At 45.4% G+C, this 72,089-nt stretch overlaps 1 long non-coding RNA gene across 1 annotated transcript; it reads left to right on the top strand.

Moving 5' to 3' along the window:
* The first annotated feature begins 16,878 nt into the window (after positions 1 to 16,878).
* On the top strand, positions 16,879 to 49,403 carry LOC142070545 (uncharacterized). The gene is made up of 3 exons (XR_012666402.1): positions 16,879 to 16,936; positions 46,285 to 46,449; positions 47,894 to 49,403. It is a non-coding gene; the product is annotated as an uncharacterized LOC142070545 (long non-coding RNA).
* Positions 49,404 to 72,089: the final 22,686 nt, after the last annotated feature.

Below are 72,089 nucleotides of genomic sequence, written 5' to 3'. Positions count from 1 at the left end.
CCCAGGAACCTATCCTTGCAACACAGCCCATTGCCAACTCTGTCCACATATCTATTCAAGGGACACCATCATAGGACCTAATCACATCAGCCACACCATAAAAGGATCGTCCACCTGCACATCTACCAATGTGATATATGCCATCATGTGCCAACGATGCCCCTCTGCCATGTACATTGGCCAAATTGGACAATCTCTATGCAAAAGAATAAATGGACACAAATCGGACATCAAGAATTATAACATTCAAAAACCAGTCGGAGAACACTTCAACCTCCCTGGTCACTCAATTTCAGACCTAAAAGTTGCAATTCTCCAACAAAAAAACTTCAAAAACAGACTCCAACTAGAAACTGCAGAATTGGAATTAATTTGCAAACTGGACACCATTAAATTAGGGCTTGAATAAAGACTGGGAGTGGATGGGTCATTACACAAAGTAAAAACTATTTCCCTATGCTAATTTCCCCCCCCCCCCCCACTGTTACTCACACCTTCTTGTCAACTGTTTGAAACGGGCCATCCTGATTATCACTACAAAAGTTTTTTTTTCTCCTGCTGATAATAGCCCACCTTAATTAATTGATTGCGTTACAGTTGGTATGGCAACACCCATTTTTTCAAGTTCTCTGTGTATATATATCTTCCTACCGTATTTTCCGCTTCATGCATCCAGTGAAGTGGGTTTTAGCCCATGAAAGCTTATGCCCAAATACATTTGTTCGTCTCTAAGGTGCCACAAGTACTCCTCGTTTTTTTTGCTGATACAGACTAACACGGCTACCACTCTGAAACCTGAGGCATGGGAGTATGTGCAGCCATAGCTTCCCTCTTGGCTCCCCCAGCATACATAAACTTACTTACTCTGCCAAGCCATGACCTTTATAAGATTCCTCAGCCATATGGAGAGGGAAGAAGGACAAGGTACTGAAATTGATGGGTGCTGGTCATTTACTACAAATGGCAGACACTCTCTGGAGGACGCCGGAGGACATATTGGACCCTTCATACCATGGGACACTTACTGTATTTTTCAGACATTGGGGCTTAGAGATTGGCATAGACGATTATTGCCCTCAAACATGTTTCCTAAGATATTCGTGTATACTACTGAGATGCTTGGGCACAATAAGCTATGAGCTGTCTTGCCAAGAGACTATAGATATTGCCTTTTAAAAAGAGCTATTGAAGCTATAGTACTATTTGGTGACCTTCCTTCTCGGAGTTGAGTGTGATTATTGTATTTAAGGCTAAGCTACTAAGGTGGATGGTATTAGGTTAAGAAACAATAAAACCTGAAGCCAACATTTGAGAAGAGGTGTTTATACATAAGAACATAAGAACGGCCATACTGGGTCAGACCAAAGGTCCATCTAGCCCAGTATCCTGTCTTCCGACAGTGGCCAATGCCAGGTGCCCCAGAGGGAATGAACAGAACAGGCAATCATCAAGTGATCCATTCCCTGTCGCCCCCTTCCCAGCTTCTGGCAAAAGCACCAAATATAAATCCAATTTACAATGTTTACAGAGCTGAACGTTGTTTTTGTGGCACTCCAAGCAAGAACAGGACCCCAAGGTGATCCAAGGGGATGAATTCAAGCTAAGGGTTTCCCATTGCCATGGCATGATGTGATGTGTGTGAATGTCTCCTCTCCAAGGCTTTCATTCAAGTAGTAAATAAAACAACAACAACTGGGCAGGCACACAGCCTAACATCCTCTGATCAGATGCTGCTTTCCAGAGTTCTCTATTGTGTGATTCTGTAGCAGTTCGGAGGAGCAGGACAGACTAGTCTGCAGCTTCAGAGAACGCTCCTACAAAGCTAAAAGGATGTTTTGAAAATGCACCATGCTGTTCACCATTTTGCATGATGGGTTATTAAACTGCATGATGCATTTTCAGCACATCTATTTAGATTTGTAAAAGTCCTCCCCATGGTTGCATCCTGCTCCTTAGAAAGTGCCTCGGCATGAGCATAGCAGGGCTTCGTTTTAAGCATTCTTCTGCCTTTCAGTTGTTAAAAAGAATGTTTTAAGGCTTTTTCAGTGTTTCTTGCTTTGATTTGGTGATTCAGCTGCCACTTCCTGATGCCTGTATTGGTTTGGTTAGAGGAAGCGTTTCATCTCTGACTGACAGGACAGAGGCACTCTTTCTGGTGGGATCCCTACTTGGGGCTTGTCTCCGTGTCTCTCTCCTCTTCTTCCATGTGTATGCCTCTGCTTTGTCTTCTTTTCTCCAGGATTCTTTCTCTCCCTTTATTTTCATTCTCTTCCCCATGTCTTTCCCCCACCACTCACAACGCAGTTTCCACAATGTTACTCTTCTCTAATCCCCTCCCTACATCTTCTCTCTTTCTGTTGTCCTGCTTTTGTCCACTTGTCAGTCATGTTATTGTCCCTTTGTCTCCCCTGTGTTCCCCAGCTTTGTTCCACTGCTTCCCCATTGTCTCCAGCTTCCTCTTCTGCCCTTTGTCCTTCTTCCTCCATCATGGCCTCTCCTAATCCCCTAGTTGTCCCTCTCCTTCCCCCATACCCCCATCAAGACTGGGCGGTCTTTATCTTGACTGGCTAACTTGTATGAAAACGTCATACTGCCTTGTCTTAAGAACAACCCTTTTCTTCCTAGTGAGAACAAGGCCAGAAAAGGCATTTCCTGTAAGGTGAGTGCATCTCTGTGTAACAGTAATCACTAGAGTCACTGGCAGGCTGAAGGGAAGAGTAACAGCTTCCCTCTCCACTCAGCTGTAGGAAGAGAACAAGCAGTTTTTGCTGGCCCCATAAGCCCTGCATCTGCAAGTGTACCTCTGCTCTACCTGTGCTGAAGGTCAGACTTCCATGAAAAAAAATTTCTGAACCACAGAAAAACCAATTTTTACTCTAAAAAATAACTCATATTTTAGCCAAAACCAAACATGGTAGTGGGGGGGGGGGAGGGGGGAAGGGGAGAGAGTGCGGGAAAGGAATTCCAAACCCACCAAGGATCCTAGCACTAGAAACCCCAGGTATTCTGTGGGATGCAAAGCCTGGCTGAATAGTTTGGAGAACTTTGATGTCTGAGGATCATTGATGTAAGCGCTTCTTTGCACTTGAAAAGCCATCTTCTGACTGATAGAGAATTCCAGGGAGGAGCTAGATAGCAAGGGGAGGAGGTGGAGTCTAATTCAGGAAATCTGCTTCAGGGTGTGGGAAGATGCAGTTCAAGTGACAGAGGCTAGTCAGGCTGGATTCTTCTTTGGCGATGCAGGCATCACTGAGCTATGATACAAAGAACTTCCACTCTTGATCTTTAGTCATCCCTTTCAGGCTAAGGATAATCTAAGACATTGGGCTTTTATTCCTCTAGATCTGTTCAAAGAGGCAGTTTCCCCAAAAGGAGGCCTTTTACCCTCATCCTGGAAGCTGTGTCTCTGTTCCAGTCTTGCAATCAGAGGTGTTCCTATTAGCAGAAGCTATGGAATGGTCAACTTTTTCTTATCATCATCATGGCAAATCCCAAAGTGGGGTGGCCTCATTGCCAATGAAACGCCTGCCCAGATTGATCTCTGGCAAGGTGCTGAAGGTGGTCTGATTGTATATTCAGTTCTTGTTCAGAAGTGGCAATCTTCTCAAACCACTGAAACTTTTGGCACTCACAGGATTGATGGCCATGTAGCAGCATTCCTTGCTATACACACTTCAGAATTCATTGGTCTTCCATTCTGGTCAGATGTGCATACCAAGAAAGCTGCCAAAACCAAACCGGTGCTGATGGAGGCAGTTACTAGGTTTGTCTTTGAATATCCTTGTTCCTGATCTTGTCCTGCCTCTTGATATGACTGACCCCCATGATAACAGAAAATGTCAATCCAGAGAAGAGATCCATACTGAAGTCCGTAAGATGAAACCTGGGAAGGTACTAGGGGTTTGTAACATCATCCTTGAATTGTTGAAGCAAGGTGAGAGTATTGTTGTACCATAGCTGCCTATCCTCTTCCAGACCATGTGGCGTACTAACATCATCCCTGATGACTGTAAAAAAGGGGTTATTTTGCTTGTGTTCCAAAAGGGTGATAAGGCTGCATATAGCAACTATAAAGGTCCTATGCTATTGTGGGTCCCAGGGAAAGTCTTTGCTTCCATGCTAACGTCTCAAATCAACAATACACTTCGTGACAAAGGCCAGGATACTCAGTGCAGCTTTAGACCTGTTCATTTCACTGTTGATAAGATCTTTACCTCGAGACAGCTTTTTGAGAAGATGGCTGCATTTCATATGCCATGAACAGCACTTTTTGTAGACTTCCATCAGACCTTTGATTCAATGCATCGAGCAAATTTGTGGGCAGTCAGCCCTTTCTAGGCTGTCATAAAATATCATAGATCAATGAAGCCAAGTGACTTACTGCTCCCTGGAGTCCAAAGGGAAGTGTCTCCTTCATATTTTGGTGCAAAGACGTAGATAACTGCTTGACAATGCATCAGACTGGATTGTTGTAGCCTCAAAGTCATCACAGGGCTATATTCTCACGGGCATCAGGAAGGGTTTGAAACTTTTGCAGAAGGATGAATTTGCTCTTCTATCTGTATGATTTGAGGAGAAGACACATAGATAGACACACATTCCATGACCTCCTAGAGGACAAGAATTTAGGCCTTAGTGAACAGCAACAGACCTCCCAGAAATAAAGGCCTGTATGAAACCAGGTTACATTTATCCATTGTATATTGCATCAAGCATCATCAGTGACAAAGAGAAAATCTGTGACTAGCTGGACATGCACTTCATAAATCACAAGTGTGAAGCATTTGATTGGCAGGGCCACAAAAGTCCTTCAGAACATTTCCTATTGAGGATGACAGTGTGACTATAACATTGCTGGGCAACACTCTATGACGGAAGGCCCAATAATTCGTGTCATCACATCACGGCCAACATTAGAAATACAGGAAAGTTCACACGGGAGCAAAGGCACCGAGACAGCCAGGCCTGGGATGAAAATGGCTGTGGCCTTTAGGAGTCCTGTCAGCTGTCAGGGGGAGATCAGCTTTCACACTAAACGTCCTCCCAAGACATGGATTTGCTTTCTGAAGTGGTCAGGTCAATTTCTGGAGGAAGCCTCCTCTTTTCCTTGTAAAGAGCTTCTCGCCCTGTAACAAAGAAAGGCAGAAGTGGCATGTAGCTCCAAGAGGTGCTTTGAACCCTCCAATACAATAGAATTTAATTTTTTATCGCATCGCTCATTACGTTTTACCCCAGAGGAGGCTGCACTTAATTTGCAGGCAACATGATTCCTGTACAGTGGTATGAATAAAAGAAGTTAAGAGTCATTGTTCCGTGAAATGAACTCATTGAAAGGTCACATACCAGGGGAGGAGCTGACCTGGCATGGTGATTGATAGAGGTGGTTGAAAGTTTTTGAATTTGACAAAAAAGTTTGTTAAAATTTCAATGAAAAACAGGGAAAAATATGGACAATTTTTTCATGAATCCTTTTCTCCAACTAAAGGGCAGGTCAGTTTTTTTTTCTTCAGAATTTGAAATTTGACAAAGAAACAGGAGACACATTTCAAAAGAGATTTCATGCGTTCCTCCCCGGTCCCTTGTTCTTTGACCAGCTCTAGTGACTGGGGCACTGGAAATATATAGACAGACAGGTAGAAATGGGAGACACTCCCATCTTATCTGATAAGATACATTAGTCTAATTACTGAATATTCAATCTGTTAGCGAAGTCTATAGAGTGATGTGGGTCCATCTGGACGATAGTCACTGTGTTCATGTATGATCATTGCCAGATCATTAACAAATTGGGCCCCCAAATAGAGTTCAATAACAGCATTAAACAGTTCTACCACAGTAGCAACTGAAAGAAATTAACATGGTCAAGCAAGACAAGAGCCAGAGGGGTGCAGAGACACAGGCAGACTGTTCCTGATGGCAAGAGCTATACTGAAGGGTCTTGCAGCAAGTAACAAGATTTGGGTTAAGGAAGATCAATGCTAGATACCCAGAAGGAATGAAGAGGTAAAGATACGTATGGGTCACAGCTGTCTGTATCTATGCTATCTAGAAGAAGGAACAAAATACGTACTGGGAGTTGTTATTACTACTTGTGAGAGCACACGGAGTATGCCTACACTGCAAGGTATGCCCAGGTGTTGAATTTAGGCTTTAGCCTAACCCCCCTTCTGTCTACACACAAATCATGCTAACCCAGGGCTGGGACCCAAGGTCCCAGAATGCCACGGGGTTGGAGGGTCTGAGCCAGGGTCAAGCTGGGACCTCAAGTTCAAGCCTTATTGCTTTGCAGTGTAAATGCAGCTCCACTGGACTTGTGCTCTGGGAGTCGGTACAAAGTATTCCACAATCCCACAGGCCAACTTCCTTTGTCCTCTGGATTTTCAAGTTTGGTGAACAGTCAAGTTTTCCCACACTGCACCAAGAACAAAGGGCTAGAGCAGCCACATGTTGGGATGGTGCTAGGAAGTCTGGGATATAGGTGGTTGGATTTGGGCCTGCATAACGCAGGAGGAACCCTGGAGCCCCAGTTTGGGACCTAGGGTGCAACAGTTCCTAACTTGGGGTTACAAATGAGTGTAGATGCTGAAGCCCTAGGTTAACAAACTCAGGGTCTGCTAATTTTAGTGCTACTAATCCTGGGCTTACATTGCAGTGTAGACATACCCTTAGAGACCTCAATGGGAGTGAGGCCCCCATTGTGTCAGACACAGTACAAAAACAGATTAAATGACTGTCCCTGCCCCCAAAGGCCTTACAATCTAAATTTTGGTGTGACAGCAAATTTTTGCCTTCAGTTCCTGGTAGGTAACATGCAGCTAGACTTCATCCTTAGCTTTAACTTGGATTGGTAGAGGGGGACATATCAAAATTACTTTTATCGGAGTCATTCAGGTTGAATAATGGGCTTTAACGAAAAGAAAAGAAAAAAGCTGTAATGTTTTACAAGCCATTTCACTTGCCTGATGAGCAATCTATGGTCAGCTGCAATATGCAGTTGGTAACTTTATACTAATTCCTTCCCAGGGAACTGCTTGGAAAAGGCAATTCTTTCTGTGGGCCAAATGGAGCCCAGATTAACAATGCTCCACTCTTTGTGTGGTTCTGGGCTCTGTACTGACATGCACGTTCTATGGTAATTTCTCCTGTGCCCATTCAGCTGATTAAAAGTCATTTTTTTTAAAGCTGCCAGCATGTGAGCCACAAGGATCTGTTCATTATTGCTCAGCCATGCTGTGAGATGCTGTATAAAGGTAATTAATTTAGCAACGCGTTGGAGCGGGGGTGGGGGGGAGGCAAAACGTTTGGGGGGAAGGGGGGAAATAGGTGATGCAGAAAGAGAGGAGAAGATGTACATTTTTCTTTGATGTCCATTTTTCTTTTGAAGAGGACATTGTATCATTTGCTGAAAGGGATGGAGGCAGGACCAGAGAATTAAACTCATTTGTTATTTTGCAGTATTTTTCTTCACAGCATGATGGATAAACATGTAACTTTAGCCTGCGTTTTCCTCTTGACTTTTAAAACAACAGTGTAAGCAGGATGTTGTTTGTTGCTGGGGATTTTTATTTTTCATGCCGGGGAAGCCTGTACTTACTTCAAATCCTTCCTGTTAGTCACTTATTTTTCCAGCCAGGGAGGGATTGGAAGGTTTGAGTTGCCATGAATCAAGAGTTTTCAGTGTCATTAGCAGAACATCTGTTATTTTTCAGCTAGCCCTCATATAGTACTGAAGTTTTAACAGGAACTACAAGTTCACGCAGGGGAAAGAGGGTGGAGACCTAGCAGCTGTCAAGCCAGCCCCTCAGCGGCCTATTTATATCCACATTATTTGATTTCAGTGATGGCACAAATTCCCAGCAGGGTTTCTCACCCAGCTGTACATCAGCTGCACTCTGCTATCTAGTCCTGTACTGGTTTCTGCATCACGAACACCAGACTAACAACAATTGTTTTCTACATGGGCAGCCAGGGCAAAACTGCCTTTAAAAAACAAAACAAAACACTTTTTAAAATGCACTTTCCTATCTCCTCCAGTCAGCGTCTGGGACTCATTCATTAGTCTTGCTTAGGCTATCTGGTCATCGAGAGTTCATCTTGGATTTAAGATTGAAGGGACGCAAGCAAGTCCTTCAGGCCAGGAATTTAACAGTTCTACAGCATCTTGTCCTGTGCAGTTCTACAGCATCTTATGAAATGTGGTCCTTCACCCTGAGGAGAAGCTGGGGATGAAACTTGGGGAAACTTGAGGAGTATCGGGGGAGCCAGCCAGAGGGAGAAGACTTGAATGGAAACAAAGAGAGAGGGATATAGATGGTTTCAGAGTAGCAGCCGTGTTAGTCTGTATTCACAAAAAGAAAAGGAGTACTTGTGGCACCTTAGAGACTAACCAATTTATCTGAGCATGAGCTTTCGTGAGAAGTGAGCTGTAGCTCATGAAAGCTGATGCTCAGATAAATTGGTTAGTCTCTAAGGTGCCACAAGTCCTCCTTTTCTTTTTGGATATAGATGGAACTCTCATGTGGAGAGAGAGAAAGTGGGGGATGAGGGGAAGTCTTTGTGGGGAATGAGGGAGTGGGCAGGAAAGTCCCCCTGAATCTATGCAAATTAGACAGCACATATTTGAACATGGCGTTATAGGCATTGCATAATTTGCCTAAAATCTCCAGGTTTCTGGATTGACAAGCATGTGACTAATTGACTTTTATTTTAGAGTAAGGAAGACAACTGACAATGAATGAACCATGATTAAAGCTTCACAGGAGTGAAAGCAGAGTGTGTCCCTCCCTCACTTTGCAAGAGCCTCCATCTCAAGCTACCTCCCAAAACAGAGATGGCATATATTAAAGGTGCGGTACCTACGAATTGCCACAGCATAATGGTTATATAAGTAATAATCATCTTGTATTAGGATGGGGTCCATCACCAGATCCTTCCGAGGAAGATGCAAGCCACAGGCACTGACTTTATTTTTCCCTGTGGACGCTCCACCCCAACTCTGCCCTTGTTCCACTCCATCCCCGGAGGTCGTGCCCTTGCCCGCCTCTTCCCCGAGGTGCCCCAACCGCCGCTGGCTCCTCTCCACCCTCTCCCTCCTCCTAGTGTCTCCAGCCTGCCAAACAGCTGATCAGTGGCCAGTCGCGGGGCCCCACCGGACAGCTGAGGGGCCGCCAACCCAGAGCTGGAACCTGTGTACCTGGTGGGTGCTGAGCACCCCCTATTTTTTTCCAGGGGTGCTTGAGCCCTGGAGCACCCATGGAGTCGGTGCCTATTATGCAAGCGACTCTGCAGTTGCCATCTCTGTCAGGAGACACAAACAAATAGCTTATTACATCAGAACCATCCTTATCAAAAGGACTTTAAAAAGCAGCAACCTCTGGTCACCTTCTTCCCATCTGAATTTGTAGTTAAACACTTGCTGGGAAAAGACACCTTGAAGTTGCTTAGGCCTGGATCCACCAAAGGCCTTAGGTGTTGCAATGTGGAGCGTCAGAATGCCTAACATTACGGCACCTAGACAATCGTAGGAAGAACACTGCGATTTCCAAAGCTGAGTTACGCACTTAGGTTCGTATACAATGAATGGGGAGAGAGAGGTGCCTTAGCATGGGATCCACAAAGCCAGCATGCCAGTAGTCACCTAAGCTAGCCATTGGAAGATGCCAATGAGAGGGGTGTGTGCTAAGCGCCGACCCTCTCAAGGAGAAAGGTGCCTAGGTCAAGAGTGCAAGGAGGAGCCTAGCTCTGCTTTCAATTCATGAACTGGGAGAAGACACACATTTGGCCACCTAAGTCACATGCAAGGCTCGATGCAGTAGACGTGCTCAAGGCCACCTAGCTCCACACTAAACAGCTGGGGGAGGGGAGGAAAGATGGCAGCCCTTCAGCCCACAGGTTAGCGTACTCACCTAGCATATGAGAAACCCCCCATTCAAGTCCCCCCTCTGTCTGAGGAGGAGCAGGGAGCAGGAGCAGGGACCAGGGATGTGCCACCTCTCAGGTGAGAGCCCTAACCACTAGGCTATGGAATATTCTGATGTGGGGCTCCCTCAATCTCTCCTATTTTAAATGGCTCCACTTTAATTAAATAATGGACTAGTTAAATATTAACTGGGCCTCTGAAAGAATTAGAATGAATCTGTCTGGCCTCTTCCTCCACTGCTTTGTGTGGAGTCAGATGGCCTTTGAGCACCTCTACAGGACCGTGCCTTGCCTGTGACTTCGGATGCTGAACACCTTTCGTTTCCCTGGTTTGTGAATTGCTCTGGGGCTTAGGCAGGAGAAAGGTAGCTGGGTGCCTAGAGAGAGCAGTGTGCATGGTCAGAGGCAGAAACACAGGTACCTAGGTAACTTTTACTGCAAAAACGTAGGTGACTTTAGGCACTTACAGGGTTAGGTGGCACCAAGCAGGAGTTCTGTGGCTTACAGTGGTGCCCCAAAACAAGATTTGGGCACCTAAATTCCTTTGTGGCTCCCTACCCTTATGCCTCCAGTTACCCTTGTCTCTTATCCTTACAAACAAATCCCTCATTCAGCTGGTCCATCCTCTGCAATCAAGTAATTCCTTATGCTGGCCACCCTGTGGCAGAGGATTAACTTCAGATGGGCACTGTGTTGCAGATTTCTTAAGAGGCACTGCCTCTGAGCAGCCTTGTTCACTTTTTAACCCCAAACCTACGTTTTAAAATCCCTCTGTGTCTCTTGAGCCAGCAAGATTCTCTCTCCACTGACTCTGCTAGCTGCTTAATAGCCTCTTGTTTCTCTTGACTCATGGTGCCAAGAGTACTCAGCCTTACTGGTGCTGGATGTGTGAAGAATGCTGTTGGGGTGGCAAATGATCACTGAGTCAGAGAAGTGTTCTGGGTCTCTTGTTCTCAGCACTATCGGAATGCACCAGGCCCTCCATCCTCTGTCTCCTAAGTTTATCTCTTGGAAATTAGCCCTCCTTTGCTCACAGACCATTTCTGCCCTCACTCACCAGAAGCCAGAAATGTCTTTCCTAAGAGCTGTTATGAAATATTACGATATTACTCTCCCATAATCACAGTTCACACAGTCTAGTCTCAAAGCAGTAGGCAGCATCTCTCTGACTGGAAAAGTAAGTCTCCCTTTCTGACCTACTTTTATTTCTCAATCTGTTCCTGTGGCAGCAATTCCCTTTGTGGGGACTTTTTTACTTCCTGACAATTCATGCCCTTTGGCTGCTCTCCGAGTAACAGTAGGACTCCAAGGGTGTGTCTGCAACGGGATAAAAGACCCACAGCATGGCTGCGGCTGGGGCTGGAGCCCAAGCCTGAATGTCTACATAGCGATTTTTTAGCCCAGAGCCAGAGCCCCACAAGCCCAAATCAGCTGACCTGGGCCAGCCGCAGGTATTTTATCCCTGAGTAGACGTACCCCTAGCACCACCATGTCCTTCAGTCCCATGTCTTGAAGTCTTTGAACCATGATTTGAGGACTTCAGTAACTCAGCCAGAGGTTAGGAGTCTATTACAGGAGTGGGTGGGTGAGTTCTGTGGCCTGCAATGTGCTGGAGATCAGCCTAGATGATCATGATGGTCATTTCTCACCTTAAAGGGTATGAATCTATGTCTTTTGCTCCCAAATAGAACTGGGCCCAAATGGAGAGAGTTTGGATCTGATGTGCCAGTCCAGACCCATGTCTACTCCCAACCTTAGGAAAGGGACACCCTATAAGGTGACTTTCCCTCCTCTTTCTGTCATCCCCATTTCTCCCTCTCATGCCTCTCTTTGAAGATAACTCATGTGAAATGTTGGGAGTGAGGCTGCCCACTGGAGTGCTCTTGTCTCTAAGAAGACCTTCCCAGGTTCTTCAAACTTTTTCTGGAGAAACATCCGGCTTCATCTTGTAGGAGGAGCACCATGGCCATCACTTTCAAAAGCAACTAGTGATTTTGGGTGTTTCAATATTTGGGTGCTTAGCTTGAGATTCCTTAAAGGAGTCTGGTTTTCAGAGGGTAGGAGCTCAGCACTTTTGGAAAATCAAGCCCCTTCAAGGTGTCTCAAGTTGGGTACTCAAAACTGAGTGACCCAAAATCATAATTTGGTTTTGAAAATCATGGCCGTGTCTGCAAATGGCGGGCAGCTCTTCAAATGCACTTGGCTGTATGAACAGCCAATCCTAGACGGTTGAACCGAGGCAGAGGAGAGGTAGACTGGCTCATATGATAGCTATTGAGCTATGTCCAGGGACACTGTTAGCACCTAGTTTGGGAACGTTTTGGTTGCCTTTTGGATCTAAGAAACGCTGCAGCGTTTATCAGTTGTGCTGAATGGACATTGCACTTACATGATATTTGACTCTCCTGGATAAAAAAGTTGAGAAACGTGACTTATCAATTCTACGTTATTTAAAATATTAGAGAGTGTTACTATTATTGTGTGTATTACAGTGGTGCCTAGAAGGCTCTGCCATGAAATGGGGCTCATTGTGCTAGGTGTGGTAGAGAGTATAGTAAAAGACAAACTGCCCCCTGCAGAGCTTACAATCTAACTAGACAAGCCAGACAAAGGATGGGAGAAAGGGAATATTTTAAAGGCCTTTAGGTGCCTAAAGATGCAGATAGATGCCTAGTGGGATTTTCAAAAGTGCCTGGGTGCCTAACTGCTATTGATTTCAAGAAAGAAAGATAACTGGGAAATGTTAGGAGCTACTTTAGATATGATAGAAATGGCAGAAACCAGTGAGAGGCTAAACAAAGTACTGCCTAGGCATTTTGAATGCTGTTCAAGTGAACAGGGAGTTTGTGTCATATTGAAAAGTGTCAGCAATGGGAAAATGATTTTAACTATGTCATTACATGTTATATTACTGCCTCTGGAACCAAGGCAAACAACAAAACCTCTAAGAAGAGACTACAGTGTGCTGCCAACTGGAACTCAGAAATGCAAAAATGCAGTCCAGTACTGGCAAGCTGAAGACTAGGAGATGTCACCAAAACATACCTCCTGCATTACTTAGGCCTATGCCCCCTAAATGAGGAATTCTTTCATGTACTACCCTGACCCCAGTGCTGCTGGGGCCTGCTAAGGATATGTCTACAGAGCATTTCAGAGCAAGCTTCCCAGTCTGGGATGACAAACTCGGGCTAAGAGGGCTCACCCTTGTGCTTCTGCTGTGTAGACGGCACTCTGAAGTTGGAGGCTGGAGCTCTGAAGTCTAGGGATGTGGGGGTCGGCTTCAGAGTAGTTGTCCCTATGAACTGTTCTGACAGCTGGCATGAACTGGGATATTGGAGCACTCCCACCATGTCTCCTTCCCTGGCATGCCCCCAGCAGCGTGGATTCCTGTGGGGAGTGCCGTAGAGTTAGCCAGGCCAGCTCAGTGTCTGGCAGGGGCAGTCCCTGCTGGCACAAAATGATTTTAGGGCAGGGATGAATTTTTCACTCTGACTTTTGGCCGTATTTGAAGCCATTTTTAAACCTGGCTTGCTTTCACAACTGACATGGCCTCAAACTATGCTCAGAAACTATCTGATAGACCACACAGAGAGGTAGTTTACAGCATGGTTTGGGCTAGTATGTAAGAAAATCCCTTTGCAGAGTGAACAGGGAATTCACGCTACAGCTGTGTTGGAAAGCTGTTGTCAAACATGGTTCGGGCAGAATTGTTTTTCTTTGACAAGCATTTTTGAACACAGCTGTTGCTCGTATGTATCAAACTGTGCTGTGGGCAGAAACTTGGGCCACTGAGTTAACAGTGGAATGGAAGCCTTAGCTTAGAATTTCTTTGCTATTTTACGTTTAGCCAGAAGCTTAAACATTATTTTAGCAAACGTATTTGTTCTTAATGTGCATTGAAACCCAGCTATTCAGAATTTCAGGTGTCATGGTGAGAGACTCATAGAGCTTAAGGCTAGAAGGGACCACCAGATTAACCAGTCTGACCTCCTGTGTAACGCAAGTCACCAACACCCACACGCTGAACCTAACAACTGAAATTATGCCAACGTACCACAGCCCTCAGGAAACCAAACTATTATGTGCCACGGGCAAAGAACAGGCAGGACCAAGGTGTGCCAATGCCTATGGTCCCTTCAATGTTAGTGTAGTGATTAAGTGAGATGTAACCAGATGATCCTGGCAAGCGTCCTACACCCCACCTAAAATTGAGCTCCGGAGCAGTAACATTCAGTAAAGATCACTGGGCCTTTTCTGCAAGCACGAGGGCATTTTCCTCAGCTTCCTGTCCTAATTCCTATTAGGCGAGCTACACTTTGCTACTGGAAATCTCTCCTGTAGTTTCCACTGGATAAACTATTCCAGCACATCGCCTCCTAAAATCCTTGTTATCGGCATAAAGTGACGGCTTGGTTTTTATCACCCCAGAAGTGGACACATTTCAGTGAAGGGTGAAATGTTGCATCCACTGGGACAGATCCTCTGGTCCAGACTAGAAGCACTCAGTGCAGGACCAGGGAGTCTGATGACGTAAAAGTGGCTTTTTAAGCTACTTCCCTGTTACCAGGGGCAACGAGGGCTGGGGTGGGCTGATTCCTGGTATAAGCTCAAGGAGCCTCACAACTGCTCTAACTTACATCTGGTTGCCCATGGCCGTTCTGTCAGCTAGGAATCAACCAGTTACACCAGCATCCTAGCTCTCGCCACGTTACCTGTGAGCGAGGGCTGGGAGAAATTGGTCTACAAGTTGCGAGAGCAGTTCTATATCACATGCAATGGAATTCTTCCGTGTTCAGATCCCCTCGGATTATGGTTGTTTTCTGCTGCTATGCCAATGCAAAATGGCCCCAGCAGGGCCCAGGATCTGGCTCATTCTGTAAACCAATGGTGGGCAACCTGCGGCCCACAGGCCGCATGCGGCCTATCAAGATAATCTAATTGCAGGCCACGAGACATTTTGCTGATAATGACCATCTGTAGGCACGGCCCCCCGTGGCTCCCAATGGCCGCAGTTCACCTTTCCTGGCCAGTGGGAGCTGCGGGAAGTGACGGTCAGCATGTCCCTGCAGCCCGCCACGCTACCCACAGCTCCCATTGGCCGGGAACGGTGAACCGCGGCCACTGGGACCTGCGTGGGGCTATGCCTGTGGATGGTCAATGTCAACAAAATGTTTCGCAGCCCACAATCAAATTACCTTGATGGGCCGCAGGTTGCCCACCACAGCGGTAAACCACGCGGTGACCCTTCTAGAGGTACTTTAGACATGTAAGATATATCTGATTGTGTATCTGTAGCTCTGCATTCTATGTGAACAATAATCACATCATCACACAGATAATCGGAGAGTCACAGAGCACAATCACAAATATTAGAAAGAAAAAAAAATAAAAGTCTCATCTCAAAAACAGAAATAGACAATGTACAAATAATTTTCCCCTTTCCTTCACTCTGCCTTTGCTGAAGCTTTGCGGATGATACTAAACTGGGAGGAGTGGTAGATACGCTGGAGGGGAGGGATAGGATACAGAAAGACCTAGACAAATTGGAGGATTGGGCCAAAAGAAATCTGATGAGGTTCAATAAGGATAAGTGCAGGGTCCTGCACTTAGGACGGAAGAACCCAATGCACAGCTACAGACTAGGGACCGAATGGCTAGGCTGCAGTTCTGGGGAAAAGGACCTAGGGGTGACAGTGGACGAGAAGCTGGATATGAGTCAGCAGTGTGCCCTTGTTGCCAAGAAGGCCAATGGCATTTTGGGATGTATAAGTAGGGGCATAGCGAGCAGATCGAGGGACGTGATCGTTCCCCTCTATTCGACATTGGTGAGGCCTCATCTGGAGTACTGTGTCCAGTTTTGGGCCCCACACTTCAAGAAGGATGTGGATAAATTGGAGAGAGTCCAGCGAAGGGCAACAAAAATGATTAGGGGACTGGAACACATGAGTTATGAGGAGAGGCTGAGGGAGCTGGGATTGTTTAGCCTGCAGAAGAGAAGAATGAGGGGGGATTTGATAGCTGCTTTCAACTACCTGAAAGGGGGTTCCAAAGAGGATGGCTCTAGACTGTTCTCAATTGTAGCAGATGACAGAACGAGGAGTAATGGTCTCAAGTTGCAGTGGGGGAGGTTTAGATTGGATATTAGGAAAAACTTTTTCACTAAGAGGGTGGTGAAACACTGGAATGCGTTACCTAGGGAGGTGGTAGAATCTCCTTCCTTAGAGGTTTTTAAGGTCAGGCTTGACAAAGCCCTGGCTGGGATGATTTAACTGGGAATTGGTCCTGCTTTGAGCAGGGGGTTGGACTAGATGACCTTCTGGGGTCCCTTCCAACCCTGATATTCTATGATTCTATGATTCTAAGCTAATCAACAATTTGAAGTGTCTTGGCTTGCAATACATGGGCAGAATTTATTTCAGATAGACAGAAGAACAAGTATTTCAATATTTAAATTTCCTATTCCAACCGATCCATACCGTAATCATGGTTTGGGTTCAGTTTGTATCACTGTGCTAAAGCTGAGGCTCTAGACTTTTTCTATGCCAATTCTCTCATCCCTAATTCTAGCCTTGGTGTGAAGGGACTTATTCAAGGAAAATCCCAGAGTGTGGAGAGTTCAGGATGAGAATATTCATGTTCATCTAAAATACAGATCTTAAAACTCTGGAGAAAGAGTTACTGAGCAGGAAAACAAGAAATTCCTACAGATTGGAATGAAATGGCCTTTATATACATGTGTATTTCAGTAGCTCTTAACCCCCCCCCCTGGGGGGGGTGGTAAGTTTGTAAATGACAATATTAAAGAAATGGAACAGTACCAGCAGAAATGCAGAAACTTTGCTCCAAAATGTATTTATATCCCAAGTCATAAAAGGCACATAAGAAATGGAATTAATGGTAAAAACACATTACTGCTTTGGGAATCATTTTTTTAAAATACATTTTGTTGTTGTTCTTCATAGGAAACTCACAAACTGAGCTGCAGGGATAATCAAACACAAGAGGATAAACTTCAAAGGTAGCGATACATCTCTTTACAACTGAAAATGTTGAAAAGAGGAAGAAATGAAAGTAAACTATTAATTGTGATCTGTGATTGTTCATGCATGGGTACGACATGGGTTTCCCTTGGCTTCCTGCAGTCAAACATCTATAAACACCGTCTAGACACAGTATTGGCAGGACCTTCCAGTGTAATCTCTGCCTCATGCAGGATACGCTTTCCTCTTTTGTGAGTTCTAATTAGCTTGTGCCAATAGCAGTTTGAACCAGAGGGGGGAAAAAAAGTAATATATAAACTTTAAAGACAGCTAGTCTACCACGTGCAATTTGTATTTTACACCTCATGAATTTTAACAACCAAAGTTATAACTTCACAATTAACCCCACATGTACTGGCACAGTGGTCTTTTAACATGTAGACATGGCAGCACATTTCACTCAGGTTTGACTCAGTGTCAGCACAGTGTTGAAGTGAAAACCTTTACTAACCACAGGGAGAGTTTCTTTGCTTCCTTCAGTAGGCAGAGCTGGATTAAATGATTTCGCTGTTTTCCTCTCGCAGCACTGGTATAATAGTGTCTTTAGGAATTGTTCTTTAAAGGGACAATCAGTTGTTAAAGTCCTACATTTCACATTCATTCCATCTGTGTATAGTAGCAAATGCCCTCCAGATACCATCTAGGTGGTTTTTTTGTAACTGGATGACTGAAGTGCTGAGTTAAAAAAAATCACTGCACTTATGCAATGTCCAACACACAGACAAAGCTGTGCCTGTGTCCCCTCTGTAGGGTCCATAGAAACTGTGATTTTAAAAATTTGTATGATAGTGAGTGACTTCAGAAAGAATCCCCTGAGTGGACTCAGAAAGACACTTGCTATTGTAACATGCTCAGCTTTGCGCATATGTGAAATTTGGGGCCTATGCTACTTGACCGTCTCTTTAAATACATGAATATCATTTAACCTGCCTGCCAGCATTTGGGGGTGGGATGCATACCTCCCAAACTGATGAACAAACCAGAATTTTCCTGATTAATTAAACAAGTTACTAGTAGATAATTTGAAATGCTTCCTTTTCATTGTGCTTTAGATTCTAAAATTAGTTTCTTTAGATAATGGCTGGTTTTACTGGCAATATACAACATTAGCCAAATTCAGAAGTGATTTTTAAGGTGGTCTAAGTTAAGACTCCTTGTGTCAGTCTGGTGCAACTCCATTGACTTTAATGGAGCTAGTGCAACTGGATGACAAATTTGTCCCCTTTGCACTAATTTGCAGTCCTTTGCACACAGGCTCAGTGGGACAAATTCAGATATGATGTGCCGATGGAGGGGGATGTAAATTACAGAGTGGTGGATAGCCATGTGGCTCAGTGAGTCGAACAGGTTTCGCCCAGACTAGTATTTAAAGGTGTGATGTTAGCTCATTAGCTAACACGTTCTAAAAGTCTAGTGTAGACCAGACAGTGTAGACTTTACTACATGCTAAACTGGTTAAGTTAAAGCCCAGGCTCCTCACTACTCTACACTAGACTATTAGAACATATTAGCTAGCACATATTAACTAACACATTCCAACAACACCCTTTAAAAACTTAGGGCATGTCTACACTGCCTCACATTTCTTAGAACCCTTGTGTGAATAGCGGTGCACACCAAAGTACTGTGCTGTAACTCCCATGTGCGCGTGTGCTGTGGACTCGAACAGAAAGGTCCCTGGTTTGCCCTAATGTGGTCCTCTTTGAAGAGCACTATATTAATGAGAACAAGGGGCCCTTAAGGTCGCAGCCGCAGTGTCCCCACAGGGGAGTTACAATGCAGCACTTCAAAACTTTGGGGCAGGGTAGAGACATGCATGGCCTTAGTCAAGACACAGCCTTGAAGGCTAGAGGGCATCTGAGTTGCTTTATTGTCCATGTTGAGGGGATCAGAAGACAGTATAAGTTAGACCAATTGACATCAACTCCCTTTGAGTCTTGACTTAAACACACTTGTGAATTTGGCCCCAAACTGCCTATCCTGCAGGAGCTGACAGATCCCATCCTGGTGTTCCAGACAGCAAAACTGACTGTTCTTATGCAGAGGTTCAATATTTTCACATTTCTATGACAATGGGATTGACTAACCATATTACAAATACAATGGCTCACAAAACTTAGTGATCTAGATCCAAATGTATTTATTTGCTGCTGCAGCTTCACCTGAGCATTTTTAGGTCTTGCTTCTAATTGAATAAAAGGAGAATCTCCATTAGCAGTTGGTAGTAACATTCTGATTCCTTCCTTCTAAGCTTTGAGGTGCTAGAGGGTGAGAGGCCTTTACCAGAGGCCAAGGAACATCGCTCCTAGTACTCTGTTGTGTTATACATTTTAATTGCCGATAAAGAATAACATGTGGAGGCCTTTTCCCCCATAGAAATCGTTGAGTTTGCAATTACAACCCAAGTGGGCTAGAAGTAGCTCTGGTTCTGGTATTATTCCTCCTGCTGGCAGTGGCTTCATTTCTTTGTTGCTTTGGCTGTTACTCATTTCCAAGAGACTGGAAATTTGTAATATATGGCATACTTGGGCACTGATTTACCGTGGTTAGTCTGTTGGTATCACCTACCCTGTGCCCTGGTTAGGTGGTTATACTCCCTGGCCGATGGGCTCTCTCTCACTCAGTGATTGCTAGTGTCCCTCTCTCTGACCAAATGACGCACCCTTCTGAAGCTGTGGTCTGCCCATACCAATGGTATCATCATCTAGCTCCTTTTATTGGCTTCTAGCCTGCTCCCACTAACTATTCACTCAGAAATAGTATTTTTCCAATTATTGAGTGATAGGCTTACATGTACATTCTCTAATTGCTGTTACTCCATAGGAAGTAGTCACAAAAAGAAAAGGAGTCCTTGTGGCACCTTAGAGACTAACCAATTTCTTTGAGCATAAGCTTTCGTGAGCTACAGCTCACTTCATCGGATGTAGTCAGTGATCTTTCCCTACATATTCTCTTCCTGCTTTATTTGATTTCTACCATGTACCCCTTTACTGTCTATTTTGTATGGATCTAGTCATTTATTGCAGGAGATTTATATTTCGAGCCAAAGCCAAGGGACTGCATATTCTGCAAGGTCACTGAAAGTGTGTTTGTCTTTGAAGTGGTGTGACCAATGCTTTGAAGTGGATTAGTGTCAGTAAACTCTTATCTATGACTGTATTATGTATCTATTATGTATGTATTATATAGATACAGTTTGATATCCCTTAATCTAGAACAAAGTTGAAATATATTACATTGTACTGAAAGTGAATGTTGAGTTATTTGACTGTAATTCACATTTCATGCTGTGTCGATTGGTTTAATCTCACCCAGGGATAAACCAGAGTTTAATTCAATAGTCTTATAACCTCATAGGCCCAGACCCAGTAGTCCTTCCAGCCATTATATTAGGGGTCTTCATGCTAGGCTCCTCAGTGAGGCTGTAGGGAAACCCAGGACCTCCCTCTAACCTAGGTTCCACACCAGGGACCCTGTAGCAAATGGTTCAGGACTGTCTTGTCAGACCTCTTGCTTCTTCCCTGGCTGCTTCCGACATCAATGCACCTTCTCCTCAGCAGGCCCCTGGTCCCTGCACCCAATAGGAGAAAAGAAAGAAAACTGAACTAACAGAAATAAAGAGCAGCACCAGGTCTTCTGATCCACGAGGGTCCTTCAGCCACCTGTGCTACCCCTCAAGTTGAGAGAAAACCTAAGGCAGCTTGACTCTGCTATGCTCCTCTCTAGAGCTGAGGCTGACAGCTCTGTCCACCTGCCAGGGCTGGGACCTTCTGAGCTGCGCTTCTCTCTTTTAAAGCTCCTCTTTCAAGTCCCGCATACACCATAGGTGGTGTGGTGGGGCAGGGCTGTAACCCCTTCCTGTCTCATGTGGAGTTTGTGTACCCTGTCACAGAGTTCAGTGAGGTTTCCAGTTGGCATAACTGCCACTGTTTGAGAGAAGGCAAAGTGAGGGTACTCCTTTAACCTCGTTGATAGTGTGACCAGACGTCCCAGTTTTAAAGGCACAGTACCGTTTTTAAGCCCTCCTGCAGGTGTCCCAATTTTTTCTTAAAACAGGCAAACTGTCCTGTATTTTCTGTCTCCCCACATCAGTACTGGAGGGTCCTGCTGCTGGCCGGATCCCTGCTCACCATCCACCTGCCCACCAGCAGTGAGTGAGTATGTGTGCAAGGCTGGTAGCAGGGCGAAGATGCAGCGCATGGGGCCGGCTGCTTCCCCTGCTAGTCCGTCAATGCAGCCCCCGCTGCGTGCTGGCTCTCGGCCAGCAGGACCATGCCCTTTGTCATGTTTCTGGCCGGCACTGGCTGCGTGCTGTGAGCTGCGGTGGTTGGTGAGTGTGGGCAGGCGCCAGGCAGCAGCCAGTTACGTGTCGCCTTGGCTGCCCACCCATCGGCCCTTTATGTGCTCCTCCTCTCGCTGTCCCCTCCCTGCTTTGCCCCTTCACCCCCCCCGCCCTGCTGCTCCTCCATATTCCCCTCCTCCCCCCCAGCGGGGCGCGTCCCATTCCCAGTGCTGTGTGGGGAACCAGCCCCCGGTTAGAGCGCTGAGCTCACCAACAGCCTGGCCAGCAGGCTCTTTCCTTCCCCCACTGCCTCTGGCTAGGCCGGCACCCCAGGAAAACCCAAGACCCTCTGGCCCAGGCCGCTGGCCAGGAGGAGCCGAACCCTGTGTGTGCCAAAGCCCCGCACAGCGCTGGCACGGGGAAGCCTCTCCGCCCCTCAGCTAAGCTCTGGAGTGGTGGGGGAGGCAGGAGGAAGCTATTTCCAGCCTTTTTGCACCCTGACTCTGTAGGCTTCACAGCAGCCCTCTGGCCAGCAGCTTAGCCCCCTCTTCATCCCACCCTGCCCTGGGTCCTGACCCCACGGAGTGTGGGGCTGCTCCAGCCTGTCCCCTAGGCACCCTCCCCTGCTGAGCCACCTCTCTGGCCGGGTTCACTGAAGCCCTTGCAGTCAGGTTCCCTGGGCCCTGGTGCACAATGCATCCTTAGGGCTTAAGCCCTTCCTTCCTGCTCTGTAGCCAGAGTCGGCTGGGTTATGTTGGTGGCCAGCAGCAGCCTGGAGGTGTTAGCTGCCTTTGGACACTGCGTGGGCAGGAAGGGACAAGCTGCTTCCTGCCACTGGGATGGGGGCAGGGAGAAGAGATGAGCTCTGCAAAGACATGGGCCACATGCTGGTGTGAACCCTGGCAGAAATCTGTGGGGGGGGGAAGGGGGGCCTTCCCCACGTGTTGCCTTGCAGGAGTGGTGGGTGAAATTCTGTGGCCTGCATTGTGCAGGAGGTCAGACTAGATAATCATAATGGTCCCTTCTGACCTAAATATCTATGAATCTATAATCTATGATGCAGCACCAGGTACCAGGAGAGGCAGGTCCGGCTTGGGGGCCCAGCCAGGCATGGAGGGGGAGAGCGCTGGGCAGGGAGGGTCGGGCTGGTCAGTCACCCCCTTCCCCCGGTGTGAGAGAGGTGTACGGGAGTGTGTGTGTGTCACCCTTCCCCATGTGAACCCTAAAGTCTTAAAGATAAAAAGGTAAATAAAAATAATCCAGCTACGCAGTATTTCTTTTTAACAGGGGCTCAGTCAACTTGATGTTAATTTGAATGGTTGTACTGCCTAGTTTTTGCCATTGAACTTGCTTGTATATGAGTAATTTTACCAGGTGTCCCGTATTCAGCATAGGGAAATAAGTTCACCCTACTCACTGAAATGCATTAGCCCATTACATTCAATGAGAGTTTTTCTAATGGGGTCTGGGTCAGACCTTAAAAGGAGAAGATTGCTAATGCTCTGGACATAAATGTGACTCTGTTGCGCAGGGTGGGTAAAATGCAGAAAGCCTGCAGAGGGAATTCACTGCACCCCAATGTGTGCAGGTTTGGGGTGAAGAGTTGGGGAGGAGGGCAGACTTTCAGGGAGAGAGGACTGTGGATTTGGTGGATCCACCAACCCAAACCCCCCCATGTAAAGGGAGAAACAGCAGTCGCGGGGGCTACTGTAGCGGTCAGAACGCACTGTGGAGCATCTCTGTTGTTGCATCACAGCTGGATGATTCTGCCCTCTCTCCCTTCCAGAACAATTTGGTACCACCCCAGAGAGTACTCTGGCTCTCTGCTGGATCCAGGATTTGGCCTCATGCCAGTAAAACGATCTGCAGTAACACCAGGGAGAAATGTTGCATGTTTGGGGAATTAAATAGAACCTATTCCTTCTAAATAGGGAGTACTGGCAGGTGGCAGAATGTATTATTAAGCATTTACTTACAGCATTTGTCATCCACATTAGTTCCGAGGTGTATCACTAAGATGGACCAGGGGCTTAGGGTCCAACTGTTTTGGTGATATGGCAGATTACGGTCTGCTATTAATCATATAGAATGCCCGAGCTTGTCAATTTAAGTTGCTCATTGTGCATGGGGTGGGATTTTGCATGGTGCAAAACTTAGTGAGTCACTGCAGCCTGAGGATGGCTGGTTTTGTAACATCCTTCTGTGAACTGATCACTTAAACCCCCCCCCTATCATGACACAGCACAAAGACTGAGCCCTTAGGATGAGAGAATGCAATGAAATCCAAACATATGGTAAAAATTAATATTGTGTTGCCATCAACTCTGCCATTTTGCTTCAGTTTCCCCCATTGCACGTGTCTTCTGGCATTATTGATAGCATTTTGATTCAGAGAGACAGCCTGGTAGCTTCCTGTGAAGCCAACACCACACCCTAAATTGGCCCACAACTTAGTAATGCTTTCTACCCTCTCCATCTGGCTAGGAGGCTCCATCCTATTCTGGACGATAAGTTGGTCTCACTGTCTCTTACTCCAAACCAATTTCTTCAGCACTGCCACCTGGATAGATTCATTCAAAAAGAAGTCATGCAAATGGTCAGCCTGTGTGATCTAGCTTGCAGAATACACACAGCATATGAAATCTAGACGTCTGAATGTAAGATGACTGCTAACTGGGAGTGAAATAACAGTTGGTTATCATAATGGAAGGCAAATATTCCAGTCTTTGGAGGAAAAAAATCCACCAGTCTAAGATTCCAGTAGCCTTACTCTATGAGTAATCCTATGGAAGTCAATGGTGTCAGGGCCTGCTCCATATGAGCAAAGGTGGCAGATTCTGGTACCTAGAAAATAGTTCCAGTAATGAACTTTTAGCCACCACTGGGCTGCTCCTCCAAAACACAGGTGTTTGGCCTCTTCTCAGTCCTTCATGTTATCTAATCAATAAGATTGTGCTGGTCTTCTTCAAAATCAGAACTCCATACAGAAATCAGTGAAGAGTTTGTAAATGCTAATGGCACGGTACGATCCATTCGTTTTGGACTTTCTGAAAAAAGGAGCAGAAGTATTGTCTTGGGAATAGGCAGCAGGAGGAGAGGCCAGGAAAGCTGATTTCTGTACCGGGCCCTGCCACTGCCTGTCTGTGTGATTTTGGGCGAGTCACTTTTAATCTCTCTGCACCTCATTCCCCAGCCCCCCTGCGCCAGTGTATTACATTGGGGGTAATTATATTCACCAACCTTTGCAAAGCAGTTTGAAATCTATGGTAGAAAAAAAAGTCTGCCCTCCTCCCCAACCCTGTAAGTGCTAAGTAATATTAATTATTTGTTGGTTATTATCATCAGTACCTAAGGAGGGTGACCTTTATAGGCTGAAGAATGAAGAAACTTTCTCCACTGTAAGAAGCTGTAATTCCCATTAAGATCTTTCCCCTCTCGCCAGTGGGGAGAGGCATCAATTATTTTTTTTATCCAGGAATTACCTTTGACATTGAGAAATTTCGGTGCCAATATTTTGATTTTTTTTAACGCATGCGGTGCTCTTCAGACAGACAACCTAGTCCTCTCGTGGTTCCTTTATTCTGTGGCTGCACTCTTCTTTCACAGGCATGCTGCTCATACATCTGATATCAGAGATCAGACACAGGAGCAGCTGGGAAAACAATTGGATGCCAAATTAGAGTGGCTCTTCAAGTAATTGACTGATGGATCAGTGATCCGACTTAAAAAAAAAAAAGGGAGGGGGGGGAAGGTGTTGCATGGTGACTCACCAGGTCTGCATTTTCCTGCCTGTGCTCTGAGCTATTTAAAAGTCAGCACACCAAGGAGGTCCTGGGGCAGAGCTATTTTATTCCTTATTGGCCAATCTACCCATTCTTTTGGGAAAAGCCCCATTCAGGATTATTCCAGTCAATCTGGGGCAGTGGTAGGATCCAGCAGCACAATTTCCCTTTCATTAAATACAGTCTCTCTTTCATCTGGGGTGCTAAGAGCTAGACTCTTCATATATTTGCTGGATTTCTAGCTCTCGTACCGGACTCCAGTTGGCACTGAAACTCACGCTGCTTTCAAACAGTACTAGGTACAAGATGTGTGCTTACGTGGTATTATCCAAATCTGGGCTCAAGTCCTCACCCAGTGTAGCCCCGGCATGGAGCCAGCCAGAACGCCATGGCCTGGCCTGAGTCTACAGTGATGTATCCCCGTGTGTAGTCTGAGGAGCAACCCCACTCAGGGATGGCAGTGTAGCGCCCAGGCAGCAGCCAAACCTCACCCATGGCTAGGAACTGGAGTCTGTGACTCTACCAGCCCCACTGCCATGCTCACATACTGGGCCCCTTTGATTGCCAGGGGGCAGGTGTGATCTATGCTGAGCAACTGCCTGATGCAGGGGGGGAACATTCTACCTGGTAACCTGACAGCTGTGGTGAAGGAGCTGTGGGCCCAGAGATGAAGCTCACAGATGAGAGCTCCAAAGTGGATAGATATCATGGGCAGAAGCTGCAATATATATACCCCTCGGCATAGTGTTTCAGTTGCTTTTGGTACCACTGTCCTACTCGCGGAAAGTTACTTTGCCCCAACTATACTTACTAGCAATGGGACCGAACTGTCAGATTTAGGTCTGGATTATGAAAGCGTCAAAGCACAGGAGTGTTGCCATCTGATGGTTTGCTTTGGGTCTGTCTCTGGTAAATTCAGCACATCGTGCCATTGTGCATTTCAAACAAACTCACGTGTGCAGCACTTTAAACTAACAAGCCTGCCTCGAGGAACTGAGTGCCCTGGTCAGCACCCAATCAGATAATCAAATCAGCTGTTTGCTGGGTTAATGTGTGTGGTGACTTGAGAATGTTTAGTTTGTATTCTTTCTCCTCCCCCACCCCCGACCATGGAGGAAGATGCAGATATTTTAGAAATTCAGAATGCAAAAGGCCTGATTCTGGGCTCACTAGCGCTGGTGTGAAAACCAGGAGGAACGCCGCAAGTTTAACTGCAGTGGAAAGTGAGATAAGAATGGGTCCAAGGTTTTCTTACAAAACTCCTGCCTAATGTAGCCAGGGCATATTTCAAACAAGTGGGAAAGGGAAAGTCTCTGTTGTCCTACTTTATAGCAAAAGTGTTGCCACTGATGTCTCTCTCATATATTTTTCATGGAAGAAGATGCTGATTGAGGGTGGCTGTTTCCCTTCGCTTGGGATTATTTTCTTTATTGTTGCATACAAGGTGGTTAATTAGGAGCCTGTGATAGGGACCCAGGAGCAAAGTTAGAAGTCTGATCAGGAGCTCTTAGCTAGCTTGTTAAGAGGAAAGGTCTTATTAATTTCTATTTGAAATCAGAGTGAGGGTTCCTTAATATGGGTGAGAGGGACGGAAAATTGAGATGCCCAAAGGGAGAGGGTAGCATTGCAAAGAAAGAATATTCTGGCCTCTCATTCCCGGGACACAGACCTACTTTGTGGATGCGTCAACCCATAGAAAAGAGGACTGTTAGGGGGCTTATTCCTTCACCCACTTACTTCCCTGGTCCTTCTCGCATGAACAGAGAGCAACAATACCCGAAGTCCAAAGGTGCAAACAATTAGATGTTTATTGGGGTGAACTTCCAGCAAGCATGATTCCAGTTTCCTTCCTTAGTATCCTCCTTCCCAGCTCTGACACCACAGAGCCTTACACCTGTGTCCCTGTTCCCATTCCTGCCCTCAGCCAAACATGATTCCAACTTCCTTACTCCCATTCCCTGTTCCCTTTTCCCCCTTTAGAAAACATGATTCCAATTTTCTTACCCCCATTCCCTGTTCCCATCTCCCCCACCCACCCACACACCCATCCCCTCCCACCCACACCCCCCTTAAGGTTAACTTGTCCCCCTTATTTTCAGGCTTGACTTGTTTTTTTCACCTCCCTTTCCTGGAGGGCCTTAATCTGAGTCTTCTAGTAGCTTGTTTGCTGACCAGATGTATTCGTTATTTGCAGCTCCTTTGTGCCCATCAGCTAGGTAATTTGCATTTACACACAGAGACTTACTAGCTTGCTTTTGGATCCAAAGCTGTTAGCAGTTTAGAGAGTGTCTTAAAAGGGAAACATTCCACTTCCACTAGAGTTCTGATTACTTTCCACTTTCATCTCCTGCTCCAAAACACACAGATCTGAAAAAGAAAGCACAACCTATTGTGGCTCCTTTTGGAGCCCTATTAGGATTTTAATGAAGTACCATGTTTTATTTGCATTTCTTTTACCCCTTCTCCAATATACACCGCACACGTCCTGGGAAAATGCAGATTCCTTCCATATAGTTTAACCTCCATAACATCATATTAGCCAAATTAATTTTACAAGGTGTAACTGCCTCCCCCATGCCCACAGAGTTTTCATGCACACCCACCAAAGCAACAATCTGATACCCCAGACCCACCCCAAGGCTCAGTGCTCCCATCAAGGACCTGCATCACTGAATAGCTGCACTCCCAGAAGATGAAGAGTATGAGATTGTGGCTGCAGTATGAGGTAGCACCTCATTGGGAAGGTGTGAAGGGTGGGGTGTATAGATGTGCATGGGCAATTTCCCAGCCTATCCAGATTTTGGTTCTTGGCACATCTGTATATTCATATTTGGGTCTACACTGTGCTGGGCCTCCTGACAGAGTGCCTTGAGATCATCTCTTCTTCCCGTAGTCCCATGTGGATTGTGGGAGTGGTAGGTCTTTTCCCATACTCCCCTGGGGACTTGGTAGGTTTCCATCTTTTTCCTGATGCTAGAATGAAAAAGTGGCTCAACTAATTCTGTGGAAACTTTACCCAAAAGACGACCTTGGAAGGAGACCATGTGTGAAAAAGATACATGCAAAAAGGATTTAAATATAATCAAATAAAGAGAAAAGTTACCTGGGACAGAGACTTAGAACCGAATGTCTTTTCCAGTAGCTGAGATACTTCTCATTCAAAAATAAAAGAAGTACTTGTGGCACCTTAGAGACTAACCAATTTATTTGAGCATAAGCTTTCGTGAGCTACAGCTCACTTCATCGGATGCGTACTGTGGAAACTGCAGAAGACATTTTTATACACACAAACCATGAAAAAATGGGTGATTATCACTACAAAAGGTTTTCTCTCCCCCCACCCCACTCTTCTGCTGGTAATAGCTTATGTAAAGTGATCACTCTCCTTACAGTAAGAAAAGGAGGACTTGTGGCACTTTAGAGACTAACCAATTTATTTGAGCATAAGCATATTGTTGCATCCGATGAAGTGAGCTGTAGCTCACAAAAGCTCATGCTCAAATAAATTGGTTAGTCTCTAAGGTGCCACAAGTACTCCTTTTCTTTTTGCGAATACAGACTAACACGGCTGCTACTCTGAAACTTGTCATTCAGTTACCAGCCCAGAAAGCAGGAGACCTGCAGCTCTGATTCCTCAGCATCTGACACAGCTTGTTACTATCTCAGTGAAGATACAGCTCTAATTACACGCTTAAACAGTAGTTCTATCCTTTTTGTCCTCTGTGGAGACTGTGCAAGCACAATTTTAATTCTCAGCAAAACCTTTGCTGTTCACCCTTTTACAGTATTAATGCTTCCAGTCAAATGCTTGCCTTCGTATCTATGTTACTGTGTCACCTCATGAGCTCTAGCCAGCAGCACACTCCAGGATATCATTGGTGATATGACCTCCTTATTATGCTGAATCTTGTCTGCATAATCATGGTATTTGGGTTCATTTAGCTTTGCCGGTCACATTGGTCTCTAATTCCTAAGTCTTGCAGTAACAATGCTTAGCCCCAGTATCCCCCCCATACACACACAAGTAAGGCTTAGCCTGCTTCCTAATGTGTGATAATGTTGTAATCCTGTGCATTATGATGAAAGCAGTTGCTAAGGTGGAAATGCAAATGGAAAAGGGAGTTTAACTAGCACATAAGGGGCTGTCCTTTTTCTGCATCCCATGGGTGATTTTTCTGTTTCTTGTGCAGTGTCCCAACATCCAAAATCCTTCATCGAGGAGTGTGTCTGTTTGCACAGTAAGTGTTAGAAGGAGGTATAGAAAATGCTTCCAAGCACAGAGCAATCCAGCTCCGCACTTTGAATGAATAGAGGCATTTGATACATTACCCTGCGTAGTCACCTGATGATCTAGGCCTGGTGTGGGGTCAGCTGTGTATTAATGGCAGCGAGACCAGTGCAATATCTTTGGTAAGGAAGTTGAGTCATAGACTCATAGAATGATAGAATATCAGGGTTGGACGGGACCTCAGGAGGTCATCTAGTCCAACCCCCTGCTCAAAGCAGGACCGATCCCCAACTAAATCATCCGAGCCAGAGCTTTGTCAAGCCTGACCTTAAAAACCTCTAAGGAAGGAGATTCCACCACCTCCCTACGTAACGCATTCCAGTGCTTCACCACCCTCCTAGTGAAAAAGTTTTTCCTAATATCCAACCTAAACCTCCCCCACTGCAACTTGAGACCATTACTCCTTGTCCTGTCATCCGCCACCACTGAGAACAGTGTAGATCCATCCTCTTTGGAACCCCCTTTCAGGTAGTTGAAAGCAGCTATCAAATCCCCCCTCACTCCTCTCTTCTGCAGACTAAACAATCCCAGTTCCCTCAGCGTCTCCTCATAAGTCATGTGTTCCAGTCCCCTAATCATTTTTGTTGCCCTCCACTGGACGCTTTCCAATTTTTCCACATCCTTCTTGTAGTGTGGGGCCCAAACTGGATGTAATACTCCAGATGAGGCCTCACCAATGTCTAATAAGCAAAGGATTCTGTACTCTAGATAAGGCGAATTTCCAAAATGCTCTCATCAACAGAACAAAATGAAACACTGTGAATGCTGTCCGAGTCCCAGCCAACAAGGACAATGGGCCTGATTCCCACTGTACGTCAGGAGTAACTCCACTGAACATCGATGAAGTTACATAGGTGTAAAACTGGTGTAACCACAAGGAGAATCGAGCCCAGTGTTTTATTCCTGTATCACCTCTCTTCCACACCTGGTTGTTGACGCTGGAATGTTTGATGGTGCTGTAGAGGTTCCGTGCCAGCTGTTTGGCTTGGCTCAGTGAGGGAAAACACAAGCCAAGTCACTGCCGTGGGCTCAGTGTGAGAAGGAGAATCTGAAGAGTTATACACTAGGTGACTGGTTTCAGAGTAGCAGCCGTGTTAGTCTGTATTCGCAAAAAGAAAAGGAGTACTTGTGGCACCTTAGAGACTCTAAGTCTCTAGTCTCTAAGGTGCCACAAGTCCTCCTTTTCTTTTTGCAAATACAGACTAACATGGCTGCTACTCTGAAACCTGTCATTATGCAAGGCACTGAATTTAGCCGTATGGAGTGGAAATCTATCAACTTCATGAAAAAACTCATTCAGATACAGACAGACATCATCTTCCTTTCCAAATGCAAACAGATGGACATCATACAAAAAGGACTGAAGGTAAAAAATCCATTACAATCTACATAGCACACAGCCTATGCTGACAGCTTGTGCCACACGCTCTCAAAGAAACTGCGGAACCACCTGATCAACATCCCCTACAGCAAACAGGGAAAGATTAAGAATGAGCTCTTCTGTTAGTCTCTAAGGTGACACAATTTTCATAGTAACAGCCGTGTTAGTCTGTATTCGCAAAAAGAAAAGGAGTACTTGTGGCACCTTAGAGACTAACCAATTTATTTGAGCATGAGCTTTCGTGAGCTACAGCCCACTTCATCGGATGCATACCGTGGAAACTGCAGCAGACTTTATATACACACAGAGAATATGAAACAATACCTCCTCATAAAGTCTGCTGCAGTTTCCACGGTATGCATCCGATGAAGTGGGCTGTAGCTCACGAAAGCTCATGCTCAAATAAATTGGTTAGTCTCTAAGGTGCCACAAGTCCTCCTTTTCTTTTTAAGGTGACACAAGTACTCCTTTTCTTTTTACACTAGGTGACTGTGACTGCTTGGCTGTGAAGCTGGCATAGTACTGATGGAGTGGCTCTTTCTGAGTTCATCCTCATTTGTGAATATAAAGCCAACTGCCACACACACACACTGAACACTCAGCTTGCCCTGATTAACCTTCTGTTGGCTTCCCTCCCGCCGCAGTGGACCTGCAGGAAGGATTGTGCCTCAGAGAAGCACAGTCCCTTCTGGATCATCTAGATGCATGGACTGAGAGCATCCATTGCTGTACCATTTAAGGTGCACAGCATATGCTTCGCAGCCCAGTGTGGAGCGGGGGCAAGGTCATGGACCACCTCATCCCCTTTGAGGCATGCAAAGGAAGGAATAGGACTGCCTTTGAGGAGGGAATACAACTACGCACAGCCACTGCGTAAAGGCATAACGAAGGCAAGCTTCTTGACCCTCCCCTCCCAATGGCCAGGCACAGTGTGGCCCATGAGACTGCGTTTATGCTAAATCCTTTTGATGATGTCTGGGCACTCAGCACGCTTACTAGAGAATCTATCACATCAAAACTCAGCAGGGTCAGCTCAATATCCCATGGCACTTTTCATAAGTGTAGGATATTGCCTTTGGATACAAAGTGCTGTGTGCCTGGCTGTTCCTTTGCCACTCCACAAGTGGCTACATTTCAATGGTGCTGCACGAAGCTACTCTAGAGTAGTTTGTCAAGCACTTTGGAGTCCTTTGAAGTGGAAGATGCTGCACAAATTTAGGCCATTAGAGCAAATTCTGCACTTATGGCATGATTCAGCAAAGCACTAAGACTTGCTCAAGCCCATCCCCTTCTGCAAATCACTTAAGTACATAGTTATCTGTAAGCAACATAACTTCAAGGTTTCAGAGTAGCAGCCGCACACCCTTGAGTTCTTTACTGGTCCTTGTTCCAACCACCGATGTCAGTGGAGTTGCATGGGAGTGGAGTGTAAAGGACCAGGGCATAGGCAGTCTGGCCTAGCAGTCACAGCTGGGCCGGTGTCCACAAGTCAAGGACGGCCACAAGGAGGTAGTCAGTGAGCAGGGATCAGAGTAATTGTGAGAGGTGGGATCAATAGGCAAGAGTCAGAGTCAAGCCGGAGTTGGAGACCACAGATCGTACCAGGCTGGACTCAGGGGACAAGAGTCAGGCTGGGGTCAGATCCTGAAAATCAGAAAGTGAGGTGAGGCCTGCAGGCACAGCACACCTAAAGTTTATATGGTTACCCAGACAACCAGACTTAAATAGTAAGCATGTGCCAAACAGAAGGTTGCAGGGTGCTGTCACTTTGGACCCTTTGGGCAGTACTTCCTACAGCACCTAATCTCCACATTGGTCCTCCTTGGACAGAGCTTTGCATGGCCTGCTGATAACAGTGTGGGAACAGCAACTGTCCCAGGCTCTGAGCTGTGTTCTAGTCCTGTAGATCCTTGCAGGGAGTTAGTGAGCCCTTTTGTTTGTGATCTGGCTTTTCTTTATACAACCATGGAAATTGCAGAATTTTCAAAATATTTACTCAGTTGGCTGTGAAACATGGGTATTTCTTTGAGGCACGGTTCATTTCTTCCTCAGACAGATCTAGCAACTTCAACTAATGATGAAGCATCACTGAATGCCAAAGCTGTGCTAAATGGCAGCATTCCGAAGCGTGAAGATAAACAGTGGATAGATACACTGTGACATAAAGGACACCCCAATTCTTGTTCTCCATTGTTCACTGGGGATGGAGGTGGTGGAAAAGGGGGGAGAAATGTGCTCCTCTGAATATTCCAGTCTTGTGAGTGTGTGTTTAAAAACCGGTAGTCCTGCCAAATATGGGGGAAGAACAAGTCACCCAATGGACTTCTTTCTATCTTCTAAGGCTATCTTTTCATTTCACTTTGCCATGTCATCCCTTTAAAGTGCTTTGCTTGCTAGCCGATGTGTTTGTTCATCTCTAGCCAGATGCAAATATGACCACTTTTCCTTCCTAATATGAAAGGGTGAGGAAGGATCAGAAGATCTGTTAAGTCAGTTCTCACAGTGGAAGGCAAGAAAATAGAGCGCTGTGCTAATTAGTTTAGCTTCCAGCAGGTCTTCAGTGTCCCAGCAATGGTAAATCGTAACTTTCATGCTATAGTGCACCAGGATGCAATTTACTTCAAAGAGAGCACAAATCCCTGTCTGCAGCTCATATCAGAGGATTGTTACATAAAAGTGATTTATGTGCTTCAGTGCCAGGAACAGGGTCACACAAAGCCCAGCCTGTGGTTGGCTAAACATTTTATTCACAAACCATTGACAAAAATATTCTTTCCCAGCCCCTATGCATCATCAGAATTTTAAATTTTGGAGTGGCAATACTGAATGTTCTATGGTTATCCAAGTATATTACCGCACCCCTCTCTTGGGTCCTTTGATTCCTTCAACCACATCACATGGTGCCAAGAAAATCCATCCAGTGGAAGGTGTAGTGCCCAGTTCAGCCAAAAAGCTGCTAATCAAAACTGCAGATGACTTCTTTTTTTTTTTTTTTTGGGTGGAGGCGGTGAATTTACCTTAAGGGGCCAAATTCCTTCCTCATTTCCACCCCAATCTTTTCAAACTTGAACATGGCAACAACTACAGCTAGAAATTCCAATTGAAAAAAAATGCAACGGTTTCAAGCATGCATGCCAGAATTCAAAGAGAGGAGGAAATGTCATGTTTTGAAAGCATAATGATCGTTCTTATAGTTGTCCTCCCTTGGAGACAGGGGGCCAGATCCTCAGTTGGTGCAAATCAGTGCAGCTCCATTCACTTAGCCAGTGTAAATGGGCATAACTCCACTAACTACCGAGTCCAGAGCTTGGACATTTCGGGCTTGTCTACACTGGCACTTTACAGAGCTGCAACTTTCTCACTCAGGGGTGTGAAAAAACACCTCTCTGAGCGCAGCAAGTCCCAGTGCTGTAAAGCGCCAGTGTAGACAGTACACCAGCACTGGGAGCCATGCTCCCAGTGCTGGTAGCTATTCCCCTTGTGGAGGGGGGTTTTTATGAGCTCTGGGAGAGCTCTGCCGCAACCACACAAGCCACGTTAAAGCCAAAGTCCCCACTGACTTTCTATAACACTTCGGCCCCAGTCCTGAGGTGCCTAACTTCCATGGGAGTTAGGTGCCTAAATACCTTTGAGGAGCTGGGCCTAAGTCACTTCTAAATATGGGACTTAAGCACTTTTGAAAATTTTACCCTTTGTCTATTTCCTGCCCAGTGTAGTATATTCTATAGTGTGTAGGCCAGCCTAGTTTCAGGTAACTATATTTCCCTGCAAGACATAAATTATCTATCCTACATGGAAAAAAATTAAACTAGAAAACATCCAGACAAGTTTCAAATAATGTAATTTCTTGGATAAATTTGGAAGCCTAGGTATTTTATTAATAGTGTGTTTGGAATGAGATAGGAGGAAATAATTCTCCCACCAACTTAGTTCAACCAGACTAGTGTTACAGATCCCATATATGCAGATCTGTTTATGCATCCCTTCTGCCGGGATACCACCGTTTGTCTTCTTTCATCAGAATGCTGCCTTTAGCTTGGCTTCATCGTGCAGCAATGTTTCATCATTAGCCCAACTTGCTTTATCTGAGTGAGAGAGAAATAAACTATTGCTCACAGAAACACCCATATTTCATGGCCAACTAAGCAATATTGCAAAAACGCCGAGATTCCTTAATTTCCTTGATTGTATGTGGCAGAGACTGATTTGATGGTAGAAAACTGATTAGCACAAGCTTTCCCAGCTAGCATGTCACAGCAGTGAAAACACAAATGTGGTGTGTTTGTCCAGCGACACAATGACTATTACCAAGTGCATTTTTTGCTGGCAGTGAAAAAAGAGAGGAATATTTGCAGCTGTTTCTATATACGGAAAACAAATTGCAAAAAGCCGGTGTAGCAAAGTGCAAAGGTTATAATCTACGCTAGTACAATATTACTTTCAAATGTGTTCTTATTGGAACTGTAAAATCTGTCTGCTCTCAGGCTGGAACCCCACTGTCATTAATCGAAGGCATTCCACAGCCAGGAGTCTGTACAAATTCTAGGATTGGCTGTGAAACCAGGGAATTACTGCATGACGTTGTCATGCCCAATTGTGCAGGTCCCTTTTAAGCAAATAGTTCAGCAATTGTAGCAGTGTAGCTGAAATCTAATATATATCATTTCATGAAAATATATGGACCTGGTTTTCATTGAATACAGAGACCAAAAATTAAGATTAAAAAGCAGAGGGTTAAATTCCACTGTCAGGTCTAAATAAGCTTAGCTCCAAAAAGTGGCTTAAGTGAGCTTTCCCACAGACTGAAACATTTAACTGGTGATCTGTAGGATGCTATTGTGCTTTAGCTCCAAAAAGTGCTTACGATCTGCATGTCTCCGCATTTGTGATGCTGGAGCTTCAAAAGGGTAGTAGAGTGGGCCAAGAGATAGGGGAAAGCCTATAAATCAGAAGACCTGCGTTCTAATCCTAACCCTCCCACAGACTTGCTAGGTGACCTTGGGCAAGTTACTTCCTTGCTCCATGCCTCAGTTTTCCCAAGTATGGACCAGGGATACAGTCCTTACCCATCTTTGTAAAGTGGTCTTATAACTATGTATGGAAAATGCTGTGTTAGTATTATGAAGAAGCTAAGAGGGGAAGTTTGGGTCAATTTACTATTGTTTACTAAAGTTTGGGTCTATTACTATTCTACCATCTGAAAAAAACACCTACTTGGGATCAGCTTTAGAAGGCCAAAAGACCTCTTCGTTTATTTTAAAAAGAAAAGGAGTACTTGTGGCACCTTAGAGACTAACCAATTTATTTGAGCATAAGCTTTCGTGAGCTACAGCTCAAAGTTGCCTTTGCAACTTTTGAATGAACAGTTTAATCCCGCTGTGTAGTTTACACAAAGGAAAGATAAGCACCCAAGTGAAAAACTGATTGGAATTTGCTCCTGATCACCTCCCTTATGCTTCATCCCATTACACACAATGAAGGGGGCAGATGAGTAGAAAGTTTACACTTCTGTAGGCTAAAGTAATGGAAGAGAGCTGAATGGCGGCTCCATTATGTGCTCACCGTCTCAGGCAACCCACCTACAGCCCTTGCCACACCCATGACTGGGAAACTTGGGAGCAGAGCTGAGGAGCAGCTGTTCTAGGTGATGTGGTCCCCTGGGGCTGGAGCAGATTTCCACTTGAGAGAGCCAGAATAAATGCTGACTGAGGCAGGATTAACTCTCCTGCACCTCCTACTTTCTTGGAGCCTGGTGTTTGGGAGGGATGGTACAGGCATAGCAGGCAAGTAAGTAGGTAGCAGTGGGAATGGAATGGCCACATTTGCAAAGGTTCTGGGATCTGCAGGGTTCCCGCAGAAGTAGTAGAACTGTGAGGTTTTTAGATCACGTCCAGGCCCCTTCCTCTGCAAGAACAGTTTTGGAATCTCAGCATGTTCAGTCTCATGGAAGTTCCTGAACACTTTCCCTTTGCATCAGGTTTTTTTTTTCCTTGTAAGGAACATTTGGCCCATATAAAGAGAAAGATAAGCATTTTCCCAGGACAAACATTTTGGATCAGTAGCATAATAGGCCCCAAAATAAATCTCTCTCATACAGATTTGAGCGGAAGTGCATTTTACTACTGATGGAGAAAGGAAATGGTTCTGTAACACTGACAGACCCCACTCGTCAGTAGGCGGGATTGAACTGGGGACCTCAGGAGTTTAGTGCATGAGCCTCCACCGCATGAGCTAAAAGCCAACCGGCGGTGAGTTAAGGCTATAGAACAAACTCATCACTCTCTCTCTCGAAGTGGTCTCGGTGCCACGAGATGGGACAGAACACCACCCACAGGAGGTGAGTGGGCTACAATTCCATTTCTGCTAGGAATTAGGGTTAGACTCTATAAACTGCAACACACGGGGGGCCCAAGGAGCTTTTAAAGACGGGCAGCTGTGGAGGAAGTTTGTTATTAACTCAAGTCCTTAATTTCTGTGAGTAAATAAAATATGTTGCAAATTTCAGCTTAACAAGATTTGTATCCTCTTACATGTTCATTTCATTATATTAGGGATGTCTATACTGTGTTCCACAGACAGAATTTCCTGGTACTGAAAAAGTGTGGAAGGGCAACAAATGGGAGAAAGGTCATTTGGTCAGTGATTTGCAACCCCATAACTGGATGGCCTCTGGGTAAAAAGCCCAGCATCCTCAATTCATCCACATGTTTTTAAGTTATCCAGAAGTTTTCAGCACGTCCAGTTGATACGCCACTGTTCATTGATGCATGCTGTCGACGCACAGTTACCTCGCCTGTATTTTGAAATGATCATTTTAAAATGATGCAATTAAAAGAATCTTGCAGACTGGCAATACCATAAAGTGACAGCAGTGAAGCAATAGAGGGGTCTTTTATGTTCAGTGTGATATGAATGGATAGTGCCTGACTAGCCATAGGATAATATTGTATACCATAGGTTTCAGAGTAACAGCCGTGTTAGTCTGTATTCGCAAAAAGAAAAGGAGTACTTGTGGCACCTTAGAGACTAACCAATTTATTTGAGCATAAGCTTTCGTGAGCTACAGCTCACTTCATCGGATCCATACCCTGAAACATAGGTACTAATTCTACCCCCACTTTACTCATGCTGAGTGGTACCTTACTATGAGTATAGTCCCTTTAAAATAAATAGACTACTTGTGGAATAAATGTTACTCCAGTATAAGCTGAGCAGAATTGGGTCCATAGTGGTAACTAGATCATACCCTTACTCACATTGAGTAGTACCCTACTGCCATGGATCCACAGAGTCTGGTCTATGTCCCAGCCTGTAACCAGTCCTCGGGGAGTGACTGCTTAAGTGTACCAAACTCAAGGGCCCACATAATTCCACAGGGGCAGGCCCATGGCCTCCAAGTCTGGGCATTCAGGCACCACCAATCCCAGTCTCTCTCTCTCTCTCTCTTTCTCTGTGGCTCCCTGAAGCAAATCCAGTTGTGACTGTCTCCTGCAGGAGGCTTGCACTTTACTCCTTCTGGGTGCAATGCTCTCAGGGAGTATTTGCAGCGACAGCAGGCCACCTTTTCAAAACAAAGTGACAATTTATTAGTCACCTGGCCTACAACTTCTTAAAGTCGTTAGGTCAGCGAAGAGAGGCAAAAATTAAACCACAGTTCATGCTAGATCAGGCAGTGCAATGAGCCAACCAAGCTGTGTGGACTCAATTTCTGGCTCTGGCTCCCTCCCGTTGTCCTTAGTCCCTGGTGAGAAAAGCTAAGTGCCTCCACAGGGCAGCCCATAATCCAGCTGCCTGACACCTCTCCCCACTTTGTTCTCCAGATGCATTCAGGTAAGTGGCGAGTGGTCCTTGTCTTTCTAGATCCCCTGCTGTGCTGGATCAGTTTCAATGAGTTCCGTAATGATCCAGTCATTTCACCCAGACCCATAGGTGACACCCCTCCACCCCATGTCTCCTGTGCAGTTCCAGGAGCAGTGTTAACCCTTTTGCACCCACTGGGTAGCACTGCAAAGTACAGAGGGAAACTGAGACACACCTAGGATTAATAAAAATATTCCAGGAAATTCCTGCTTTGTCACACCTTAGTCTATGAATGGTCCAACTGAAAATAGTGGATCTACTTGTGGAGTCTGGCCCTATGAGGCTGCTCATAAACAAACTAGGGAAATTCAATCTAGAGTGAGGTACTATAAGGTGGGTGCAAAACTGGTTGGAAAACCATTCCCAGAGAGTAGTTATCAGTGGTTCACAATCATGCTGGAAGGGCATAACGAGTGGGGTCCCACAGGGATCAGTTCTGGGTTCTGTTCAATATCTTCAGCATAGAGAGCACACTTATAAAGTTTACAGCTGATACCTAGCTGGGAGGGATTGCAAGTGCTTTGGAGGATAGGATTAAAATTCAAAATGATCTGGACAAACTGGAGAAATGGTCTGAAGTAAATAGGATAAAATTCAATAAGAACAAATGCAAATACTCCACTTAGGAAGGAGCAATCAGTTGCACACATACAAAATGGGAAATGACTGCCTAGGAAGGAATACTGCAGAAAGGGATTTGCGGGTCAGAGTGGACCACAAGCTAAATATGAGTCAACAGTGTAACACTGTTGCAAAAAAAGCGAACATCATTCTGGGATGTATTAACAGGAGTGTTGTAAGCAAGACACAAGAAGTAATTCTTCCACTCTACTCTATGCTGTTTAGGCCTCAGCTGGAGTATTGTGTCCAATTCTGGGTGCCACATTTCAGGAAAGATGTGGACAAATTGGAGAAAGTCCAGAGAAGAGCAACAAAAATGATGAAAGATCTAGAAAACATGACCTATGCGGGAAGATTGAAAATATTGGGTTTGTTTAGTCTGGAAAAGAGAAGACTGAGAGGGGACATGATAATAGTTTTCAACTACATAAAAGGTTGTTACAAGGAGGGAGAAAAATTATTCTTCTTGACCTCTGAGGATAGGACAAGAAGCAATGAGCTTAAATTGCAGCAAGGGAGGTTTATGTTGGACATTAGGAAAAAATTCCTAACTGTCAGGGTGGTTAAGCACTGGAATAAATTGCCCAGGGAGGTTGTGGAATCTCCATCATTGGAGATTTTTAAGAGCAGGTTAGACAAATACCTGTCAGGGATGGTCTAGATAATACTTAGTCCTGCCATGAGTGAAGGGGACTGGACTAGATGACCTCTCGAGGTCCCTTCCAGTCCTATGATTCTATGATTCTACATTTGAGTGGAAATGTATGTAAAAGCAAATGTATTAGCCAATTTCATCTCACAGTTTACTCTTTCCTGCCATAGACACACATATATGCACATACATGTGAATTTTTGAGGATATATTTATCTCAGCCAAAAAGAAAAACATGCTACAATAGAATAAAGGTCATAAAAAGATATCTGTAGGTAGTAATGTGAATCAACTTTGCAGTGCTGCAGCTAGTTTAAAACAACCCAAAAAGTGATCAAAAGACAGAAACTTAGATTTTTTTTTAATGGAACAGTCAGAAAGCCTGCTCCCTCCTCTTCTTTGTCTGTTTTACTTAAAAGTATCCTGCCAAATTTTGGCCAAGCTTTAAATTTTGGAAAACAAGCTTGTATAAAATCTTAGACCAGTGGAAATGTTTCCTCAACTTTACCTGCTGCCCCTGCCCCCCCCCCCCCAAATTTCAATGATAAAATGTGCTTAAACAAAACCACCCCCCTGTAACTGTCTGAAACCCAGACATCGTAGCAAGGAGATCCAGAAAGTGAAACTGATTTCAGTCGCATTGTCCAAGCTGAGAGAGATACAAATATTGAAGAAAAAACATAAACAGATGCCAGGGAATTGGATTTTTTAAATTCTCCACTTATTATAGTGGAGCTTCAAATCCCCCAAATACTGCTGAGTCTTAATTCCAGCTGTGAGGCTGAAACAATATTGTCAGCTCTAAGCATTCAAAAATTATGAGCCAGCCCTCCAGAAAATTATGAGACTGGCTTAATATTCATAAGATATAAAAAAATAATATGTTTTGGTTTCTTTTTATTTGCCTTCAGGACTTTAGATTTCACATTTTTCATTATTTTCTCTGCAACCATGAGGGCAAGAAACTTGTATTTTACTGTAAATAAAAGCGGAGATTCTCACATAATCACCCAACTCCACCAGCTGGGGCCTTAAGTAAAATACTAACTATTGGGAGACTCAGAATATAATTGTGGGAGTTGTCCACCTTCCTAAAATAGCCTCCATGAAGTGGAGTCTTCTTATCCCTTTCCTTCAGTGAGCTCCCCAAAGCCCAGGTACTTCGGCTAGGTGCTGGGGAGTGGCTTCAGGCCCAAATGCTGTAACAGGGGGAAGGATCGGAAAAAAGAAACCCAAACAAAGTCTGATGTTAGAGTGTCAGATCCAGCACTAGGGTGGCTACTGTCAGTTTTCACCAGCCTACCAAAAATAAACAGAAAGCAGGACAGTTAAAGGCAGCCAGACCTGGTTAATCTGTGCTTAGTTTATCTCAGTTGTGTCTGGGATTACAAAACACTCGTGTAAACTAATCTGTCTGTATCTACAGTATTTAGGACTGACTGGTTAATCGCAGTGCTTGAGTTCAGATAACACCTCAGCCAGACTGGGGCCAATCCTGCAAGTTGCCAATGAAGTAACAGGGAGTTCAGAGTCCTCAGGTGGTACCAGAGGAACAGCCGTGTTAGTCTGTATTCGCAAAAAGAAAAGGAGTACTTGTGGCACCTTAGAGACTAACCAATTTATTTGAGCATGAGCTTTCGTGAGCTACAGCTCACTTCATCAGATGTTTACCGTGGATTTGAAAACCTGGATTTGTGCTGGAAATGGCCCACCTGTTGATCACTTTAGATAAGCTATTACCAGCAGGACAGTGGGGTGGGAGGAGGTATTGTTTCATGATTTCTGTGTGTATATAAAGTCTGCTGCAGTTTCCACGGTAAACATCTGATGAAGTGAGCTGTAGCTCACGAAAGCTCATGCTCAAATAAATTGGTTAGTCTCTAAGGTGCCACAAGTACTCCTTTTCTCAGGTGGTACGTTGTAGTTCTCAGCATTTCACAGGCTTGGGCCTATTTCTTGTATTACAGCCCATGGCTGTCAGTGAGGTGCACTGAGAAATTGCAGTAAATAGATTACATATGTCATGTATCTATTATAAACACAGGTTAGGGGAAACAATTCCAGTAGTTTGCTTGCTGGTTAATTGCTGAGAAAACCAGTGTTGTACTCGACATGAGATCTAGGCACAGATTCTGGCCATAGCTGCAGGCCCTCTATGCTGCTCAGGTGAAGCACAGGGCCATGCGGGAGCTGGGGAGAATTCTTGGGGCTGCAATAAGCGTGCTGCTTGGAGGGTCCTGGACTGTGTCACAGCTCGTAGGCAGGCTGAGGAAGGCAGCTAGGGCTATTTAAGGGCTCTTCAGCAGCCCAGAATCTGAAAGGGGCACCTTCTATGTGACAGCTCCAGGAGGCACAGCACAGAACTGGACCTAGAGGCGACAGTCTGAGGGGGTGGGTTGGGGTAGCTCAGTTACTTAGCACAGTGAGCGAATTTCTCTGGTGTATGGAGGTCTGTGCAACTTATGATTTTGTTTTCTGTATGCCACACCCTGACAGCTCTCAGAGGCAGCTGCCATGTTCAGTTCCCAGGCAGGCTGTTACACAGGAGAGTTCTCGAATAGAAACTTTGCTTTCGTTCTTTCTTGTTTAGTTGCTTTCCCTTAATCTAAATTGGAAATCCATTAGCCTAGAAGCATATGGTTGTTCTTTGTGTGGGGAAAACAAAACACCAAACATTCCATCCACGCAACGAGCTAGGTGGCAGGATAAGACCCAAGCCTATGTTAACTAGGGATCTGAAAAGATCCCATAGCAAAGAATCAGAGGATAGACAGCTGGATGGGGTCAGCATATTTCTTGTTTTCTGCTGACTAAGGGTATGTCTAGACCGCACTCAGAGGCAGATTCGACCCATGGGAGAGGAGGCACACGGAGTCACCGATGTCCCGCCACCTCAGGCCACCTCTCACCAGGATGTCCAGAAGTGAGGAGGCATTGGCTCCCCCTGGTGGCAGCACTCACCACCATGTATCCATGCAGCCTGGGGAGGGAGGAATCATCAGGGGGGTTGGCTACAGCCTGAGCTCCTGTCCTGCTCCTTCTTCCCCGGCACTACATGGGTCTGCTACTCCTTCCCTGCTTCTGGAGTCCCAGTGCTTCCTGAGGCGGTCGGGGGGCATCTTTGAGATCGGGAAGAGGAGCTGCGATGTGCTCAGCGCCAAGCAGCTCCGGTGGAGCCCCATCCAGCCTGAGAGCTCTGGGGGTACATGAGGGGAGCAGGTGGGGGGGGGGAGGGAGAGTGGGAAAAGGGGGAGGATCCTGTTGTTGCTGCTGCTTCAGTGCACCCCTGGCTTGCTGCTGCTGGGGGTGCGTTGATGCAGCAGTAGCCTCCAATGTGCCTATCAAGGAGAAGGTGATTTGGGGGTGTCATATTCCCCCCTCCAACAAAAAGTGACGGATAATTCTCCAACTTGTTAATGGAGGCGATCCAGTCCCGAGCACCATCCCCCCCGGCACGACCCACCCTGATGGAGCACGGGGGACTGCGCATCCCCACTGTGTTGCCCCTTTTGTTGAGTTTGTTTTGAACATGTGCTAAATTGATTGAGGAGAGTTGAGGCAGGGAGGGCTGCCTGCAAGCTCTGCAAGGGGCTGGGCAGCCACAAGGCAGAGAGCAGGAGGAGGAGGAGGCCTTTTCTTTTTGCGGATACAGACTAACACGGTGGCTACTCTGAAACTAGTCTATGTTGTCTACACACATATCTAGTTTCAGGGGGTGGAGCCAGAGGCAACACATGGGGCGGTCACACGCCTCCACAGAATCTTTCAATTGTGCGCGCCGCCCCTCCCCCCCCCCGCCATCCAGATACTTGTCACCTCTGCTCTTGATTGCAGCACATGTAGGCACATCTGAGCTAGCTTTAATTTAAAAAGAAAAGGAGTACTTGTGGCACCTTAGAGACTAACCAAGCTACTGCAGATAACAATTGCAGTGAAGTCAGGGCAGCATAGATGCCAGTGTGGGCTAACCACTTAAATAGCCCGGCTCCTGGGCAGGGTCATATAGGCAGTACTGAGGCTTGTGTTGCCGTGGCTTCGCTGTTATTTGTAGCCCTACTCGTTACATTAAAGCTACCTTGGGTATCTCACCATACGCTACAATCACACCTTGGATGGCAGTGTAAGCATACCCTTAGGCTGCAAGAAGATCTCTTTTGTTCAGTTGTACCATTGCTGGGCACTTCGCTCCTCACAGGACACCTTGGGGAAGGGAAGCCTGTTCCGGCATCTTTCCTAAGAGAGAAAATGAAGTCATGGGAGAGCTGGGTAGAAAAACCACTGAGTTTTTTGATTGTTTCAAGAGAAATTAACCTTATAGTTTTGCCTGAATACCATACCCTGCCTCAGTTTGCTACAAAAAGGAAGGGAAGTTTGTAGGTAGAATACCGTTCCTGCTGCAAAAATGGCATGATCTGCCATATTTGCTTAACCTAATTTGAAAAAGCGGTCAGCTGTTGGGTATAGTGTATGAAAAGTGAAAGTGGCCGGTCTCCTACAGCACCGCTCCCGGGGACGGAGAGGGTCTCATAACAGATAGAGCATTCAGCACTTTGTTGAGGTTTAGTTTCAGTGAGGAAGGCTTTACCAAAAATAAAATAAAATAAAATAAAAGGGACTATGGAAAAGGCCAGGCCTGGCCCTAGTTAAGAAGGCACATCACATCATTCCCATGTGCTGCACAGCTCTCCTTCTGCATACACAATTCCTCCCTCTGCTCCCCGGTGTGCTCCGCAAGCACAGGAGCACAGGCTGCAGTAACGCGTACTCCCCCTGAGCACAAACGAGCCGCACAATGCGTCCTAGAGCTCCTGATGAGGCAGCACAATTCCCAACACAAGCCCATGCCCGCAGGCACAATGAAGCCCTTAAATCAATGTCTAAGTTGACAATTACAAGGCATCTAAGGCCCACACACACCTCTCTTCCCTCCCTCCCCCTACTACTAACCATTAAACATAGCCTAAAAGCAAAGCCAATCGGCCCATGCATTCATCACACTAGGCTGGCGCAAGGGCAAACCCAGTAAACACCCAGCAACAAAAGGATCAATCTCTGCCTCGTAGACGTTCTGAGAAACCAGGAATAGCTGATGCAAGAAAGAAAGGGAGCGCAGGAGGGAAGGCCCCAACCAAGTACAAACCGATGGAGATGAATGGGTCCTGCGGCCTGCCCTGCCAGTGAAGGACTGGAGCAGACTCGCCCCCGGAGGCAGCTCCACAGCTGAGAACTTCTGACTGAGTCATGTCCCAGCTGTTACTGACTGAACCTAAGGGCGAGGGGTCTCTGCCATAAGCCGCTGAGTGCACACGGTGAGACACGGTCACTAAAGTATGTAAGGCCCAGATTATGAAGGGCTTTATATACCAATACTAAGACCCTGAACGCTCCTAATCCCCTTCACCTACGGGCCCATATTCACAGCTATGAACATCTGTTACCCTCTACTTCACTTTCCAAACCTCTACGACAGTTTATGAAGAAAACCCTTTTAGGGTAGAAGTTTATTCCAGCTTTAGTAGATGCGACTTTAAAAAACAGGCTGCAGTGGGATGCTGCTGCACTGGCCGTACCTATTATAAACAGGCTGGAGAGTCTGCTAACGCCGGACAGTGCTTACACAGACCTAGAATGAGCCGTGCTGTGCGCATTTGTGTAAATCAAATTGAAAATATGAAATCAGAGGGAAAACATATTTCAGGTCATGAATCTCAACAATCCCTGGCATGTTTAGAAACCCCCCCTAAAAATACAGGCACAGATGTTAACATAAGACCTTACATAATATATTACAGGCACTAACATGTATGTCTCACACAAGCCCTCTGCATGGCTTATCAAACTCTCCAGCTACCAGCTTGACACATTTGTCAACCACTTGACATTTGATGATGTCTATTTCCTTTCCAACAGCCTTTCAAGGATTTATATTACAATGGAGCAAATCCTGAAAAGTGCTGAAATCTGACCCAATATATTTTCCAGTGTATATTTCTAGAGCAAGCTGGGGAAATGCCCTACCCATTAACTAACAGCAGCAGGTATCTCGCACTTATGTCTATAAACGTTAACCCCAGATGCACAGCGGCCCATAGAATTTCTGATGCTGTGAGTGAGAATAGTGCATGTAATTTCCTGAGCACTGTTCTGCAGAAATACTCTATGTCTGTGTGTTTACAGTTATATACAGTGCATCCAAGTATTGTAGCTACTTACAGATCATCCCTGTAGTTTTAACTGGCGATTTGGGGAGCCCTCTTTCAAAACTACTACAGTAAACAATGATGTAACATAGTGGTAAGATGTAGAATGCTGTAGTATATTTCCATAAGTGGGTGTGCGGGAGTTTAATTGCATTGTTCCTTTAGCACTGAAGGAAGTTTGCATTTCCTCCTTGGGCTTTTCAGAACCTCTTTTAGGATGCATCAGGTAATATCCAGTTATTAACACTGCAATTTTGAAGCCCTCTTTAGCAAGTCCTGATGGATTCCACTGGGGAGATGAGACTCTGGACTGTGAAATCAGTGGAACTGATGACTGCAGAATGCTACCGCAGGGCCACTTCACGATTCCTTCAGTGCGCCGGGTCTCTGAACGTGAGAGACTATCGAACAAGAAATGCCTGCAGGTAAGAACAGACCACAACGATGCTCTGTTAGGAGCAGCAGAAGGGTAATTGGAGTGACACGGGGAGCACTGACACAGCGGGTGTGTCAAGATGTCACGCAGAATAAAAGCCACAGCCCAGGATAAAAAGGAAGGAAATGAAGGAGGCCAGGCAAGCACTACAGGTGTAACAAATTAAAGATGATCACTGCCAAGTGCCAGGATGCGCAGAGTGGTCTTTGTTACTGCAGGGATTCTCTCTCTCTCTCTCTCTCTGCCTTCCTTACAACATGTGGCACAGTTCTGACACATTTTTCGGCTTTGATGAAGCTGATGCCCTCGCTATGACACAGAGGCTCTCAAGTCCAACTGGCTGTCTTCCCGTCAGCCCCAAGTGGCTCTCGCTGGACTCTGCCACTCCTTCCAGTTACACCCACTCATTAGCAGTTCATGACTTGCAGCTGCCTCTTTCCCTGAAATCCTGCAATTACACCGATTGCTGGCTCTGAACACGTTAGTGCCCAGTAGCTAAAGAAAGGCGAGTAGACACAGGCAGCCCGTCTGCTTCTCAGGCTTCAGCAATCTCAGTGCAAACAGCAAGCGTAGAGGAGCAGGTATAGCTAATGTTTCACATCAAAATTAAACCAGGAAGGAAGTAACTGGATCTGCAATGAACTGTGAAATGAAAGGAGGTTATTTTCTATGTGCTGCGACACCATTTTTGGCTAGCGTAGGGCATATATCAAAATGAAGAGTGCCACTTTTCCCCTTAAAAATATAAGGGGTAAACAAGAATGGCGAAATTGGCTTTGAGACTTGAACAGTCCTGAGCCAATTCAAATGTCATAGTAATGCAACCCTCGAAAAATGAGTGTGCTATTTATGGAAGATGTGCAGGAAAGGAAATGAGTCCTCTGCTTGGAGAAACTGATACAAATGGCTCTCCATGGGGGATCTCACACTTTCAAAAGAAAAAAGAGCGAGCAATTTAGGTCCCAACCTGGCAGTCTGATCTGCACCTCTTATGTCCACGCCAACAAGTCCCACTGGACCCAGTTGAGCTCCGCATGGCTACCAGGAAGGATCTGCCCATATGGCTCAGGTTGCAGGATCAAGGCCTTAGGGCAGGTACATTGAAAATGACAGTTTTAGCTTCTTTGTTGAATTTCTTAGCCTTGATGTGTCTCTGGGAGACGTGTCCCCCAGGCATATCAGCAGTAATGGAAAGTGCCATTGTCACTGCAGACGCTAACTCATCATCTTGATGACTCATCGATCCCTGGAAGTTTAGAATGGAGGGTAATATAAGTGTGGTTTGCTGGGGTGTGGTGAGGGGGAGAAAAAGCAAAATGTTGAAGACATTTGGCTTTAATGGCCTGGTTGAATACCCACTGAAATCTATGGAAAGCCTCCCATTGACTGTAATGGCTGTTGGATCAGGCTCTAATTGCACTTTATTCTTTCAGCTTACCAAGAGAAGAGAGGTTCTGAAAGGTTATTTCTTAAGTGAAGTCCCCTGCCGCTCCAGAAAAGTGTTTCCTCTGATGGGATCTCTGACCATGGGTGAGCTGAGAGTAGCAGGCTTGTTTTGGGAGGCAAGAGTTTGGCATCCACACACGATGTCTAGCCCAGCAGTGTTGGTGCATGAGGATCATTGCTTCAAGGCTGGTACATCCTCAGAGTCAGAAAGCACTGTCTAATCAGTGTGAGCATCTCCTCCGGGCTGATCTCTGGATATATTGAGGTTATGAGATCATCCAGCCTCAGATGTGGGCTGGGCACATGACAAGCAGAAAACGTCCCATCAGCAGGTAAAACATCACTTCCTACCAAATGCTGGCACAATTGCTCTTGATCTTTTAAAAATCACTAAATGTTGTTGGTATTCAAACACATGGCCACAGGCAGTGACTTTCCGAAGTGCCATGGGGTGCTTGACCCATGGCTCTGCCCCAGGCCCTGCCCCCACTCCACCCTTTTTCCCAAGCCCCCACCCCTTCCCATCCCCTCTCCACCCCTTCCTACCCCGTTCTGCCCCTCCCCTAAGTGTGCCATGTCCTCGCTCCTCCTCCTTCCCCCCCAGAGCCTGTTGGATCATATTAAAGAAGTTCTGTATTAAAATCACAAATGAGTTTGATTCCCCAGAGTTTAAATTCCAGGGTATTACTAATTAAGAGGTCTCTTGGTTTTTGGTACTGTTTCTCTCCCTCTATGTATGAAACTTGCAAGCTGCTAATTGTGTTAGTACATTCTAAGACAGAGTCTGTTCTCAAAGCAATTCACAGAGAGAGAGACTCAAAGCAATACTCTAACAACAGAAACAGCACCCAGAGACTCCCCACCCTTTTGTTGTATTAACAATTGTGATTAAAATAGAGATAGAGGATGTATGTGGATGGATGCTTGGTGTGGATAATAACTGAATGATCAGGGAGGTGCCAGCCTAAGAATCCAGTGTCCATTGGCTGAAGAAGGCGTCAAGTGGAAATAACCAGAGGACCCCACCCGGAGGGCAGACTGGAATCCACCCAACAGCCTCAAGAATGGGAGAACCAAAGAACAAGATAACATCTTGGAGCCGTCAGGAATGTGCTATCTGCTGATTGATTCAGCAACAGCATGATGAAGCAATTCCCATAGACTGCCATAGGAAGAAATTCCTATAAAAATAGACTCTAAAAAGTGAGAACTTTGGGGTCTGATTCTGCAAACCAACTTCCAGGAGCATCAGATGAGCATCTGACAAGGCCCTGCTCCCTCCTCATGTCCAGGCCACCTGGCCAGTGGCTTGGCATGAGCAACTCTAAGGCTGGTAACTATGATAACAACCTTGCAGAACCTGTGTGTGTGTTTGTATGAATGAATGTGTGAATAAATATGAGATTGAATGGAATGTTATAACTATAACTAACTGCTTACTATGATTCTTTCTGTATTCACAATAAATGTGGTATTTTGCCTTTTTCCCTTTAATAAGATCCTGCTGGTTTTTATTTTATTGGTATAACAGCCTCCCCCATGCCGTGAACAGCTGATTGCAGTGGGCGGGAGGCGCAGGGAGGGAGGGGAAGGTGCTGATTGGTGGGGCCTGCCGGCGGGCGGGAGGCACTGGGCAGGGGGGCTACCGGAGGGTGCTGAGCACCCACCATTTTCCCCCTGTGGGTGCTCCAGCCCCAGAGCACCCATAGCGTCGGTGCCTATGCACATGGCTATTCTCTGCTCAGGCGACCCGGCTGGAAGCAGAGATTGGTTTAGCACTAGTTCACAGGCCCGATAGAGAGAGAGAGAAAGAGATTATTGAAAGACAAGCCTCAGAGTGCAATAACCTTCAGTGCAAGCATGTCAGATTGTCTCAGAATGAAGAGTTTGATGGCTCTTGTTAGTTACCTAGAAAATCGTTGTTTTGTTTGTAGTAATGCAATGTCAGCAGTGGTAAGAGCCGTAGCTCTTTCAGCAGAGGGGAGACAGGAATGTCCCAACAGCTCCGGTCATGCAGAGAAGGGGAGACATGAGTCTCCTCTTGCATGAGGATATTTCTTGCAGGCAGCATGCATGTGGGTGCGCGCACATGTGTGCATATCTCCATTGACTGCATCAGAGCTGGAGGTGGGGTGAGGGCGGGAATGAGTGAGGTGAAGAAGGTACTCTCTCTCTCTCTCTGCACCTGCTTAATGGGTCATTGGGATTTGCTGCTCTTCAACATTCACATTTGGTGGGCAGGGAAAACCTACATAAAATACTGCAGCAAATCCATCCCTGGTGTAAGGCTATTGATTAAAAGGGGCTCCTAGTAAGGAGACACATGGCCCGGAACCTTCATTTGGAAAATCAAAATGGGTCAAACCCTGACATCCTTCAGTCCTTACGCACAAAAGATTCCCACTGACGTTAGTGGAACAAATGGCTACACAGGGGAACCAAGAATCAGGACCAACATCTTATTTTTACAAAGCTTAGACTAGCTGATGGTGTCCCTTTAGTCTGGAACAAGGACATGCACTCTCCGGCACCCTAGATGAGAGTGTCTCCACCTGGCAGCAGCATGGGAACCAATAAATGGTAAGTGCCATGTTCTTCTGTACCAGATATGGACTGGCTACAGAGCTCACTCATACTCACCAGATGTGCTCATCATAATATCCTCTAATTTGACTACTTTCTTCATGTCTGGCCACTTTGGAAATAAGTTATTTTCCAAAGTTGGAACTGTAGTTCTGAGTTGTCTTCCCATCAAAAGCTGTTCTGGACTACATCCAGTAGCCATTACTGGTGCTGATCTGTAACTCAGAAGAGCAAGGAATGGATCTTCATGCTGTAGGATTTTCTTGGCTACCTGTACAGCTCTCTCAGCCTCTCCATTCACTTGTGGGTAATGTGGGCTGTAAGTAATATAATCAAAACCATATTTCATTCTGAAAGACTTAAATTCTGCTGCAGTGAATTGTGGTCCATTGTCCATCACTAGTTGTTCTGGAATACTGAAGTGCGCAAACATGCACTTTGGTTTCTTGGTAACACTGCAACAAGTTATGTTTATAAAGTACATTATTTCTATATACCTGGAAATACAGTCCACGATGACCAGGTAATGTCGTCCTCTGAATTCGCAAAAATCTGCAGCTAGTCTCTTCCAAGATCTGTCTGGTAGAGGTGCTGGGATTAAAGGTTCTTTGTATTGTGTTGGTATGTTAGTTCTGAAATGTTCACATGCAGATCTTTTATTCTTTATGTGCTTGCTGATGCGGGGCCACCGCAATGGCTGGTTGATCCATTCATGGTATTTAGTTAATATATGGAGATTCATGGATGAGATTTAGGATTTCTCCTCTCATTTTGTTTTGGATAACGATGCAATTGCCTTTAGTCCTGAGTCTGTTGAACTCAGTTAATTGTCCATGCACATAGTCTCTTGTCACTTCCTTAGTGTCCTTTCGATTCTGGGGCCAGTCGCCCCTAATGTAACTTAGAACTTCCTGAAGTTGCGTGTCCATCAAGGATGTTTTTGTAGCTGGAGTAGTCTCTTTTCTAATACTAGCCTGTATGTGTCCACAGCATCCACATATGCCTTGACATCATCTTTGAGCTCATGGGTAGTAGAGTGCGATGCTGGGCTCTGTGACAGTGTCCGCTACTACCAGATTTTTCTCAGGAACATATTTAGCAATTGGGTTGAATTGCATTAGCCTTAGCAATAGACATTGGCATCCCAGGGGTGCTTGATCTAGGTCTTTTCTGTTGATGAAGGGTACAAGTGGTTTACGGTCTGTTATCTGTGTAAACGAATCCAATCCACACAGACATCAGTAAATGTTCTCACATGCCCATATGCTTGCCAGGCACTCCTTTTCAATCTGTGCATGTCGCTTTTTTGGCTTCTGTGAGTGTGCGAGAGCAAAATGCAACTGGCTTCCACTCAGAGCCATGATGTTGCAGCCGTACACTACCTAGGCCAGAGCTGTTTGCATCCCCACTGACCACTGTGAGTTTGTTCACATCGAAGTGCTTGAGAAAATTTCTTTTACCCTTTTGAAGGCAATTTCTTGATTTGGCCCCATAGCCAAAATGTGTTAGAGCTTAACAGTTTATTCAGTGGTTTTGTCACAGCAGAAAGGTCTTGTAGGTGTTGGCTAAAGTAATTTATCATCCCCAGTACACTTTTCAGTTCTAGTATATTAGTTGATGCTTTCAATTCTTGCATTGCTTTTACTTTCTCTGGGGTAGATCTGATTCCATCTTTGTTTATTGTCTGTCCCAAAAACTCGATTTGGGGATAGAGGGAAAACACATTTTTCCTTGTTTAGCTTCAGTCCAGACTGTCTGATTAGGTTTAGGACCATGCTGAGGGTTTTGTTATGTTCCTCCATCGAAGCTCCATATATCGCAATATTGTCTATGAAGACTACAACTCCATTTGTGTTTGTTAACAATTCTGCCATCTTTCTTTGGAAAATTTCAGGTGCACTGGTAATTGCAAAAGGTAATCTTCGAAAGCTAAATCTTCCAAATGATGTGGTAATTGTTGTCAGTTTAGCACTTTCTTTGGCTAAAGAAATTTGCCAGAATCTGCTTGAGGCATCCAGCTTGGAGAATACTGTAGCTCCTTTCACTTTGGGGAGAAAGTGTTTTTCCATTTTCCATGCTGTTGGCTCAGATATTTTCTCAAGTCTGCCATTCTACTCCATTCTCTTTAACTCAGTTTCCACATTATCAAGTACAGTAATGGGATTGGAATCCTGTGAGGTGTATGTACATTATATGATTCAGATTTGTCTCCAGCTTATTTGTACTGGATCTCCTTTCAAAAGTCCAATATCACCAAATATTTCATTAAGTTCTTCCAATTTTTTCACTAGGCCCAACATAGCTGCCATGCTGTGGCTGAGAAGGCTGTTGTTCTGTGGTCCTTTGATCACATTCAAAGACAAAAGCTATGCATTTAGAGTGTAACTTGTTTCTGTAGTGAACTGGCCCATGCAGTTCTGAATATCTCCTGGGCTAGTCAGAGTTGTGTCAGATGACTTCAGCTCTGATGGGTTAAAGATGATTATACGTCTCTTTGAGATGACTGTGATGCTAACTCTTGAGTCAATTTTAACGTCAAAAGAAAAGGAGTACTTGTGGCACCTTAGAGACTAACCAAATTATTTGAGCATAAGCTTTCGTGAGCTACAGCTCACTCCGATGACGTGAGCTGTAGCTCACGAAAGCTTATGCTCAAATAAATTGGTTAGTCTCTAAGGTGCCACAAGTACTCCTTTTCTTTTTGCGAATACAGACTAACACGGCTGTTACTCTGAAACCAATTTTAACGTCAATAGTCTTGCCATGAATATTCAATTTCACCATCCAGGCAGGCTCTATGTAATCACAAGTGATAGGTCCCAGAAATGATGGTTTTTGATTGTCTGTAATATGAGTCAACACCCTGACTGCATTGGTATGGCAAACAGCTGCAAAATGTCCATAATTTATGCATTTATTACACCATGCACCTCTGGCTGGAAATGCATCATCTCTTGGGATATGACTTTTTCCACATCTTGTACACATAGACTGGAATGTGTCCCTCTCAGCCTGAGAGTTCTCTCTCCTTGCCTCAGAGGTGTTATGATAATGACTTTTATCACTCAAGTGTCCATTTATAGCTTCTAAAGTAGTTTCAGGTTTTTCAAGTTGCTCCTGCCTTTTGTTCTGTGGTTTGACTAATTCTGACAGTTTTGCTACATGTATAGCTGTGGATAGGGTTAAATCTCTCTTCAGTTGTAGCTGCTGTGAAAGGTTTTTATCTGTTAACCCAATAATCAGCCTGTCTCTGATATTTTCATGCTTTGCAGTCCCAAAAAGCACAGTTTTCAGCCAGTGTGTGCGGAACTCTTATAAAACAGTCAACGTTTCCCCCGGCTTAAGAATTTTCTGATGACATGTTCTCTAATAAACCACATTTCTCTACAGTATAATGTATGCATCAAACATAGCCAGAATACTTTCATAGTCAATTCTCTGGGGCACTGAAGAGAGGCTTATTGATGAGATCCCACAACCTTTTTTCCTTTTGTCTATAACCTTTGTTTCTTTATTCCTTCTGTTTCTGTTCTTAATTTACTCCTGACACCATGTTATGTTGTTCTGTACAAGATATGGACTGGCTACAGCACTTGCTTATGCAACCCACATGTGTTCATCATAAGATCCTTTAATGATCTGCTAGATATAGCTGAGTTCATTTACATAAGGTATTTCACACACTTCCACCTACTGGTGGAACAATATAATACGGTTTAGCATTGCATTGCAGCACGCTTGATTCTGCACGGTGTGGCAGAGATAAGGTCAGACAAGATATGAAGAGCAGGACAGAGTGAATTAAGGCATTAATGAGAGTGCTGCTTTGTGGGCCTGGAAGCAGGAGTCAGGCCAAGGAGGAGAGGGAGTGTGTCAGTGCTTCATTTACATGCTGAGGATTGCACAAAAGCCCATGTGCTTGCCTAAACCCTTTTCACACCCTGATCTCAGGATTAAGGGAGTGGGTGAGCAAGAGGTTTGGAGACTTCCACTCAGTGGGAAGGACTATACCTAGTGGTTCATTTTACTTGCTCCCAGGCACACCTTCCCCAGGCATGTCTGCTGGAGCATGACAAACATGTGCTCCCTCACGCAGACTGACTCTGCAAAGGCTTTCAGGATCAAGGCTTAAATAGCAATGAGTGGTACTTAATGGGGATGATAATTCCACTCAATGCGGGGACCCTGAGGTGATTCAGTGGTGCTTAGGCCCTTTCTGCATCCCGTGCTGGCTTGGGCTCTTTGCTCCACTATCAACAGCGTTTAGTCTCTCCACAGCTTAGATATGTGGAGAAAGTGTCTGAATTGCTTCCTCACTGCCTGCTGGCGTGTTCCTTCCCCACCAAGTGCATATGCTTCCTTCTTAGCCAGGAGCCTCAGTGCCAGTCACAGCCCCATATTCAACCTCCCCCTGCATCTTATAAAACCAAAGACAATCAGAGCTGTTCCTGGACACAGAGATACACTCCAGGGAGGAGAGTGGCCTTGTGTTCGTACAGAATAAGCACAGATGTCGTAAATGTATCTTACCACAAATTCATGGATTGCATTGTGAAGGAACGGTGCATGCCTGGTAAAATTACAGTCACGCTGTTTTAGAAATTGTGTGGGGATTTTTTTAAACCAGCAATCAGGAGCTTGCTTGGAATGAAAATCAATGTCATACAAACCGAATAGGGGGAGGTCGGAGCCACCTCCTCCCCAACAGAGATGGCAAAATCTGTGTAATGTGCTGTTCCTTTAGCACTAAGTGTCAAGAGGAAAACTTGTCCCTAACACTAATGGCAGCGAGATTTCCACATTCCCAAGAACTTGGCTTCTATAATCCTCCAAATGTCAATCAAATAATTCATTTCTCTCTCTCTCTCTCTCAATAAACAAACAAACAAACAAACCAGAGAATGAGAGACAGGAAATGGGGTCCCAACCTGTGAAGTTCAGATCCTGCCCCTGAGTTCAGGGGGTGTTTGAATTTAGGGTTCTAGTAATTAAAAGAATGATCCCAGCTGGAGTTTGAAGCCAGATATATCCTCCCCCCAAATTTCAAGGGGGTTCTAATATAGGCTACTAATTCAGGCTTGTCTCTCAGAAGAAGCAAAACATTACAACAATGACGACTCCTTCAAATGGCATACGCAAAGAGCTTCAACCACAATACAGGCATACGGAATTTAACTCTATGTGATGCTCCATTAGGGCACAAGACCAATCTCAGATTTTTAAAAACAGTCCTTTATCTTGTACAAATAGCTCTGTATTGTACACTGTTCAGCACCCCTCACCCCACCTCCTTAACTTCCCCTGGCTGCAGGCAGCTCTTTTTCTGACCCTGAATGCGTCAGCAGCAGAACTGCCTGAAGAAGAGTTCTTTGGAAGCGCAAAAGCTTGTCTCTCTCACCGACAGAAGTTGTTCTAATAAAAGATATCACCTCACCCAGCTTGTCTCTCTAATATCCTGGGACTGACATGGCTACAACTACACTGCATGCAGTATGTTGGACAATGGGAATCCTGAAGTTCTTGTCACTTCCTGTTGCCAATGTCTGATGACACTAAAGTTGAGTACCGGAATTCTCTCGTAATTTCATTGCTATCAATGGATTATACCAGTAAAGAATTTGCCCTGGGATTTTTGTTATGGATTTTCCATGCATGTAAAGTTTAAAAGTACCAAACGCAGAGTCACATCATCTCTCACTCTGAGTTTTGCCCTTCACTCAAGATCCTGTCCTTTGCACTGGGCAGGTTGGAAGCTTCTCTGTGTGAACTTCAATTTCCACACACAAATGCACTTGCCCTGCTGCCTTTTCTGTATGTCCAAACCTGCCACGTGCATCAAATGGCCCAATGTGAAGACTTGACTCAAGCCAGAGGGATTTCCCTCCCAAAGGTGGGATTGTTAAAACCAGCATGGGGCAGTTCTATGCAGAATGCTATACAAACATTCTTGAAGCCACACAACAAGGTCAGTGAATGCAGTTTCCCCACCTATAAATCTCAGAGGCCCAGATCACCCTTTTCTGCTGAAATTCCCATGTGAGGTGGCTTTGAGGGAAGATGTCTACAAGAGATTTTCTCCCAGAGAGCCCCACAAATCATCCCATCAAGGAGTGGGTTTGCCCTCTCCCTTGTGCAACACACTATGGGGCTTGCCCTCATGTCTTCGAAAGGGCTACACAGCTAACTGTATTATCTCTTTCACCTACTTTGCATGGAGCTGAGGTGGGAAATGATCATCCCAATCTGTCTCTAACACCTCCCTCAGAATGGGCGCTGGATAAGGTCGGGGAGAAGGCCAGGAGAAATGGTGCCATAGAGGCAGATGTGTCACATTTCTGCAAAGAAGGGGGGAGATCTGTGCACAGAGGGTCTCCTTTATATAAGGACACAATCTGACCCAGAGAGTTTAAGTGACATGCTTAAGGCTGCAGAGGGTGTCAGTGTCAGAGCAATGACTGGATGCCAGGAGGGCCTTCCCCTGAAGCTGGCGGTCAGACCACTAGGCCACATCCTTCTTTGACTGAGCCCAGTGAAAATCCAGTTCTAAACAAAACTCCCAATCCCCAGAAAATCGGAAAAGCTGAAATTTCAACTGGAGATCAAAGCCAGAACTGGGTATGATCCAGGAGCTTTTGGAGAACAGGCTGAGTGTGAGGCCCTCCTTTAGCATATCAGAAAGCATATGCTAAAGGCCCTCCTTTAGCATACCTGTCCCCAGCCCTTGTTGATGGTTAGTGAGCACAGTTCAGTTGTGGGAGGGCCTGCCAGCAGAGATCTCCAGATCTGGCCTGGCTTGGCCAGCCAGCAGCCCCTACCTTCTTTCCAGGATAACTGGGTCAACACAGCTGGTCTTGAGTGATTTATATTTCACATTAACATTGTCCCATCACTGGGTGCTTCTAAGACATGCAAATCCCAGCAGCAGACAGGGTTGCATGCACACAAGTTGCACAGTGGAGCATGGCTTGCTACGCTGGGAAGCAACAGGAAGCGAGAACTGCAGAGAGACATCCTCAGAGCCCGAGAATAACCCCACTCTCAAGGAGTGGGTCCAGCAGCATCAGAATAGCCTGAAAAGCAGAAGCAGCATTACAGGGAGGATTGAGGCAGGGGAACAGCAGGGAAGGGGCACCTCTCCCCGGAACAAGGCATATTTCATATGGGAATGAGAGAGAGACCTAGATGATCATAGGTTTCAGAGTAGCAGCCGTGTTAGTCTGTATTCGCAAAAAGAAAAGGAGGACTTGTGGCACCTTAGAGACTAACCAATTTATTTGAGCATGAGCTTTCGTGAGCTACAGCTCACTTGAAGTGAGCTGTAGCTCACGAAAGCTCATGCTCAAATAAATTGGTTAGTCTCTAAGGTGCCACAAGTCCTCCTGTTCTAGATGATCATAGTGAGCTTTATAGACAAACACAGACACATGAGGGCTAGTAAAAAAGAAGTACCTGAAAGTAGCATGTATCAACCATTTTGAGTCTAGTTTTTAACAAGCTAAAGCTGGGAGAAGGGAATGGATTGAAGACATAGCTCTGTCTTCCCCGTGTCTCCTTTTCAGTGTGATGTGTATTCTGAACCTGATGAGTCATCACATGGTGCCTGTGACACTTACATGTTGGATGTCCAAGGAGAGAAGCTAGGCAGCCTCCGTCGGCATGGCCAGGGCACAAGCCAACAGCGCCGGGAACGGATCCTTTGTCTACGCACAGAGCTCCACCGGCAGCCTGTCCCGCCCTGCGCCTGCTGCTGCATCTCTAACCTCATGTGCTCAGGAGTGGCCGCTGTCCATTTGGATGGCTCCTGCCCCCTCATATCCAGGGCATCCCTTCCTCAGTGGGGAGGCTTCTCCCTTTCCAAACCTTGCTGGGACTCAAACCCCTGCCCCTCAAAATGATGCTGCATTGGAATGTCTAGTAGGGCCCTTGTGGACTTTTCCTGCATTTTTGTCTCTTTCCCCTGGTGGGAGCGAGCTGGCCCCACCATTTGTAAAATATGAATGATATCTCCCTACCTTTCAGGGGTATTGTGAAGACTCATTCCGTAGTCATTAGAAGACGCTTTGAGCTCCTCAGCTGGAAGGCACTACAGCCATCACTGGTAAATATTGAATGGTAAACAACACTGATAAAAAATGAGGGAGCTGTGGAACCACAATGAGGCCAGTTGCATGCCATGGCCTGGGAACCTAAAGCTTCTTTCTGACTTGATGTCTACCTGTCTCACGCATCACTTGGATGACCGCAAAGGTTTGTTTTTTTCCTGACAGGATCCAGAAACTGGGTCACTCTCAATGAAAATCTATAACAAATCCGTCTGGGATTAGGCAGGCCATTGAAAGGTGGTATCACGGGGTATTCATCATATGTGCCTGGAACAAACGTCTCAGCGCCACACACAGGAAACAAACCAGGGGCACATTTTTTGCAGCAATAGTGTAAGCAAAGGGGTTGCTATGCCACAGGTTGCCATGCGGCACCAGAGGGTTTCAGCGACATACACAGACAGAGCTACTGAAACATGCCAAAGGTGTAATTAATTTACGTGATTAAAAAAAAACCCTTAAGAGCAAATGGAATTAATTTTTAAGAGTTCAGCATAATTTTTGTTTTTAAAAACAACCACAGTCAGCTCTTCTAAAACAAAACAAAACAACAACAAATCTAGCCAGGCTTCCATGATCTACCAGGCTCCAGCATGCATATGGCCTATACATATGCTGCATTAACTTGACTGCTTGCACTGGACTACGTTATTGAAAGGGGAAAATGAAAACCCAGCATTAATGCAGCATTCTGTGTCAGGCTGGCTGTTTTGTCCTAATTCTCAGCTCTTTCCTACTGTGGGAGGCAAGTGCAGCTGTAAGGATGTAAACAGTTATAAATCAATGCCAATTCAAATCTTTCCAGCAGTGTGGCTCCCTGATCAGAACTAATAAGCAGATCATTAACTAATTAGAGACTAGGAGCACTTTCCTTAAGTTGGGCAGCAGGACATATGTACAAACAAATCCTTGTCTAAGTTGCAGAGGGAAGTTTTCACTTTAAAATGCTAGCACTCTGGAAACTATTAACCCCCTAAACCCTAAATTCCCTTTATGTCCGCCCCAGGCAGCAATCTCTGACACCCCTCCCCACCCCCCGCTGGTTAATGATCCATTGTCATGTGCCAGTTAACCTCCTCCTATTCCCCAGATGGAAGCAGCTCTGAGAAGTGATGACCTTTTGTTCAGCCTGCATTGAGATCTGCAAACTTATTGTTAGTTACTGCAGCTGGGATTTCCAGCTCCACCAACAATGGCAGGAGTTACCTGGGGTCTCCTGATAGGATAAGGTTCATCCTCCTCATTTCCTTAGCCAAAGACCGTTATCTCGCATTTACATCTAAACTAGTTTTTATATCATTTTAAACACTACTCCTCCCCATGTAATCTCAATGAAAATGATTTCAAAGTTTATTTTTCCAATGCTCAAAACTTATGCACTTTCTTTTATTTCTTATTTAAATCATATACTGTTTTCAACTAAACCTTTTATTTCCTCCCAATTATTATTTCTGGTGTGTTTTCCAGAGCCTTACAACATGACATCTGATTATACATAAAGCTTCAGAATAAAGCCCTGTTTTTCCCTTCATTAAGGGCACAAAGGATTCCTGTGTGAGCCAAACATTACTTTGTGATTTAATGCAGCTTTACATTCTAAATCTCCGCCTCGCTCTCTGCAAAGCAGATTTTGGAGTGAATCAATGCGTTTTCTTGCTGCCAGCACCCTTTGCAGATTCCAGTCAATTCGTTCACTACCCAGAATTAGCATTTGATTAAGCAGTGCCATTGCATTCAGAGTCTTACCAGCAACTCTAATGTCTGGCAGGGCCACAGTAATCGCTGAAGAACGGATGGCAAGAAGGACACATGGTACTCCCCAAACAGAAAAATGGTATGCTCTAAAAAAAGTGAGACACACATCCTGAGAGACAGACAGAAAGTGGGGGAGGGAAGAGTTGTGGAAGTATCATAGACAAATATGGAAAAGATCATTAGACCATCGGATACATCCCCCTGCAGAGGCAGGATATAGACCCCTGAAAGAAGTCCCTAAGTATTACGGGATATTGTCCCCAAAAGAAGATATATCGAATATTAAATTGATAAGTATAGATACTGCAGCTGATCTTAGCCAAACAGAAAGGATGTGTGTGTGTGAGAGAGAACAACAATATTGATCAAGACATCCCACCTTTTTGATGTTAACAGCTCAATCTATTTTCAAACTGGTGCTAGAAATGTTTCTCAGATTGGTATGTTTACGTATGGAATGATCAAATTTAAAGATTTCTTATTGAAACCAATGGATCAAAATGGTGACACCATCTTCAACAGAAAACATAGGTCTAGTTCAGAAACCCGAGGGCTACTCTTCACAAACTGCCACGTTACTACATCAGTGTTATTTCATTACAGGGAAACATACTTGTCTGTTTAATCCCATCAACTTGTTCTTTAGTCTGGGTTTAATTCCTCTTCAGAATGATAGAAATTGTACAACCCACGATATCCGTGGCTTCAAACGTCATCCATCCCCATTATGCAAATATGCAATGGCAAAGTTAATCAAATGGATGTTATATATAGAAACAGTGAGTGAAGGTTCAGGATGCTATAAAGGTTTTATTGCTAGGAGTTTGGGACTCTCACGTTACTCACAAATAGTGGAATCACAAATGAGGTACCATACCGGCCTTCCCAAGAAGTAATAAAACTTTATGGCATCTCTCCATTTAGGTGTTGCCACATTTGGCTTTTTTGTGGTCTTTAAGTTTCCCTTCAACTTTTTCCCTTTAAAGACCCATGGCAATATTACTGTCTTTAGCATAATTTCTAATTTTATGTGCTTCCATATTTTCTGACAGGTAATACCGATTGGGGGCTCAACATCTTTGACAAATTACAACTGAATTTATCCCCAAAAGGGAGAAAAACCAGAGACTTCATGAAGTCCACTAGAGACTTCACTATTGCTATCCATTGTATATGGAAGATGCTCAGTTATTACTGTGAGCAATAGTGGTATGAAACCCTGAAATCAGATAGATTAGATACTGTGAAGACATTAGGGCCTACATGTACCAAGCTGGGCACTCAAAAGCCAAGATACTCAAATTAATGGACTTGAGAACATTTTGGTCTAAGTGAATCACTCAACGTCAATGGTAGAGCTGGAATTAGAAAGTAGGAGTTCCTGGCTCCCTATGTGATCTCAGTTCTCAAGACCGTGCTAGTTCCGTGAAAACTACATGAATTTCTGGATTTTTTCCTTTGTAACAGACAAAAGGAACTTTTAAAAATGTTCTTTTTTAATGTCAGCATCAAGAAAAGAAAAAGGCAGCATTGTATATTGTCTCGGCTAAAAGGAGAGGTGAGGTCAGTTTATCCCAATGGAGTTTTACTGTCCAGAATAACCGCAGCAACAGGAAAGAGTCATATTGAATGTGTGTGTGAAATTCTCTACAACTTTGACATCACCTTTTGGTGGAAAATCTTTTTATAATCCCCCACCCCCTCCTTTTAAAGAATCAAACAAATCCTCTTCCCCTGGTTACAAATGATTTGTTTTCATGGCAAGCCCAAAGAAAATCCAGCACATCTAGTTTAGTAGGAGTTAAGAGTCGGCTTTCAAATACAGCAAAAATATTGTAAGAAACTTTTCACCACATTCACACACAATGGAAGTTAGATCAGTAGTTTCCACATATATAGCAAAACTAAAGAGAGAGGCAAACAGCTGTTTTATCAGGACTTGGCACAGAACTGGGAGGCAGGAATACCAGAATTCCAGTTCTGGGTCTGATGCTGATTATTTTCTGGGGCCTTGGACTAGACACAGCACCTCTCTGACTCAGTTTCCCCATATGTAAAGCAGAGATATTACTTCCTACGGTACATGCCTGGAAAGTGCTTGAAGGTGAAAAATAATATTGCCAAAAACTGGGAAGATATATATCTACACTTCATCAAGAAGGTTTACTTGGTCCTGCCTCAGTGCAGGGGGCTGGACTTTACTTTTCAAGGTCCCTTCCAGCCCTATATTTCTTTGATTCTATGAAGAAGCAAGCAAGCATGATCACAGAACAAGTCTCCACACAATGTACACAAGTGGAGCAAGGACTTGTGGTGCAATAGTTCCAATCTAATAAGATTCCTTCAGTGAACATGAACTACATACCATACACACAGATGGGTCTAACATTAGGAAATTGAGCCTTCGGTCCTTTGTGCATTGGGTACATTTTTCCTAAAATTCAAAAGCAGTTTTAACTAACAGTTAACGGCTCTGGCCACTAAAGCCTTGTTTACATTTTGGGAAAGATTGACCCAGAAAAAATAATTCCTTTAGGGTCAAATTGTCCTTCTGATTCTGCTGTGGGACTATGCATATGTACCAGATGCCAGGCAGGCCCTTTTTGCTTATGTCACATTGAAGCGAGAATGTTCATTGTCTAAGCCCCATTGATCCAGGGAGTTCCAGCCTAAAGTGTATATAGACAGCCAGAAAGTTTGGTCTGAAGCTATCATAATTTGAGCAACAAAACAGCTAATTGGATTGCATTTTGCCTTATCCCTATTCTGTCAGTGTTGTTGTTGCTGTTTTAAACTGCCGTTATGATGCTTCTAGACTGCTGAGACGCGACTTAGTTTGCAGAGCAAGGACAGTTATGATACTTTGTGTTAGTAATTCTGTAATTTATGTTGTTTGTGCTGGCAGGAAACTCTGAGAGATGTTTTATCTCAGCCAGTCTCCTGAGGCTGTTTACAAATATTTGGCAATATTATTATTTATGGCGAAAGGTTCCATCGAGGATCATGGCCCTATTATCTTTGGGGCACATGCATGCACACACACACACACAAACGGAGGAGAAGGCCAGTCCCTCCCCCAAGGGGCTTGCAATCTAAATAGACAAGATATGGAAAAGGTGGGGGAAAGACATGCAAAGTGCAAACTGTTTTTGGTTGCTTATGGGGCAGGGACTGGTGGAGACAGAAAGGCACACACAGGTGTGGGGAGAAGAAGGGATGGAGGGAGGGACCGAGAGGAGGAGAAGAGAAGAGGTAGTGAAGATGGAGGTACATGAAAGAGAAGGGGGGGCAATGTGAGGGAGGATGTGGGGGAGCACCATTGACATGGTGCTGTCTACACTGGGAGCTAGCTTGGTATAACGGCGTTGCTGTTATAGTGACACAAGTTGGTAGTGTAGACCAGGCCTGAGTCCGAGAGTCAGAGAGGAAAGCAATCCGTGTGAAAGGGACAAGAGTTCAAGTCTGAAGCTTCCAGTCATGGCAGGAGGCTGGTGGGGGTAGGCTGGGGTCTGTGGCTGTGGCTTTTTAGGTCACTTCTGGAGCTTGTCCTACTGGTGTGGAGTCCCCATACCGGCGGGGGCGGAGGGGGGGAAGTAAGAGTGAGGGCTCCTGCATGGCCTGGTAGGAGAGAGCGGGCAAAGGGAGAAGGGCCAAGGAGACCGGCTGCTGTTCTGACACAGAGGAGCCCTAAATCAACCCGTTATGTTCATAACTGTCATTAATACAGTGCTCTGAGGCTGAAAGGCATATTACATGGGAAACATTTTTAACACTGTTAATCACAAGGGTCTGTGCATTTGAACTGCCTTGAATTTGAACCTTAAATGTCTTTGCAGCACCAAAACGACAGCCAGTTCCAGGAGAAAAACAAATCAACGCTACCAATGGCTGCCAAAAATTAGGAGCCCAATAATGGAGCAGACAAGGTGGGGCATCCTCATCTGAATTACAAAAGCTGGTAGCCAGTGGTTACTGACATAAGGATTGACAAGTGCTCGCCTGTCTGTGCTCAATGGGAGACCTCTTCATAAAAGGTTCCGTTAAACCAATAGATATGCCTCTTTGTAGGCTGCAGTTCTAGTAAAGAGCTGTCAACCACCGAGCATGAAAAGTATTCCAGAACTTTTTCTTTTGAATCTGCACAATTCAAGGCTAATATAAGGTCAGGTTTATTGCTGCCTCATATCATGTAAAATACACAGGTGTGGATGAACCATGGAAGAGCAGCGTACTGGGATCTTGACCTTCCTTTTTGTTCTTCCTTCAAATATTCTTCAATTACCAGCCTACTGTAGAAGGCTGTAGAAAAGCAACATGCTGAAAACTCCATTGACCCGCAGTTGTTTGCTTTCAGCCTTGAGGTGCAGCATGGAAGCTGTGGCAAGGACTCCTAAGGAAGCAGACAGGTTGCTGACGGATTCTGTTTTTAGTCTGGCTCACTGCCTGTAAAGCCCTACCAGACAGTAAAGGGCCAAGGTGACTGATTTAGGCACAAGGTCTAGATTTTGTAAACACAAGATTTAAAGGGAACTTGAACTTTAAAATAATAAATAAGTAAAAACAAAACACCCAAACAAAAAACCACTTTCATTCCTCCTACTGTTACAAGTCACACCTAAGATTAGCACACTTGAAAGACATTTAAAAAAACAGGTTTGTTTATGCTGTACAGCAGACCATGCTTGGGTACAGGCAGCTTCATGCTTTCCCCAGTATAGGGGACCTGGAAACTAAAGCTGATGATTATTGGTAAGAGGCTCTCTTTTAAACTATTTTATAAAAAGACTTTTGGTTCTGACAACCAAGAGTCAGGCTAAAGCCTTTAGTGAGATGACACAACAGTCAATAATACAATATTTTGCATAGTTATTACGATAATGATAATATATACAACAGAATATTCAGTGTTCCTCATTTAATATCAAGGTATTAACTTGCATAGTACAGAATATAATGTGCCCACAGGCAGTAACTTTCTATATGCAAAACTAAACTGAAACTAATCATTGTTTCTTTATTTGTTGTCATGGAAGAGGAGCAGGAGGAAAGATACATTTCAGCTGGACAATTCCACAGGGCTTGCCGTTTGCCCTATAGACAAGTCTGATGTGTCAAGGCTTGACATTCTCAGATGGAGTACTTGTGGCACCTTAGAGACTAACCAATTTATTTGAGCATGAGCTTTCGTGAGCTACAGCTCTGATGAAGTGAGCTGTAGCTCACGAAAGCTCATGCTCAAATAAATTGGTTAGTCTCTAAGGTGCCACAAGTACTCCTTTTCTTTTTGCGAATACAGACTAACACGGCTGTTACTCTGAAACCTGTCATTCTCAGATGGAAGTGCCACTAAACAAACAGGGTAGCAGTGAGCTCTTCAAATCAGCCAGTCACTCTCTGACAATTCAGTGTCCTCACAATAGGTCATTTGGTGACCACTGTGTTCCTTATTTAACATTTGAACAAAGGTATTGTGTACCTGTATTGCACTTTGCAGAGAGAGGCCTGATTATTATTACTTGTCATCTGGGAGCAGCCAGATCAGGATCAAGCCCCATTGGTCTATGCAACACAAGCACACGCACTGTGGAAACATGGTTCCTGCCTTGAAGAGTTTACAGTCTAACTCCACACAAGTGAATGTCCCAAACAATAGGAAGGAGAGGAATGAGGCGGCCAAGGAAAATAAAACCATGCAGTTATAAGTAGTGTAATTACTGTACAACTTGATGGTTCCAAATAATAATACTACTTTGGCATTTGAACAAGTATGCAATGCATCTGAGGTGCAAAGTTTGGATCTGAATATTCCCAGTGTTTGAGGGGGGTCTGGGTCCATTGTCTGCTTCTTGCCTGGCTTTCTTGTTAAATAAGCCAAACCCCTAAGTTAACTTTAAGTTAAAGTTAATACTATGTACATATACTAAGGAACACTGCAATTAAAAAAACAAACCCTAAGCATTTAAAATATACAGAAATAGTTATGGGAAGGTATTTGCGGGAAGTATTGGGGGTCATATATGAACCTAGATGAGTAGATTTGGATATACTCGCAGTTCACACAATCTCTTAACTATCAATGTGTCAAAAGTTATAAATATTCCAGACATACACATCTTAACTCTGCCCCCATACTCCTATCCTGACACAACCCAGACCAGAAACCCTCTTATGTCCATCCATCATACACCATGTACAGTTCCAGGACTGGGTATAAACTCACCAGCTACCCACCCCCACACTGCATACATCTCAGCTACCCACTCTCGCTCAGGGTATAGAATCATAGAATCATAGAATATCTGGGTTGGAAGGGACCTCAGGAGGTCATCTAGTCCAACCCCCTGCTCAAAAGCAGGACCCATCCCCAATGAAATCAACCCAGCCAAGGCTTTGTCAAGCCTGACCTTAAAAACTTCTAAGGAAGGAGATTCCACCACCTCCCTAGGCAACGCATTCCAGTGTTTCACCACCCTCCTAGTGAAAACGTTTTTCCTAATATCCAACCTAAACCTCCCCCACTGCAACTTGAGACCATTACTCCTTGTCCTGTCCTCTTCCACCACTGAGAATAGTCTAGAACCATCCTCTCTGGAACTACCTCTCAGGTAGTTGAAAGCAGCTATCAAATCCCCCCTCATTCTTCTCTTCTGCAGACTAAACAATCCCAGTTCCCTCAGCCTCTCCTCATAAGTCATGTGTTCCAGACCCCTAATCATTTTTGTTGCCCTTCGCTGGACTCTCTCCAATTTATCCACATCCTTCTTGTAGTGTGGGGCCCAAAACTGGACACAGTACTCCAGATGAGGCCTCACCAATGTCGAATAGAGGGGAACGATCACGTCCCTCGATCTGCTCGCTATGCCCCTACTTATACATCCCAAAATGCCATTGGCCTTCTTGGCAACAAGGGCACACTGCTGACTCATATCCAGCTTCTCGTCCACTGTCACCCCTAGGTCCTTTTCCGCAGAACTGCTGCCTAGCCATTCGGTCCCTAGTCTGTAGCTGTGCATTGGGTTCTTCCGTCCTAAGTGCAGGACCCTGCACTTATCCTTATTGAACCTCATCAGATTTCTTTTGGCCCAATCCTCCAATTTGTCTAGGTCCCTCTGTATCCTATCCCTGCCCTCCAGCGTATCTACCACTCCTCCCAGTTTAGTATCATCCGCAAATTTGCTGAGAGTGCAATCCACACCATCCTCCAGATCATTTATGAAGATATTGAACAAAACCGGCCCCAGGACCGACCCCTGGGGCACTCCACTTGACACCGGCTGCCAACTAGACATGGAGCCATTGATCACTACCCGTTGAGCCCGACAATCTAGCCAGCTTTCTACCCACCTTATAATGCATTCATCCAGCCCATACTTCTTTAACTTGCTGACAAGAATACTGTGGGAGACCGTGTCAAAAGCTTTGCTAAAGTCAAGATACAATACATCCACTGCTTTCCCTTCATCCACAGAACCAGTAATCTCATCATAGAAGGCGATTAGATTAGTCAGGCATGACCTTCCCTTGGTGAATCCATGCTGACTGTTCCTGATCACTTTCCTCTCATGTAAGTGCTTCAGGATTGATTCTTTGAGGACCTGCTCCATGATTTTTCCGGGGACTGAAGTGAGGCTCACTGGCCTGTAGTTCCCAGGATCCTCCTTCTTCCCTTTTTTAAGGATTGGCACTACATTAGCCTTTTTCCAGTCATCCGGGACTTCCCCCGTTTGCCACGAGTTTTCAAAGATAATGGCCAATGGCTCTGCAATCACAGCCGCCAGTTCCTTTAGCACTCTCAGATGCAACTCGTCCGGCCCCATGGACTTGTGCACGTCCAGCTTTTCTAAATAGTCCCTAACCACCTCTTTCTCCACAGAGGGCTGGCCATCTATTCCCCATGTTGTGATGCCCAGCGCAGCAGTCTGGGAGCTGACCTTGTTCGTGAAGACAGAGGCAAAAAAAGCATTGAGTACATTAGCTTTTTCCACATCCTCTGTCACTAGGTTGCCTCCCTCATTCATTAAGGGGCCCACACTTTCCTTGGCTTTCTTCTTGTTGCCAACATACCTGAAGAAACCCTTCTTGTTACTCTTAACATCTCTTGCTAGCTGCAGCTCCAGGTGCAATTTGGCCCTCCTAATTTCATTCCTACATGCCCGAGCAATATTTTTATACTCTTCCCTGTTCATATGTCCAAACTTCCACTTCTTGTAAGCTTCTTTTTTATGCTTAAGATCTGCTAGGATTTCACCGTTAAGCCAAGCTGGTCGCCTGCCATATTTACTATTCTTTTGACACATCAGAATGGTTTGTCCCTGTAACCTCAACAGGGATTCCTTGAAATACAGCCAGCTCTCCTGGACTCCTTTCCCCTTCATGTTAGTCCCCCAGGGGATCCTACCCATCCGTTCCCTGAGGGAGTCAAAGTCTGCTTTCCTGAAGTCCAGGGTCCGTATCCTGCTGCTTACCTTTCTTCCCTGTGTCAGGATCCTGAACTCAACCAACTCATGGTCACTGCCTCCCAGATTCCCATCCACTTTTGCTTCCCCCACTAATTCTTCCCGGTTTGTGAGCAGCAAGTCAAGAAAAGCTCCCCCCCTAGTTGGCTCCTCTAGCACTTGCACCAGGAAATTGTCCCCTACGCTTTCCAAAAACTTCCTGGATTGTCTATGCACCGCTGTATTGCTCTCCCAGCAGATATCAGGAAAATTAAAGTCACCCATGAGAACCAGGGCATGCGATCTAGTAGCTTCCGCGAGCTGCCGAAAGAAAGCCTCATCCACCTCATCCCCCTGGTCCGGTGGTTTATAGCAGACTCCCACCACTACATCACTCTTGTTGCTCACACTTCTAAACTTAATCCAGAGACACTCAGGTTTTTCTGCAGTTTCGTACCGGAGCTCTGAGCAGTCATACTGCTCCCTTACATACAGTGCTACTCCCCCACCTTTTCTGCCCTGCCTGTCCTTCCTGAACAGTTTATAACCATCCATGACAGTACTCCAGTCATGTGAGTTATCCCACCAAGTCTCTGTTATTCCAATCACGTCATAATTCCTTGACATCACCAGGACCTCCAGTTCTCCCTGCTTGTTTCCAAGGCTTTGTGCATTTGTATATAAGCACTTGAGATAACCTGCTGATCGCCCCTCATTCTTAGTATAAGGCAGGAGCCCTCCCCTCACAGACATTCCTGCCTGTGCTTCCTCCCGGTATCCCGCTTTCCCACTTACCTCAGGGCTTTGGTCTCCTTCCCCCGGTGAACCTAGTTTAAAGCCCTCCTCACTAGGTTAGCCAGCCTGCTCGCAAAGATGCTCTTCCCTCTCTTCATAAGGTGGAGCCCGTCTCTGCCCAGCACTCCTCCTTCATGGAACACCATCCCATGGTCAAATAACCCAAAGCCTTCTCTCCGACACCACCTGCGTAGCCATTCGTTGACTTCCACTATTCAACGGTCCCTACCCAGGCCTTTTCCTTCCACGGGGAGGATGGATGAGAACACCACTTGCACCTCAAACTCCTTTATCCTTCTTCCCAGAGCCACGTAGTCCGCAGTGATCCGCTCAAGGTCATTCTTGGCAGTATTATTGGTGCCCACGTGGAGAAGCAGGAAGGGGTAGCGATCCGTGGGCTTGACGAGTCTCGGCAGTCTCTCCGTCACATCGCGAATCTTAGCCCCCGGCAAGCAGCAGACTTCTCGATTTTCCCGGTCAGGGCGGCAGATAGATGACTCAGTCCCCCGGAGTAGAGAATCCCCGACCACCACCACTCGCCTCCTTCTCTTGGGAGTGGTGGTCGTGGAACCCCCCATCTCAGGACAGCGCATCTCATGCCTTCCAACCAGCGGAGTCTCCTTCTGCTTTCTCCCCCCAGACATATCATCTGGTCCACTCTCCGCAATGGTACCTGTGGAGAGAACATGAAAGCAGTTAGTTACCTGTGTCCGCGTTGCTGGAACAGTGTATGTCTACACTGGCAGAGTTACATCGCCGGCAGTTACAGCACCTCTCAGAGAGCGCAGAAGGGAAACCGCTGTTGTGTGTTCACACTGTCAGCTGCCTGCACAATAGCATGTTCACACTTCTGACACTTGCAGCGGTATTCGGAGTGGTGCACTCTGGGCAGCTATCCCACAGAGCATCTCTTCCTCTTCTGCCGCTAAGAGTTGTGGAAAGGCAGAGGGGGCATGGGACATCCTGGGTCCTGTCCCAATGCCCCATGATGCATTGCTTTGCGTCCCAGCAATCACTGTGCTTCCGTCTGTATTTGGCGACATCTTTCAACGGTTTGTGTACTGCACGCTCTGACTCTTCGGTCTGCAGGAATGGATCCCGCACTGCTGACCAGTATGCTGCTCGCTCGAGCGGCAGTGGAGTTATTCCTTAAACTACAAAGGTAAGAGGAGTTTGACATTGATCTTGCCATGTGTAATAGCTACGACACGACATTGCTTGTGGCATTCACGGAGGTGCTGACCACAGTGGAACGCTGCTTCTGGGCTTGGGAAACAAGCACCGAGTGGTGGGATTGCAGCGTCATGCATGTCTGGGTTGACGAGCAGTGACTGCAGAACTTTTGGATGGGGAAAGCCACATTCATGGGACTGTGTGATGAGCTCGCCCCAGCCCTGTGGCACAAGGACACGAGAATGAGAGCTGCCCTGTCATTGGAGAAGCACGTGGTGATTGCACTATAGAAGCTGGCTACTCCAGACAGCTACCGATCAGTCACTAACCAGTTCGGAGTGGGAAAGTCGGCTGGTGGACTCATGTTGATGGAAGCGAGCAGGACCATTAATCTCATCCTACTCCAAAAGACCATGACTCTGGGCAATGTGCGTGACATAGTGGATGGCTTTGCACAAATGGGTTTCCCTAACTGCGGAGGGGCAATAGATGGCACACACATTCCAATTCTGGCACCAGACCAGCTAGCCACCGAGTACGTTAATTGGAAGGGGTATTTCTCTATGTTTCTCCAGGCACTTGTAGATCACCGTGGGCGTTTCATGGACATTAACACAGGCTGGTCCAGAAAGGTGCATGACACATGCATCTTTCGGAACAATGGCCTGCTCAGGAAGCTGCAAGCAGGGACTTTCTTCCCGGACCAGAAGATCACCGTAGGGGAAGTTGAAATGCCCATTGTGATCATGGGAGACCCTGCCTACCTCTTAATGCCATGACTTATGAAGCCACACACAGGGAACCTTGACAGCAGCAAGGAGCGTTTCAACAACAGGCTGAGCAAGTGCAGAATGACTGTTGAGTGTGCTTTTGGGCATTTAAAGGCCCACAGGCGCTGTCTATATGGGAGGCTGCACCTGGCTGATGGCAATATTCCTATGCTTATAGCCGCGTGCTCTACACTCCAAAATATTTGTGAAGGGAAGGGTGAAAGCTTCACTCAGGGCTGGACTGCTGAGGCTCAGCACCTGGAGGCTGAATTTGAACAGCCAGAGACCAGGGCTATTCAAGGGGTGCAACGTGGGGCCATAAGGACCAGGGATGCCCTGAGGCAGCAATTTGAAGCTGAAAGCCACTAATATTTGTTGCTATGCTTGGGAGTGCAGTGCTTGTAATGCTGGGAGGTGATTGTGACTGGTGCAGACGATGCACTGTGAAGGTTTAAGAAAATTGCCTGTTGCTTTGCTGGGCTCTGTTTGCTTTCAATGAATAGAATAAAGAGTGCTTTGGAACCAACACAATTCTTTTATTAAAAAACAACAACTGGAGGAGAGAGGCAA

This window comes from Caretta caretta, chromosome 1 (genome assembly GCF_965140235.1).
Source record: "Caretta caretta isolate rCarCar2 chromosome 1, rCarCar1.hap1, whole genome shotgun sequence".
Classification (NCBI taxonomy): Eukaryota; Metazoa; Chordata; order Testudines; family Cheloniidae; genus Caretta; species Caretta caretta.
The sequence above is the reverse complement of the archived record's forward strand: the minus strand, read 5'-3'. Positions and strand labels throughout refer to the sequence as shown.